This window comes from Malus domestica, chromosome 12, assembly GCF_042453785.1.
Source record: "Malus domestica chromosome 12, GDT2T_hap1".
Classification (NCBI taxonomy): Eukaryota; Viridiplantae; Streptophyta; class Magnoliopsida; order Rosales; family Rosaceae; genus Malus; species Malus domestica.
Window position 1 is genome coordinate 8,473,256 of NC_091672.1, and position 72,089 is coordinate 8,545,344.

The 72,089-nt window shown below is 38.5% G+C and overlaps 3 protein-coding genes and 1 pseudogene across 6 annotated transcripts; all 4 read left to right on the forward strand.

Annotated features, from left to right (window-relative positions):
* Nucleotides 1–762: 762 nt before the first annotated feature.
* Nucleotides 763–4,726, forward strand: LOC139190184 (uncharacterized). The gene is made up of 5 exons (XM_070810098.1): nt 763–1,007; nt 1,123–1,213; nt 2,379–2,461; nt 2,547–3,031; nt 3,193–4,726. The coding sequence occupies exons 3-5, from the start codon at nt 2,433–2,435 to the stop codon at nt 3,198–3,200; spliced, it is 522 nt and encodes a 173-aa protein (XP_070666199.1). The 5' UTR covers nt 763–1,007; nt 1,123–1,213; nt 2,379–2,432; the 3' UTR covers nt 3,201–4,726.
* A 6,499-nt stretch (nt 4,727–11,225) lies between these two features.
* LOC139187485 (uncharacterized) lies at nt 11,226–19,338 on the forward strand. 4 transcript variants are annotated; one of them, XR_011574240.1, is made up of 8 exons: nt 11,226–11,701; nt 11,788–12,419; nt 12,515–12,790; nt 12,867–12,972; nt 13,077–13,672; nt 18,678–18,799; nt 19,103–19,162; nt 19,243–19,338. XR_011574240.1 is itself a non-coding variant. In XM_070810097.1 (7 exons), exons 1-6 carry the CDS (start codon nt 11,240–11,242, stop codon nt 13,668–13,670), a joined length of 1,983 nt encoding a protein of 660 aa, XP_070666198.1. In that variant the 5' UTR covers nt 11,226–11,239; the 3' UTR covers nt 13,671–13,672; nt 18,678–18,795. The 4 variants fall into 4 exon arrangements, 2 of the variants coding, with proteins under 2 accessions (XP_070666198.1, XP_070666197.1); XR_011574241.1 differs by lacking the exons at nt 19,103–19,162; nt 19,243–19,338 and having other exon boundaries at nt 13,077–13,504; nt 13,618–13,672; nt 18,678–18,795; XM_070810097.1 differs by lacking the exons at nt 19,103–19,162; nt 19,243–19,338 and having other exon boundaries at nt 12,515–12,612; nt 12,700–12,790; nt 18,678–18,795.
* On the forward strand, nt 17,465–18,279 carry LOC139187606 (uncharacterized). Its single transcript, XM_070809031.1, has 3 exons — nt 17,465–17,752; nt 17,867–18,082; nt 18,181–18,279. Exons 1-3 carry the CDS (start codon nt 17,465–17,467, stop codon nt 18,277–18,279), a joined length of 603 nt encoding a protein of 200 aa, XP_070665132.1.
* A 28-nt stretch (nt 19,339–19,366) lies between the features above and the next one.
* LOC103449777 (protein TEEBE-like) lies at nt 19,367–30,450 on the forward strand (annotated as a pseudogene).
* The last annotated feature ends 41,639 nt before the right edge of the window (nt 30,451–72,089 follow it).

Below are 72,089 nucleotides of genomic sequence, written 5' to 3' on the forward strand. Positions count from 1 at the left end.
ATTCGCAACTTAATAATTATGCTACGTTAAGTCTGCACCAAGATGCACATGCATGATTGTTTTCTATTATTGTCATAAATCGCCATGTAGTTTTCAATATGTTTTAAGATTGAATAACTAAGATTCCGTGAGATAACCTAAATTCCACTAATATTTGTTTTTTTCAAGCTCTCAGACGTACTCTCATACTCTTCTCATCATTTTGCCAATAATTATTATACTGATTATTGGGGACCCTTGGGCAAAACATTAAGGACGCCCTCTCATTTTGGAAAAAGAAAATGAAAATATGCTTGTATGCTAATTATTAGCAAAATGAAAACAAAAATTCAATGGCGAGATAATAAAGTAGTTATTAGCTTTGGATTTGATTGGTGTGAAAATGTAGATAAGGTAGTTATTAGTTTTGTAAAATTAATGGTATTGGTGGCCATCTATAGTTTTATCTTGGTTCCATTTTTTGGCTGGGTTACATAACAGCATATTTACCGCATCAATTCCATCACGGGCATCAACAGCTCGTGGTAGAAACTATTCAATTACCACGGTTAAATGTAGCTCGTGGTAGATAACATTAATTCACCACGGTCAAATTCTGGCCCGTTGTTAAAAGTAAATAATCTACAACGGTTTTTAATCCCGTGATGAAATATCAAAACCACCACGTGATATACTCGTTGTGGTTACTTCAAACAACCACACAGCCTTTTGAAAATTCACCACGGCATCGGCCCGTGGTGGATGTTTTTTTTTTTTTTTTTTTAATATTTTGGAGGATATTAAAATCTAAAATCCCAATTATTTCCCGTCGCGTGAAACTGGACGAAAACCCTAAAAAGAAAACGTCAATCCTTTTGTTTCTCCATCTCTTCCATCTCCGCCGGCTGGTCTCGGATCAATATTCTGATTTTTCTGAAACGATGACATTTATCAGCTGAGGTTATGAAGGCTTTAAATATTCCTAGAGGAGTACGTCGTGTGCTTTTCCGAACATCAAATACTGACAGGTAATATATTCGTTGTATTTTTGTTTTTTTACTCTCGTGCTTGAATCCACATCGGGGGAATTATAATGTTTATATTCTATATCTTTTCCAATGTGCTGCTGACTCCAATTTACAGTGCACAGTTTGTATTCTGTATTTTTATTTTCTTTGGTCGTCTCTCCGGTCGTCTCTCCCTCAATCCGTGGCAACCTCTCTACATCACTCAGGTTTCTTTTATCCTATATCTTTTGATTTCGTTTTCTTGTTATGAATAAGCATTTAAATTATCATTGATCATCGAACTTGGAAATGTGTATGCATTCTTGTGGCTTACAGCTTGCAAATTTATCTTCCAGCGTTTCGTTCTCTCACACATCCATCCAAAGGCACACACTTTTCACATCATCATCGTAAATATATAATTTTGAGTTGAGAAGTATGTTTTTACTGTTTTGTTCTTCCAATTCAATAAAAAAATTGTATTTCACGCCCCAAAATCAACCCCATGTTACGAGGATTGTGTCATGGAGCAGCACTTGCTTGAAATTAGGTTCCCTAACTGCATGTTTTTACTGTTTTGTTCTTTCAATTCAATAAAAAGTTTGGATGTTGCAGCTACTGCCGTATATACATATATATAACAACAACATTCAAACTAGTAAAGAGAAGAATGAACTTCTATATATATTATCAATGTAGTAATGAATAAATAGAGAATAAATGTATACAATTAATCTGTTCAGACCAAAAACAATGTACAATCTTTAAAGGCCAAACTGTATCATCAAAGTTGATCAACCTCTTCTTCCTTAAGTTTTGGTGTAATATTGGAAATTTGGTGTGTATATAGTGCAGTAGTAATCAAAGTAAGAAGGGGTGCCCTTAATATACATATATACACGCGCATATATATATATATATATATGTATGTATGTATGTATACAGCACGAACCAGTTATATATAAGGAAAAAAGATATGCAATAGTAATACTTCGATCAATTGAAACTGCAAATTCAACTATACTAGTGTAAATGTTGTAAAGAAAATGCTTGTTCACTTTTTTTATATAATATTTTCCTGCTAATTCACAGCAAATGATCTTTTTGCTAATTCACAGAAAATGCTTGTTGACTTATTTTTTTATATAAGATTGATTGCTAAGAAGATGGTTTATATGTGTCTTGTTTGTATGAATCGTATGTACTAGCAAATGGTTTCGTGTATGTATTAATTTGATATTTGTAATTTAAGTGTTGATACAAGTTATACTTGAATAAATATATATAATATATGTGTGTATGTGTCTATATATATATATATATATATATATATATATATATATCATATTTTAGTATATTTTGCCATTAAGTTGTGAGTTGTGGTTATTTTAGGATTACTTTTGAGAAGCATTGTTGGAAACGATCATTGTCAACTATCTGATTGCAATGGACAAAGATTGGCTAACATTTTCGAGGTATATTATCTGCCTCAATGAATTTCATTTTTGACATTGATAACTAGGGTATGTTTAAAGTGATTAAGATTTATTTATAATACAGACCATCAACAGAATACAGAGAGGGTGCACAAAAGTTTGTACAAGTAGCTAAAGAATGTGGAGGAAATCGAGATAAGATCATTTGCCCGTGTATAATATGTCAAAACCAATGTTTTCAACTACCTGCGATTGTGTATGAACACTTGGTTATAAATGGAATAGATCCTTCATATACTACTTGGGTGTTCCATGGTGAACAAGAACCTATTCTTCAACAACATGACTATGACAACGTGACAGAAACATATCAGATGTATAGGGATGTCTTGGCTGAAGATGATGGAACTGGAAAAGCAAACTTGCTAATTGGAGATGAGAATTTCAAACAAAAGGTTGAAGAAGCTGAAGCTCCTTTATATGAAGGTTGTACGAAATACACAAAGTTGTCAGCAACTGTAGTTTTATACAAGATTAAAGCTTCAAATGGTGCAACAGATAAGCTTTTTGACGAGCTCCTCCAAGCCTTAAAGGACATGTTTCCGGAAGGTAATACACTTCCGAATTCAATGAATTCGACAAAGAAGTTACTTAAGGTGTTTGATTTAGGGTTCGAGAAAATAGATGCATGTGTAAATGATTGCTGCTTATTTTGGAAAGACTTTGAACAACTTGAGACATGTCCAAAGTGTGGTTTTTCACGTTGGCAGGTTGGTAAACGTAATAATCACATTTACAAAGGAGTTTCTGCAAAGGTGTTGCGCTACTTTCCTATTATACCAAGATTTAAGCGAATGTTTAAGGATGATGACATGGCCAAAGACTTAACATGGCATCATACCAACAAAAGTCAGGATGGTAAGATGCGACATCCAGTTGATTCGCCAGCATGAGAGTCTATTGACACTAGATATCCTGATTTTGCCTCAGATCCACGAAACTTGAGACTTGGTTTAGCTACCGATGGATTTAACCCATTCCGCCAGCTAAGCTCTAGATATAGTTGTTGGCCAGTTATATTAGTTACATACAATCTTCCTCCATGGTTAGCCATGTCGAAAGAGAATTTGATGTTGACGTTAATAATTCCTGGGAAGAAACAACCCGGAAATGATATTGATGTTTACTTGCAACCACTCATAGAAGATTTATGTGTGTTATGGAATGAAGGAGTGGGTGTATTTGATCAACAACAACAACAACAACAACAAAGCCTTTTCTCACTAAGTGGGGTCGGCTATATGAATCCTAGAACGCCATTGCGCTCGGTTTTGTGTCATGTCCTCCGTTAGATCCAAGTACTCTAAGTCTTTTCTTAGGGTCTCTTCCAAAGTTTTCCTAGGTCTTCCTCTACCCCTTCGGCCATGAACCTCTGTCCCGTGGTCACATCTTCGAACCGGAGCGTCAGTAGGCCTTCTTTGCACATGTCCAAACCATCGTAACCGATTTTCTCTCCTCTTTCCTTCAATTTCGGCTACTCCTACTTTATCTCGGATATCCTCATTCCTAATCTTATCCTTTCTCGTGTGCCCACACATCCAACGAAGCATCCTCATCTCCACTACACCTACGTGTTGATGCTTCACCGCCCAACATTCTATGCCATACAACATTGCCGGCCTTATTGCCGTCCTATAAAATTTTTCCTTGAGCTTCAGTGGCCTATGACGGTCACACAACACGCCGGATGCACTCTTCCACTTCATCCATCCAGCTTGTATTCTATGGGTGAGATCTCCATCAAATTCTCCGTTCTTTTGCAAGATAGATCCTAGGTAGCGAAAACGGTCGCTCTTTGGTATTTCCTGATCTCCGATCCTCACCCCAAACTCATTTTGGCCTCCGTTTGCACTGAACTTGCACTCCATATATTCTGTCTTTGATCGGCTTAGGCGAGGACCTTTAGATTCCAACACTTATCTCCAAAGGTTAAGCTTCGCGTTTACCCCTTCCTGCGTTTCATCTATCAACACTATATCGTTTGCGAAAAGCATACACCAAAGAATATCATCTTAAATTTTAAGTTTGTGATCTTCGCTAGATTGCTCCGGTCATTAGTGTGGATAAGTATGTAAATGGATAGAGACAGGAAGCAAACACAAGATGTACGTGGTTCACCCAGATTGGCTACGTCCACGGAGTAAAGGAGTTCTCATTAATTGTGAAGGGTTTACACAGTATATAGGTTCAAGCTCTCCTTTAGTGAGTACAAGTGAATGATTTAGTACAAATGACATTAGGAAATATTGTGGAAGAATGATCTCGTAATCACGAAACTTTTAAGTACCGAAGTGTGGTATCGTCTTCACTTGCCTTATCTGTCTCATAGGTAGATGTGGCATCTTCTTTGGAAGTACTCTTCCTCCCTCCAGGGGTGGTATCTTTAACTGGTGGAGATGCACAAGGTAATGTATCAATTTCACTTGACGCTTACTTGTAGTTTCAGGCTTGGTCAAACGCGATACAAACCATGTAGTAGGAGTCCCCCAAGTCGCCGAGCTAGGGGATCTGCTGAAAGAGGTGACAGACAAGGTAAGCAATCAGAGCTCCAAGCAATCAGTCCCAGATCAGAAGTTTTGATTTCGAGTTCCGGCTGATTGTTATCCTTCTCCTTATCTTGCAGGTAGCATGAAGGATAAGGAGAAGAAAAGGAGAAAAGGTGATATGAGATACTTTTGCTTTTAAAGAAGTAACTTTCCACAGGCTTATTCTTGAACTGGGCTGGAGGGTTTTCTTGTTTCCACCAGAGTATAAGGCCGACTGAAGAATTTGAGGGTCAAAACAAGTCCATCAAATCTAGAGTACGTTCGACCCTGCTGATATGGGATACTTTTGCTGTTGACAAAGTAGTGGATGTATCGGCACGTGTTCTGTTGCGCTTGTCTCCACATGCTTCCTTGTATCCTTCTCACTTGCCCTATTTGTTCCTCAGGCAGATGTGGTATCTTCTCGGGAAGCATAAGATGTTGAAGATGAGTACTCGAGAGCAATGGGGTTCCAGGCAGTCAGTTCCGGACTGGAAGTTTGATTCCAAGTGCTGACTGATTGCTCTCTTTCTCCTTGTCTTGCAGGTAAGAACAAGGCCAAAGGAAAAGACAGGAAAAAAGCATGATATGGGATACTCTTGCTTTTAACCCTGATGATATGAGATATTCTTGCTCTAGTGTAGCTTGCTTGTAGAGGTATTCTCGGGGGGAAAGAAAGCTGAGTATTTCGAGAGGCTTCGTTGGGAGTGCCCTCTCAGATATGAGGAAGGGTTGAGCATTTTTGCAGGTCTGCCTGTCCGTTGAGGATGGAGGTCGACATATATAGGAGTCTCCTTAACAAGGAGTAATACTATTCTTTTACCCTGCTTGGTCATAGCACGGTAGTGGGAGCTGCCAGCTTCACGTGTTTTAACTCTGTCAAAGCACTTTGAAAAAGTGGTATGTGGTATCTGGAAAGCTGATGTTACGTGTGAAGATTACAGACAAGCTTGATCCAAGGAGATCTGGCTCTTGAAGTTGAGAAAGCGGTGTGAGGATTACAGACAAGCTTTATCTAAGGGGCTCTCGAAGTTGAGAAAGCGGTGCCTCTTCGGTTTTCGAACAAGCAATCCTGTCGGGGATCTGTCTCTCGAGATTCGGAGAGCGGTGTCTCGTCGCTTTTTGAGAAAGTAATCGTGTTGGGAGTCTGGCTCTCGAGATTCGGAGGACGGTGCCTCTTCGATCTTGAAGCAAGCAATCTTGTTGGGAGTGTTTTCTTGAATGTGAGTAAAGGTTAGGCCTGTTTGTTAGTCTACCTTGCCACGGAGCACAGAGGTTGACCCACAGGGACTTTCCAATTATCCAGCAATGGTCCCATTCCTTTACCCTTGTGGGTAATAATATGGTAGCTAGACCTTCAAAATTTATGTGTCTAAACTTTGTTAGTGATGTTTCTTTGCTATTCTTGTACCCTTCTTGGTCATAGCGATGTAATGGGAGCTGCAAGCTTCACGTGTCTAGACTTTGTTAGAGATTTTTGGCAAACTTATCTGTGGTACCCGTGAGCTGATGTTGCGTGTGGAAAGTGAATGATTGAACAGTAACATTCACGTGCTTTCTACTTCACTAGAAATCTTCGACAGAATGCCCGTAATTTCCGCAAAGTTGAGTGTGCATGTGACAGGTGCTGACAAGGCTGAAAAAGCAGGTGCCTCTTCGATTTCTGAGATCGGCCCTCGTGGTCTCTGAGCAGCCCAGCTTTCGAGAAAGCAAGCGCCTTTTAGATTTCTGCGATCGACCTTCGTGGTCTTTGAGCAGCCCAGCTTTTGAGAAAGCAAACGCCTCTTCAATTTCTGAGATCGGCCCTCATGGTCTCTGAGCAGCCCAGCTTTTGAGAAAGCAAACACCTTTTCGATTTCTGAGCAGGCGCCTTTTCGATTTCTGAAGCTCCATCGAGTGCGGATTTTTATAGAGGCTGGTATTAAGTTCCAAAGCACACTTGAATCTCCACCAGTAGAAGCTCCCTTCTTGCATTTCTAAGATCTTGATTTGCCCGACTTCTTTTCTCTTCAACACCTTTGAAAATGTCTGGCCCCTCCGACCGTCGTTTTGACTTGAACCTTGTTGAAGAGGCAGCCACACCTTCTCCAGACAACATATGGCGCCCATCCTTCGTATCCCCTACTGGTCCTCTTACCGTTGGGGATTCCGTGATGAAGAATGATATGACCGCTGCGGTGGTGGCCAGGAACCTTCTCACTCCCAAAGATAACAGACTACTTTCCAAACGGTCTGATGAGTTGGCTGTTAAGGATTCTCTGGCTCTCAGTGTTCAGTGTGCAGGTTCTGTGTCTAATATGGCCCAACGCCTATTTGCTCGAACCCGCCAAGTTGAATCATTGGTGGCTGAAGTGATGAGTCTCAAACATGAGATTAGAGGGCTCAAGCATGAGAATAAACAGTTGCACCGGCTCGCTCATGACTATGCTACAAACATGAAGAGGAAGCTTGACCAGATGAAGGAATCTGATGGTCAGATTTTACATGATCATCAGAGGTTTGTGGGTTTGTTCCAAAGGCATTTATTGCCTTCGTCTTCTGGGGCTGTACCGCGTAATGAAGCTCCAAATGATCAACCTCCGATGCTTCCTCATTCTAGGGTGCTGTCCAGTACTGAGGTTCCGAATGATCCCCATCCGGTGCCTTTTCTTTCTGGGGCTCTGCCGACTGCTGAGACTTCTCCTAAGCAACCTTTGTGAAGGCTCCCTCTTGTTTGTTTATTTTGACTCGTGTATATGTACATATTTGTAACTTCTTAGAGATATCAATAAATAAGCTTTGTTTCATTTCAACGTATTGTGTTAAATACACCAAAGCCTTCTTCACTACGTTCTTTGAATTTTTCTTTTGTTGAAGCTTGTATGTTGAAGCTTTGTGAGTGGAGCATGTAGGTTGAGGTAGTGTTCCCTTAATTTCCCGGGTGGGGAAAACTTCTCGATTGGAGACTTGAAAAATCCAAGTCACTGAGTCAGGTCGGCTATATGAATCTTAGAACGCCATTGTGCTCGATCCTGTGTCATGTCCTCCGTTAGATCCAAGTACTTTAAGTCTTTTCTTAGAGTCTTTTCCAAAGTTTTCCTAGGTCTTCCTCTACCCCTTCGGCCCTGAACCTCTGTCCCGTAGTCGCATCTTCTAACCGGAGCGTCAGTAGGCCTTCTTTGCACATGTCCAAACCACCGTAACCGATTTTCTCTCAGTTTTCCTTCAATTTCAGCTACTCCTACTTTACCTCGGATATCCTCATTCATAATCTTATCCTTTCTCGTGTGCCCACACATCCAACGAAGCATCCTCATCTCCGCTACACCCATTTTGTGTACGTGTTGGTGCTTCACCGCCCAACATTCTGTGCCATACAGCATCGCCGGCCTTATTGCCGTCCTATAAAATTTTCCCTTAAGCTTCAGTGGCATACGACGATCACACAACACGCCGGATGCACTCTTCCACTTCATCCATCCAGCTTGTATTCTATGGTTGAGATCTCCATCTAATTCTCCGTTCTTTTGTAAGATAGATCCTAGGTAGCGAAAACGGTCGCTCTTTGGTATTTCCTGATCTCCGATCCTCACCCCTAACTCATTTTGGCCTCCATTTGCACTGAACTTGCACTCCATATATTCTGTCTTTGATCGGCTTAGGCGAAGACCTTTAGATTCCAACATTTCTCTCCAAAGGTTAAGCTTCGCATTTACACCTTCCTGAGTTTCATCTATCAACACTATATCGTCTGCGAAAAGCATACACCAAGGAATATCATCTTGAATATGTCCTGTTAACTCATCCATTACCAACGCAAAAAGGTAAGGACTTAAGGATGAGCCTTGATGTAATCCTACAGTTATGGGGAAGCTTTCGGTTTGTCCTTCATGAGTTCTTACGGCAGTCTTTGCTCCTTCATACATATCCTTTATAGCTTGGATATATGCTACTCGTACTCCTTTCTTCTCTAAAATCCTCCAAAGAATGTCTCTTGGGACTCTATCATACGCTTTTTCCAAATTTATAAAGACCATGTGTAAATCCTTTTTCCCATCTCTATATCTTTCCATCAATCTTCGTAAGAGATAGATTGCCTCCATGGTTGAGCGCCCTGGCATGAACCCGAATTGGTTGTCCGAAACCCGTGTCTCTTGCCTCAATCTATGCTCAATGACTCTCTCCCAGAGCTTCATTGTATGACTCATTAGCTTAATACCCCTATAGTTCATGCAATTTTGTACGTCGCCCTTATTCTTGTAAATAGGCACCAAGGTGCTCTTTCGCCACTCGTTTGGCATCTTCTTCGTTTTCAAAATCCTATTGAAAAGGTCAGTGAGCCATGCTATACCTGTCTCTCCCAAGGCTTTCCACACTTCAATCGGTATATCGTCTAGGCCCACTGCTTTTCTATGCTTCATCTTCTTCAAAGCTACAACCACTTATTCCTTCCTGATTCGACGATAAAAGGAGTAGTTTCTACACTCTTCTGAGTTACTCAACTCCCCTAAAGGAGTACTCCTTTCATGTCCTTCATTGAAAAGATTATGAAAATAACCTCTCCATCTGTCTTTGACCGTGTTCTCTGTAGCAAGAACCTTTCCATCCTCATCCTTGATGCACCTCACTTGGTTTAGGTCCCTTGTCTTCTTTTCCCTTGCTCTAGCTAGTTTATAGATATCCAACTCTCCTTCTTTGGTATCTAGTCGCTTATACATATCGTCATAAGCCGCTAACTTAGCTTCTCTCACAGCTTTCTTCGCCTCTTGCTTCGCTTTTCTATACCTTTCACCATTTTCATCGGTCCTATCCTTGTATAAGGCTTTACAACATTCCTTCTTAGCCTTCACCTTTGTTTGTACCTCCTCATTCCACCACTAAGATTCCTTTTGGTATGGAGCAAAGCCCTTGGACTCTCCTAATACCTCTTTTGCTACTTTCGGATACAGCTAGCCATGGAATCCCACATTTGGCTAGTTTCCCCCTCTCTATCCCACACACACTGGGTGATTACTTGCTCTTTGAAAATGACTTGTTTTTCTCCTTTTAGATTCCACCATCTAGTCTTTGGGCACTTCCAAGTCTTGTTCTTTTTTCTCACTCTTTTGATATGTACATCCATCACCAACAAGCGATGTTGATTAGCCAAGCTCTCCCCCGGTATAACTTTGCAATCCTTACAAGTTATACGATCCCCTTTCCTCATTAGAAGAAAATCTATTTGTGTTTTTGACGACCCACTCTTGTAGGTGATCACATGTTCTTCTCTCTTCTTAAAGAAGGTGTTGGCTAAGAAGAGATCATATGCCATTGCAAAATCCAAGATAGCTTCCCCATCCTCATTTCTCTCCCCAAAACCATGGCCACCATGAAAACCTCCATAGTTGCCTGTTTCCCTGCCCACGTGTCCATTTAAATCTCCTCCTATAAATAACTTCTCCATCTGGGCAATTCCTTGCACCAAGTCTCCAAGGTCTTCCCAAAATTTCTCCTTCGAACTCGTATCCAACCCTACTTGAGGTGCGTACGCACTAATCACATTGATGAGTTCTTGTCCTATTACAATCTTGATTGCCATGATTCTATCTCCTACCCTCTTGACATCTACAACATCTTGTGTCAAGGTCTTGTCTACAATGATGCCAACACCGTTTCTCGTTCTATTTGTGCCCGAATACCAAAGCTTAAACCCTGAGTTTTCTAGATCCTTTGCCTTAAGACCAACCCACTTAGTTTCTTGTAGGCACATAATATTTATCATTCTCCTCACCATAACTTCCACTACTTCCATAGACTTTCCCGTTAAGGTTCCTATATTCCACGTTCCTAAACGCATTCTACTCTCTTGAACTCTACCCTTCTGTCCTAGCTTCTTCACCATCCCCCGTCTAATAGGATCAAAGTACTTTTTTTGTGTGTCCTGTGTAAAGTTGATAGGAGCATATGCTCCCAAACAACTTTGAGTGGAGTCGTTTGAAAAGAAGTTTTTATGGCCCCCTTGCTCATTTAACACTGCATCCGGGTGCCGATGGAGATACAGCGACCCTTGCTCACTTATCACTGTGCTCGGGCCACACAGCGCGCCACTTACGGGTGACGTCCTAGCTTTAGCGCGATTTCGTTCTGGATTCATTGTCATAAGGATTCGACGTAACTGTGGAGTGCCGGCTGTCGATTACCTGACGCCCTCCCCCTCCTCCTTTATCCGGGCTTGGGACCGGCAATGTAAGATAAACTTACATAGGCTGAGTTAATGGGTGTATTTGATGCAACTACAAATTCTACTTTCAATTTGAGGGCTATTTTGATGTGGACAATCAGTGATTATCCCGCTTATGGTAACTTGGCTGGATGTTTTACAAAGGGCAGGTTTGCTTGTGTGGCATGTGGTGCTAACACGCGATCTTTGAGGTTGCCGTTTAGTAAGAAGCATGTATATACCGGCAATAGAAGATTTCTTCCACCTTCTCATGAGTTTCGCAAGAAGGGTAAATGGTTTGATGGGAATGATGATATTGGGCAAAAACCAAGGGTATTGACAGGTGAAGTTTTATATGCTTCCGAAGCAGCTGGAAGGGATTGGGGAAAAAAGTCAACTACACAAAAAGGCACAAAAAGGAAGATGAGTGTAAAGAAAGGTGTACAGACAACAGGAAGTGATCCTATTAACATATGGAAAAAGAAATCAATTTTCTTTGATTTGCCGTATTGGAAGGTTTGACAATTACACTTAACATTTAACTATAAAAAAAAGTATGATTTTTTTCACAACTATTTTGCTTATTTTTGCTTGTTTTGCAGAAATTATGTTTGAGGCATAATTTGGACATCATGCACATAGAGAAAAATGTTTGTGAAAGTATTGTTGGCACATTGCTACATATTAAAGGTAAATCAAAGGATGGACTTAATTGTCGTAAAGATTTAAAGGAATTGGGTATTCGGCATGATTTATGCATAACTGAAGAGAAAGGGAAAAAGACGAAACTACCTCCAGCACTTTACAACTTCTCTAAAGTAGAGAAACATATTTTCTGTAAGAAGTTGTTCGATATGAAGGTACCGGATGGTTATAGCTCAAATATTAGTAATTGTGTGGATCTAAGTGAATGCAATCTAATTGGACTCAAGTCCCATGATTGTCATGTCCTAATGCAACAATTGTTGCCAGTAGCAATAAGAGGTCTTTTGCCTAAAGGTCCAAAACATGCAATCTTTCGGTTGTGTGTATTTTTCCACGAACTCTGTCAAGGAGTTATTGACAAAAGTAAGCTGGAAGTATTGGAGAATGAGGTTGCAGAAACAATATGCATGCTTGAAAAGTATTTTCCACCTTCTTTCTTTGATATTATGATTCACCTTACAATCCATTTAGCGAGGGAAGCTAGGCTATGTGGACCTGTTCATTATCGTTGGATGTATCCTTTTGAAAGGTACTTTCGTATTTATATTTCTAGTATTAGCCTATTTTTTTGTTTTTCTATTTTAGATGACTTACTAGTTTATGACATGATTAAATTTCTTTCAGATTTATGAAGGTGTTAAAGGATTATGTTAGAAATCGAGCACGACCAGAGGGGTCTATGGTAGAGTGTGTCTTAGCTGACGAGTGTGTGAAATTTTGTAGTAAGTACATAAAACAAGCTGAAAATATCGGTTTACGACATAACCGATATGAGGATGAATCAATTGTTATTGGGAATCCTATTTCAGCTGGTGTGACAATGACCATGTCTTCAGAAATGTACCAAATTGCTCATCGTTACATATTGTTTAATAGCTCAGAAGCTGAGCCATATCGAGAGTGAGTTATGCACCCTTTTAGAAGCTTATGTGCATTGTATTTTATTAAAACTTCATAACATATTATTTTGTTCCAGAATGCATGTTGAGGAGCTTAAGTATTCAGATCCGAGCCTTGTAGGCAAATTGAACAAGCTACATAGGATGCATGCAACACAATTTTCATCTTGGCTCCGCAATAAGGTTGGATTTATATTCTTCTACTTTCTTTTTTTTTTTACTTTTAGGTAGGTAATTTGTAGTTCCAACAATATTATGTTTTTAGCATTCCATTAATTACTGAACAGGTTATTGCACTGGGAGACACAAGTGTATCGGACATGTTAAAGGGGCTTGCATTTGGACCGATAACACAAGTAATGTCATATTCAAGATATGTTGTAAATGGAAGGCGTTTTTGTACAAGAGCAAGTGAGAAGACTACACAAGACAGTGGTGTTTATCTTGAAGCTGAAACATCGGTCAATGGCACCGAAGAGATTAAAAAGGTTTTATACTATGGGGTGATTCAAGAGATTCTAGTGATGGACTATTACACGTTTCGGGTCCCCATATTTAAATGTGATTGGGCGAATACTAGTAATGGCATTAAGGTTGATGATGGATTTACTTTGGTCAACCTGCATCGTCTAAATCAATTTCAAAATGATCCATTTATTCTCGCTTCACAGGCCAAACAAGTATTTTATTCAAAAGAGAGTGAAACGTCTGATTGGTATGTTGTTCTAAAAGCACCTCCAAAAGGGTTCCATGACTTGGGAAAGTTTGACGAGGATGCTTACATGTCATATGCCCCATTAGATGTTTATAAACTTGATGATTGTGTAGGTGATGAAGATGAAGGTTATGTTCGGGCAGATTGTGAGGCCATTCCTGTGTAAAACTAGACTATTATTGAATGAAAACATTTTTCACAAATTTCTCTACCTTTTTCTGGATCTTTTCTTAGGAAAATTGATATTTATGTGTATGGTTGTTTTTTTTTTCTTCAAATTTCTCTACTCTTTACACTTGTCTTCTTGACGACAAGCAAATGTACAGGCAAGCAGCCAATATTGCATCCCGATTTCTTCCTCTAGTGTAAATATTTTAAATTAAAGATCGAATTCATTCATTGTATTCATATATGGTCAATGAGTGTAGCTGTAAAAAATCATCAAAATCGGAGTTAAAATAACCGTTAAATCGTGATTTTTCGTTGATAACCGTCGAAAAGTTTTGTCCCGTTACTCGATCTCTGAATGTTTGTTTTTTGCAATTTTTGGCGTATGCGATCTCGAAGTATATACAAACAAGTTTGACGGTTGGATCGTTGAAATTAGTTTCGTAGAATGCGTATCCCATCAAAACGATAGATTCGCTAACACTTAAAAGTTTATTCATACTTTCATTAAGTACAACATAAGATTTTGTGGTATCCATTAATGTAAATATTTTAAATTGAAGATCGAGTTCATTCATTGTATTCATATAGGGTCAATGAGTGTAGCTGTAAAAAATCATCAAAATCGGAGTTAAAATAACCGTTAAATCGTGATTTTTTGTTGATAACCGTCGAAAAGTTTTGTCCCGTTACTCGATCTCTGAATGTTTGTTTTTTGCAATTTTTGGCGTATGCGATCTCGAAGTATATACAAACAAGTTTGACGGTTGGATCGTTGAAATTAGTTTCGTAGAATGCGTATCCCATCAAAACGATAGATTCGCTAACACTTGAGAGTTTATTCGTACTTTCATTAAGTATAACATAAGATTTTGTGGTATCCATTAGTGTAAATGTTTTAAATTGAAGATCGAATTAATTCAGTGTATTCATATACGGTCAAGAAGTGTAGCTGTAAAAAATCATCAAAATCGGAGTTAAAATAGCCGTTAAATCATGATTTTTCGTTGATAACCGTCGAAAAGTTTTGTCCCGTTACTCAATCTCTGAATGTTTGTTTTTTGCAATTTTTGGCGTATGTGATCTCGAAGTATATACAAACAAGTTTGACGGTTGGATCGTTGAAATTAGTTTCGTAGAATGCGTATCCCATCAAAACGATAGATTCGCTAACACTTAAAAGTTTATTCATACTTTCATTAAGTATAACATAAGATTTTGTGGTATCCATTAATGTAAATATTTTAAATTGACGATCGAGTTCATTCATTGTATTCATATAGGGTCAATGAGTGTAGCTGTAAAAAATCATCAAAATCGGAGTTAAAATAACCGTTAAATCGTGATTTTTCGTTGATAACCGTCGAAAAGTTTTGTCCCGTTACTCGATCTCTGAATGTTTTTTTTTTGCAATTTTTGGCGTATGCGATCTCGAAGTATATACAAACAAGTTTGACGGTTGGATCGTTGAAATTAGTTTCGTAGAATGCGTATCCCATCAAAACGATAGATTCGCTAACACTTAAAAGTTTATTCATACTTTCATTAAGTATAACATAAGATTTTGTGGTATCCATTAATGTAAATATTTTAAATTGACGATCGAGTTCATTCATTATATTCATATAGGGTCAATGAGTGTAGCTGTAAAAAATCATCAAAATCGGAGTTAAAATAACCGTTAAATCGTGATTTTTCATTGATAACCGTCGAAAAGTTTTGTCCCGTTACTCGATCTCTGAATGTTTTTTTTTTGCAATTTTTGGCGTATGCGATCTCGAAGTATATACAAACAAGTTTGACGGTTGGATCGTTGAAATTAGTTTCGTAGAATGCGTATCCCATCAAAACGATAGATTCACTAACACTTGAGAGTTTATTCGTACTTTCATTAAGTATAACATAAGATTTTGTGATATCCATTAATGTAAATATTTTAAATTGAAGATCGAGTTCATTCATTGTATTCATATAGGGTCAAAGAGTGTAGCTGTAAAAAATCATCAAAATTGGAGTTAAAATAACCGTTAAATCATGATTTTTTGTTGATAACTGTCGAAAAAATTTGTCCCGTTATTTGATATTTGAATGTTTGTTTTGCGATTTGACCAAAACAAATAAAAAATGATAATTACAATTCGATGGAATCTGCTAACCTCGGTCCTCCCTCTGCTCCCTCTTGATCTCTGTCTCCCAGTGTCGAGAAATTATAGAGTAGTATACAGTAGTATTACGTCAGCCGTGATGCTTTCATTCAAATCTCACAATTTGTCCTTATGTTTTACAGAGTTGGAATTTTATTATCATTTTCACCTTTTAAAAATTAAAAAAAAGAAAAGAACAAAAGAACAGAGGAGATGGACGGTTTCCTTCCCCGTCCGACCCAACCCCTCCCTCCTACGTCTTCCCAGCCATTCCTTTCTCCCCCAAAACCCATCCCACCTTCTTCCCCAAACCCCAAGCCATTCCTTCTTCCCAAAACCCAACCTTCCTTCTTCCCCGAACCCAGCTTTCCTTCATCCTCAAACCCTATCTTCAACGATTTCTTTATCTAAAAAGGATGATCCTCAAATGCAGTCTTCCTTCTTCCCCAAAACGCAGCCTTCCTTCTTCCCTTGGCTGGAGGTCCTTTTTTTATGGTTATCAATTTTTTTACCCCAGATTGCGAAATCCACAAAACCTTCAATACGGTTCTCATCGATTGAGAGTAACCATTACTCTCCTCCCTCTCGATTCATGATACCTGAGCTCCCTCCCTCAGCTTTTCTAAAGTCGACTCCGAGTCTCCGACCACCACCATCTGCTCATCTCAACTTTGACCACCACCTCATGGTCATGAGTCTCCTGACTCCTGAGTTCTGACCAATCCATTTCGAAGCCACAAGGTAATTCAAATATCTATAAGTATCATACCCTAAACATTTTTTATTGTATGTTAAGTACCAATTACTGTACAAATTTGCACCTCGGTTAGGAACCATGGATAGATTACCGCAATGTTCTTTAAGTTTTCAAAGGGTCTATTCACTAATTTCTCTTTTGGGTTATTTTTGGATTTGGACCCTGCATTGGATGTCTTGGAGATGTTAATGTGGATTGGATTTGGATGTTATTTTGGATTTGGAATTTGGATGTTATTTTGGATTTGGAATTTGGATTTGGATAATAATATTAATATGTGCTGCTGGGCACAATCTGTGCTTCAATACTCCCCTAATATGTGCTGCTGCAGTGCACTGCAGTGTATCCTCAATTCTTGAAGACAGCTCCTGTGAGTGTAATATGTGCTGCTGCAGTGCTGTTGTGCATTGCAGTGCAGCGGCTGCAGCCTTATTTTATAAAAATGATGTATATAAGAGAGTTGCAAACCCGTGCCCACCCCTAGTATCAGAGTCCCAATAAACTTTTAATTTTATGGCTATAAGAGAGTCCCAATGATAATATAATTGTAAAACAATTAACATAATAATAGTTAATATATTTTTTATTGGAAAGAAAACTTAATTAAAAACTCACGAAGCCAAGAAACTGCCGTGCAAAGTTCCCACCACCAGTCGCTTGCAGTTATATTTGGCTATCCCCTCAATCCTTCTCTTCACATCGTTCTTTTTTACTAGGACGCAAAGATTATTCATTGATCTCTCTCTATAAATTTGGTATGAATTGAGTGGTCTTGTAGTTGCATTTGGTTACCCTGCGAAATCTTTCTCTCTAACTTGGTTTTTTCTTCTAGGACCGAAAACATTCCTTTGTTAATCTTTCTATGAATTTGGTTTAAAGTTTTAGGTGTCTATGGATTTTGATGGTTTGCCAGACGGTGACGAGATGCACTTAAGTGATGATGTGAATGAAGCAAAAAAGAGAAAGGGAAGAGGTCCAACAATGTTGGATTATAATGCTCTGTCAAAGGCCAAACAAATTGGTGTTCAATTCAATGACAAAGGACAACATTTTGGTGCTGGATCAGCGAGTTTGAGTTCGTCGGCAGGGATCCTTGCAAGACAACTAATACCAGTAACTTACACAAGTTGGGATGAGGTTCCTACAATTTTGAAAGATAAATTATGGGCTGCTGTGAAGGTAAAATTTATAACCGAAGCTGTGCTCTTATTTCCTAACTAGTTTGTTCTTCTATAATACATATAAAAAATCAATTATCTTTTTTATGTTAATAAAGATTCATGGTTAATGCAGCAAAAATACGATTTGGCACCCTGTCGTAAGAAGATATTATTAACACAAATGTCTGGGTGTTGGCGTACATACAAAGCCACGTTGACAAAACAAATAAGATCCCTTGATAATGGTCTTGATGCAATGGAACAAATGCAACTCTTGAAGCCTGCTAATGTTGAGAAACAAGCTGATTGGGACAAATTTGTTAAACATCGATGCTCTCCTGAGTTTGATGTAAGCTTGTTTGTATTAAATTTTAAATTAATGATTAGGTTTTCTATGCATGGATGTTGGTTAAATGAAGTTCCTTGTTATCTATTTTTCTTTGTTAGGCAATTAGTGAGAAGTTCAAAAAGTTGAAATCATTCCATACTTTCCCTCATGTGATGAGTCGTAAAGGATATGCACGCTTGGAGGACGAGCTGGTATGAACCTTTGTATATATTTTAATTTCATTTCAGTGACAACACACTTATACGAAGTTTAAATTATGGATTAATTAATAGAGAAACAAAGGTACACCTGAGGAGGATTTAAATAGAGTCAGTCTTTGGATAGCTGCTCGTACAAGAAAAAATGGTCAACCCGTAAATGAGATAGTGTCAAAGAAAATGGTACGAAGCTTCAGTTTGAAATTATCCTTGTGTTATTTTTTGTTCATTTTTCTTTTAATCTTGTAAATGATTTTTAAATGTATAGGATGACATTAAGTTGGCTAATGAAATGCCAACAACAGACAATGGTTCTATAAAAGATGATGCCTTATCACAAGCACTTGGACCTGAACATCGAGGTCGACTTCGTGGAGGTGGTTATGGGGTTACACCTTCTAGATATGATGCCCAAACATATGCCAGCATGAGTAATCGAGAGCTTAGAGACCGACTACAAAATGTCGAAGGAAAATTGCGGGAAGTGTTTGATCTTGTGTTGGCTAAACAACAAAATGAGGTAATTATATATGCAACTTTGTATATATTTATAAAATGATAAGAGATTTACGGCATGATCAATTTGTATATAGTTAGAGCTTACTTGAGGGAAGCCAATGGTTCCACCGTAAATACCCACCAACACTGGATGAATATTTGTCAGCAATACTTGATACATCTAACTTTACCCTAGCAACCACATCTTTTATCGGAAAGGGAGATATTTGTTACAAAAGACTCATTGGATTGGTTTTTTAGTGAGTACAAATAAAACAATAACGGTCTAAAAAATATATTCTAACTTCTAATCATATCGCTGCAGGGAAATGGTAAAGAAACTAATACCAATGATGCAATTCAAGTCTCCACAAATAGGCCTCAGGTAAAAATGTGTCATTAGTAAATATTGGTATTTTGTTGAATCTGAAATTGATCAACTTCTATTTCTTGCGTATTCACTAGTCGCAGGGAGGCTGTATAGATCTCCAAAGAACTAAGAATGGTGTAAAACAGGTTCCCAATTCCAGTTACCAGGTTTCCAGATCATCTCCCCAGGTATGAAACTGATTTTGTTTAACTTGTCTCGATGTCTTCATCATTAGATAGAAAGAAATTAGTGAACATGTTCACTTTCAGGCTTAGTTAGTCTATGCAGCTAATAGTTTCTTTGCATCTATCTTGTTATCAGTTGTTTCTTTTGATTTTGATTATTTGCATTTATCTTTTTATTAGTTACAATTTAATAAGAAAAGTGCACCAGAGGCTAACGATGGTTCTAGACACACTTCAAAAGCTAGTTCTCAAGTACATATATGATCCCAAGTATAGCACAGTGGAAATATAATAAGACATAGCAGATGTTGATAATTAGATTGTTTTTGTTTTGTTATTAGATACAATGTGATAGAAGAAGTGCACAAGTAGTTGACGATGGTTCTAGACAAGCTTCCAAAGCTAGTTCCCAGGTATACGAGAACAAGTACTAAATAGTTAGCTTATGAAACTTATGAGATTTTGATATAAACTGATCGAATTTTGTGTCTTCCATGTTTGGTTGTCACAGAGAAGTAGTCCAAACATAGAAAGAGACAACATTAAGAGAAAAGAAGATTCTAAAGCCACTTCTCAGGTAGTAAACACATGCTTGATAATAATTGTTAAATAGTTTGATAACTTAATCATTTAAAATTGATGTTCTTATTTGATTTCTTTATGCTAGTTACAATCTGTTGGTATTTTACGAGGGTCTTCATGCAAGTTACTAAATTGGCTCGGAAATGGACAAGTTGTTGCAACTGGAGAAATAGAATCAACAAATCCTGAGGCGAAAGTTCATCACATGGTGCTTGGTCCTAATTGCTGGAAAGTTTGGGTAACTGTTGTCAGAGTGGAGAATATATCTTTGTACCGCCCTACAAGTGAATTTCGTGTCCTGGAGGATGCTGTGTCTAGTACAATTGCCTGGCCATCAAAGTATGTCCGAGTTGGAGAGTAATTTTAGTTCATACTTAGACTAGAAAATGGTACTTTGACACTACATAGATAGTACTTTATGACTTCCGTTTATGTATTCATTAGGCACTACATGGATAATACTTTATGACTTCCCCTTATGTATTCATTTGGAAACTCAAGTATTTTTAAATTATGTTATAATATTATCAAGTATTTTTTATGTGCTTATTATATTGTAGTAAATCTGCAATTTTGTTGGTTATTCTATACTAAAATATATAAATACAGATATATATATATATATTTGTTAAATGATTTTTTTTTTTAAATTTTGGAAAATAATTTATAACGGGCATTAGCTGTGGTTAATTAGTAATCGACAACGGTCATAGCACGTGGTGCTAGATCTCAATCTACCACGGGTACAATCCGTGGTCATATTGCAGTTGACAACGGGCATAGCCTGTGGTAGAAAATGAGACTTTTTATCACATCCAAAATACTAACGGGCATAGTGTCCGTGGTGGATTGCCATTTATCACGGGCATTAGCTGTGGTTAATGAGTAATCGACAACGGTCATAGCACGTGGTGTTAGATCTCAATCTACCACGGGTACAATCCGTGGTCATATTGCAGTTGACAACAGGCATAGCCCGTGGTAGAAAATGAGACTTTTTATCATATCCAGAATACTAACGGGCACAGTGTCCGTGGTGGATTGCAATTTATCACGGGCATTCACCGTGATAGATGAGCTTTTTTCTTCTAGTGGTTTTGTTTCACTCAGCTGACAAGTCGGTATCCAAAGCTTCGTTTTTGATCTATTTTTAGCTGTAACGATTCATCTTTTCATTTAGCAATTGCCAAATTTTCAATTAGGGATTGCAGAGAATAATATGAAGCAACAGATTAAAGGTAGTGTTCCGAGAAAGAGAGAGATCGATGGAGAAAAATCATGTTTGAGGACGTTACTTCAGCAGCTGGATTCTTTTGGACAGCCGGGGATTGAAGCAAAACCAACGGGTATCATGATCCTCATCCCTTTTGGAGTTTGCTTTCTCTCGGATACGATCATGAACAAACAATCAAGCTAAAGGATGGTGCAGTTTGAAACGCGATGGTAGCGTTAATTATGTTGTGTGTCATATGTTACATACTTTCGGAACTTCAGTGTGTAATGCGAAAATGGACCTATACAAAGTGAATTTTCATTTTTAATTTTGGCCGTTGTAGAGTTTATATTAATCTAGAGCCTAGAGTCCACAAGAACTTCAAAAATCCGATTATATATATGATCAAACTCAACCCTGCTAAATTTACTTTCACAGATCTGCATGGGGATGTTCGAGTTAAAACATTGTACTTGACTCACGATATTATAACTTCCATACATATAAGAAAATAAATTAACCAACACAAATGATAATTAAAGATACTTAACAGTTAACAGTATCAAATAATTATTTATTTCTTACCAAAGAAAGTATCAAAAGAAAAAGAAAACTCCTGGCAAATCTATCTACCAGTACCACTACCACATGATCTTAAAAATATATACAAATTCGCAACAACAACAATTAATTGGAGAAAAGCAGAAGGTTAAGCAATCAAATGATTATAAGTTGGAGTAGCAATGGTGGTGACACTTACGCTTTGGGCGTTCAAGGCTATGTCCAAAGTTGTTAAGGCCATCTCCAATCGAAGGGTTCAGAGGGTCAGAGGGATTTGGAATCTGGGAGGGCCCCATGGAATTGGAGAGGGCTGGAGGGTAGCCAGCCAGCCAACCCGGGGCTAGCCATTTTTTTTAATGTTTTGTTATTTTTGTCGGTTATAGCCGACAGAAATAATATATACTATATTATTAGTGTCGGTTATAACCGACACTAATAGCAATGCTAATATAATAGCAGTTTGAACAATGTCGGTTAATATAATAGTAGTTTGAACAGTGTCGGTTAAAACCGACACTAATTTGAATTCTAATTTGAATTCCAACGGCCAGCCAATCACTAGCCGTTGTATTCAAATTTTTTTTTTGTTTTTATGAATTTAAACCTTTTTTTTTCTATAACTTCCTATAACTTTTTTTCTATAACTTATATTTTACAAATTTTGGTTCATATTTTTTTTCGTATAACTTTTATTTTACAAAATTTGTTTCATATTTTTTTTTAAAATTCTATTTTTTTCCTATAACTTCCTAAGCCATTGTACAACATTAAATTAAATTAAGTAACATGAAACAACATTAAACAATATGAAACAACATTAAATAACATTAACCAACATAAAAATTATACAACATGAAACTTAAACAACATTTTTAAAAACATTTAAAAACATAAAACGTAAATGCCTACTCCATGCTTCTTTGGGCCCAAAGATGTGCAACAAGATCTTGTTGTAGGTACTTGTTTGTGGTACGAGAACGTATCATTCTATAGCGCATCATGTACTCATCTATAGAGATACTACCAGTTTTTGGATTGAAAGGCAAATTAGGCTCATCATATATTTTTGCACGAGCCCTTCTTGACCTATTTGGATCTTCTTGGTCGTCATCGGACTCTCCATCAATATACCCATCTCGCTCATCATCCACTATCATATTGTGTAATATGATGCAAGACATCATGACGGAGTCCAAAATTTCTCGACTCCACCCTCTTGCTGGCTTGCTGATGATCTTCCACCGTGCTTGTAGAATACCAAAAGCTCTTTCAACATCTTTCCGATATGCCTCTTGGTGTAAGGTAAACAACTTTTCCGCGTCATTCCTAGGGTTTGGAATTGCTTGGACAAGTGTCGCCCACTTTGGGTAGATGTCATCTGCCAAGTAATACCTCATATTGTATTGACGGCCGTTGATGTAGTAGTCAAGTTGAGGTGCTTTACCTTCCGTCAAGTTATTGAAGAGGGGTGAACGCCCAAGAACTGTAATGTCATTTTGGGATCCAGGGACTCCAAAGAAAGCATTCCAGATCCATGTGTCATATGAGGCAACCGCCTTTAACACAACAGTTGGCTTTCTCGACCTTCCGCTAAAGTCTCCTTGCCATCCGGTGGGACAGTTCTTCCAATCCCAATGCAGGCAGTCTAATGACCTTATCATGCTCGAAAACCCACGGTCTTCAGTTTTGTGAATGAGTCGATTCAGATCTTCTTGATTTGGCTCGCGGAGGTACTCGTCTTTGTAAACCTGAACAATTGTGTCACAAAATTCTTCAAGAGTATCAAAGGCATGTAGACTCAGACATACCATGGGTTTCATCCATCGAATCAGCTGGGGAGCCATAGGCCATCATTCGGAGTGCAACAGTAACCTTCTGATAAGTTGAGAAACTAGGGCGGCTTGCTCTGTCTTGCTTCTGTCGAAAGTACGGATTGACCTGCTGGACATCACAAAGTAAATGCTCGAAGACATGATGCCTCATCCGGAAGCAACGTCTGAAATCCTCTTCTGTGTACACCGAGTTGGGGTCGAAGTAGTTGTTCATCAGATTGGCATGCGTCATCGTTCTGTTTCGTGGTTTGTAAGAGCGACCAACAATAGAGCCACCCCATTAAAATTGTTCCTCAGTTGGCTGACACACCATGGCCGCAGCCATGGCTGCTGCTCTGTTTTGTTTATTGCGCCTTACTTGAACTTCTTTATCAGACTCCGCATCTTCTCATCTCATTTGCGCCCATTTTGATTCTCTTTTGGTATTGGATGAGGACCCCCAGTTGGAATCTGAAGAGGATCTAAAGTTGGAATTCATTGCAAACTTGAATTGAAAGAGATTGAATTGAAATAGATTGAATTCAAAGTTGTGTGAATTATATCCCAATATCCACCCTATTTATAGCAAAAAAAAATTCAAATCCAACGGCTAGCTGACGTCATGCTGATGTCACTTAGCCGTTGGATTTGAATTTAAGTTGTAGTTTTTAAATAATAAATTATGTTTGGCCCTCGGTTGGAAACGGTTTTTTGTGACAGGGCTAAAACGAACCCTTTGGCCCTTTGGCCCTCGGTTGGAGAAAAAGGCAAATGTGGCCCTGTACTATTCATTAAAATATTAATATCTTGGAGGATCTTAGAGGGCCAGAGGGCTAAAACGAGCCATCTGGCCAGCCATCGGTTGGAGATGGCCTAAGTTCACATTTCACAACCCTGGGGTTCAGGAGGATCCCGCTTGTGGGCCACTACTGGATGCTATCGCAATCAAGCAGATGCTTCCTATCAAGTATGTAATGGGTATGATTTCTTATAACCCCCTTGGTTTTAGTTTTGTTTAGCATTCAGTAGCTTTTTAGATATTGGTTTCTCACATGCAAAATAGTTTGTGTTTTTTTTCTCTTGAAAATATGGAACAAGAGTATAATTGGAATTCACATTGTTACATCACATTAATTGATCATATAAGATTGCTGACTTCACTATCACCTGATAAGATGATTAGTACGGACAACTAGATTTTCATATAAGATTTAAATTTTAGAAACTACGTTTTGAGTGGACTACACATCACACTCATCCTTCCACGTATTGTAGGGAAATCACCTCTTAAGTATTTATATTATTTTTCTGTTCATCAACTATTATATCATGTGGTTCACTAATTTCGTAAGAATTAGTAGTACTATAGAATCACTATAAAAAAAAATCTCCAAGTTTAGTTACTGCTCAACATCGAATGCGGCATGACACATAATACCACTATAGATTACTGGTCATAAATCAATACTTTTACAAGTTCCTAAAGGAAAAAAAAAACATTTAATACCGTCACAGCAATAAAGATTTATTCGATTAGGAAATCTCATCCCCAACTGATGGTATATGTCAATCTCTCTGTATACAGGTAACCTAGTGAAAAATGGTGGGTTTGAAATAGGCCCTCATGTGTTTAAGAACTTCTCAACTGGGATCCTCATCCCTCCCAAGGTAAAGGACCTGTACTCACCACTACCTGGATGGATCATTGAGCCCTTGAAGCCTGTCAAATACATAGACAGTAAGCATTTCTCAGTTCCTGGGGGACTTGCAGCCATCGAATTGGTTGTAGGGAGAGAAAGTGCAATTGCTCAAATTATTAGAACCGTCCCAAACAAATTCTACAAGCTTAACTTCACCATCGGAGACGCAAAGAACGGTTGCCATGGATCGATAATGATGGAAGCCTTTGCTGGCAAGGAAACCCTAAAAGTTCCTTTTGTGTCTGAAGGAAAAGGTGGCTTCAAAACTGCAATTCTCAAGTTCCAAGCAACTTTATTCAGAACAGGATTAACATTTTATAGTGCCTACTATCACACAAAACTTGATGACTATGGTCATATGTGCGGCCCTGTCTTGGATAATGTCATTGTTTTTCCAGTCGCTTGACATTAATTAATAGCTAGCTCGTTTGTTATAGCTCTAGCTATTTTATTGTTAGAGAAGATCTTGAAAGGTAGGATAAGATTAGGAATGAGGATATCCGAGGTAAAGTAGGAGTAGCCGAAATTGAAGGAAAGCTGAGAGAAAATCGGTTACGGTGGTTTGGACATGTGCAAAGAAGGCCTACTGACGCTCCGGTTAGAAGATGCGACTACGAGACAGAGGTTCAGGGTCGAAGGGGTAGAGGAAGACCTAAGAAAACTTTGGAAGAGACTCTAACAAAAGACTTAGAGTACTTGGATCTAACGGAGGACATGACACAGGATCGAGCACAATGGCGTTATAAGATTCATATAGTCAACCCCATTCAGTGACTTGGATTTTTTCAAGTCTCCAATCGAGAAGTTTTCCCCACTTGGGAAATTAAGGGAACACTACCTCAACCTACATGCTCCACTCACAAAGCTTCAACATACAAGCTTCAACAAAAGAAAAATTCAAAGAACTTAGCGAAGAAGGCTTTGGTGTATTTAACACAATACGTTGAAATGAAACAAAGCTTATTTATTGATATCTCCAATAAGTTACAAATATGTACATATACATGAGTCAAAATAAACAAACAAGAGGGAGCCTTCACAAAGGTTGCTTAGGAGAAGCCTCAGCAGTCGGTAGAGCCCCAGAAAGAGAAGGCACCGGAGGGGGATCATTCGGAGCCTCAGTACTGGACAGCACCTTAGAAGGAGGAGACATCGGAGGTTGATCATTTGGAGCTTCATTACGCGGTACAGCCCCAGAAGACGAAGGCAATAAATGCCTTTGGAACAAACCCACAAACCTCTAATGATCATGTAAAATCTGACCATCAAATTCCTTCATCTGGTCAAGCTTCCTCTTCATGTTTGTAGCATAGTCATGTGCGAGCCGGTGCAACTGTTTATTCTCATGCTTGAGCCCTCTAATCTCCTGTTTGAGACTCATCACTTCAGCCGCCAATGATTCAACTTGGCGGGTTCGAGCAAATAGGCGTTGGGCCATATTAGACACAGAACCTGCGCACTGAACACTGAGAGCCAGAGAATCCTTAACAGCCAACTCATCAGACCGTTTGGAAAGTAGTCTGTTATCTTTGGGAGTGAGAAGGTTCCTGGCCACCACCGCAGCGGTCATATCATTCTTCATCACGGAATCCCCAACGGTAAGAGGACCAGTAGGGGATAAGAAGGATAGGCGCCATATGTTGTCTGGAGAAGGCGTGGCTACCTCTTCAACAAGGTTCAAGTCAAAACGACGGTCGGAGGGGCCATATATTTTCAAAGGTGTTGAAGAGAGAAGAGGTCGGATAAATCAAGATCTTAGAAATGCAAGAAGGGAGCTTCTACTGGTGGAGATTCAAGTGTGCTTTGGAACTTAATACCAGCCTCTATAAAAATCTGCACTCGATGAAGCTTCAAAAATCGAAGAGGCACCTGCTCAGAAATCGAAAAGGCGTTTGCTTTCTCAAAAGCTGGGCTGCTCAGAGACCACGAGGGCCGATCTCAGGAAACGAAGAGACGTTTGCTTTCTCAAAAGCTGGGCTGCTCAAAGACCACGAAGGTCGATCGCAGAAATCGAAGAGGCGCTTGCTTTCTCAAAAGCTGGGCTGCTCAGAGACCACGAGGGCCGATCTCAGAAATCGAAGAGGCACCTGCTTTTTCAACCTTGTCAGCACCTGTCACATGCACACTCAACTTTGCGAAAATTACGGGCATTCTGTCGAAGATTTCTGGTGAAGTAGAAAGCACGTGAATGTTATTGTTCAATCATCCACTTTCCACACACAACATCAGCTCATGGGTACCACAGATAACTTTGACAAAAATCTTTGACAAAGTTTAGACACGTGAAGCTTGCAGCTCCTATTACATCGCTATGACCAAGAAAGGTAAAAGAATAGCAAAGAAACAGCACTAACAAAGTTTAGATACATAAATTTTGAAGGTCTAGCTACCATATTATTACCCACAAGGGTAAAGGAACAGGACCACTGCTGGATAATTGGAAAGTCCCTGTGTGTCAACCTCTGTGCTCCGTGGCAAGGTAGACTAGCAAACAGGCCTAACCTTTACTCACATTCGAGAAAACACTCCCAACAAGATTACTTGCTTCAAGATCGAAGAGGCACCGCCCTCCGAATCTTTAGAGCCAGACTCCCAACATGATTACTTTCTCAAAAAGTGACGAGACACCGCTCTCCTAATCTCGAGAGCCAGACTCCTAGCAGGATTGCTTTCTCAAACATCGAAGAGTCACCGTTCTCCAAATCTCGAGAGACAGATCCCCGACAGGATTGCTTGTTCGAAAACCGAAGAGGCACCGCTTTCTCAACTTCGAGAGCCCCTTAGATAAAGCTTGTCTGTAATCCTCACACTGCTTTCTTAACTTCGAGAGCCAAATCTTCTTGGATAAAGCTTGTCTGTAATTTTCACACGTAACATCAGCATTCCAGATACCACAGACCATTTTTTCAAAGTGCTCTGACAGAGTTAAAACACGTGAAGCTGGCAGCTCCCACTACCGTGCTATGACCAAGCAGGGTAAAGGAATAACATTACTCCTTGTTAGGGAGACTCCTATATATGTCGACCTCCATCCTCAACGGACAGGCAGACCTGCAAAAATGCTCAACCCTTCCTCATATCTGACAGGGCACTTCCAACGAAGCATCTTGAAATACTCAGCTTTCTTTCCCCCCGAGAATACCTCTGCAAACAAGCTACACCAGAGCAAGAATATCTCATATCATCAGGGTTAAAAGCAAGAGTATCCCATATCATGCTTTTTCCCTGTCTTTTCCTTTGGCTTTGTTCTTACCTGCAAGACAAGGAGAAAGAGAGCAATCAGTCAGCACTTGGAATCAAGCTTCCAGTCCGGAACTGACTGCCTGGAACCCCTTACCTGATTACTTACCTGGCATTGCTCTCGAGTACTCATTTTCAACATCTTATGCTTCCCGAGAAGATACCACATCTGTCTGAGGAACAAATAGGGCAAGTGAGAAGGATACAAGGAAGCATGTGGAGACAAACGCAACAGAACACGTGCTGATACATCCACTACTTTGTCAACAGCAAAAGTATCCCATATCAGCAGGGTCGAACGTACTCTAGATTTGATGGACTTGTTTTGACCCTCAAATTCTTCAGTCGGCCTTATACTCTGGCAGAAACCAGAAAACCCTCCAACCCAGTTCAAGAATAAGCCTGTGGAAAGTTACTTCTTCAAAAGCAAAAGTATCTCATATCACCTTTTCTCCTTTTCTTCTCTTTATCCTTCATACTGCCTGCAAGATAAGGAGAAGGATAACAATCAGCCAGAACTCGAAATCAAACTTCTAATGTGGGACTGATTGCTTGGAGCTCTGATTGCTTACCTTGTCTATCACCTCTTTCAGCATATCCCCTAGCTCGGCGACTTGGGAGACTCCTACTACATGGTTTGTATCGCGTTTGACCAAGCCTGAAACTACAAGTAAGCGTCAAGTGAAATTGATACATTACCTTGTGCATCTCCACTAGTTAAAGATACCACCCCTGGAGGGAGGAAGAGTACTTCCAAAGAAGATGCCACATCTACCTATGAGACAGATAAGGCAAGTGAAGACGATACCACACTTTGGTACTTAAAAGTTTCGTGATTACGAGATCATTCTCCCATAATATTTCCTAATGTCATTTGTACTAAATCATTCACTTGTACTCACTAAAGAAGAGCTTGAACCTATGTACTGTGTAAACCCTTCACAATTAATGAGATCTCCTTTACTCCGTGGACGTAGCCAATCTGGATGAACCACGTACATCTTGTGTTTGCTTCCTGTCTCTATCCATTTACATACTTATCCACACTAATGACCGGAGCAATCTAGCGAAGATCACAAACTTAATATTTAAGATGATATTCTTTGGTGTATGTTTTTCGCAAACGATATAGTGTTGATAGATGAAACGCAGGAAGGGGTAAACGCGAAGCTAAACCTTTGGAGAGAAGTGTTGGAATCTAAAGGTCTTCGCCTAAGCCGATCAAAGACAGAATATACGGAGTGCAAGTTCAGTGCAAACGAAGGCCAAAATGAGTTAGGGGTGAGGATCGGAGATTAGGAAATACCAAATAGTGACCGTTTTCGCTACCTAGGATCTATCTTGCAAAAGAACGGAGAATTTGATGGAGATCTTACCCATAGAATACAAGCTGGATGGATGAAGTGGAAGAGTGCATCCGGAGTGTTGTGTGACCGTCGTAGGCCACTGAAGCTCAAGGGAAAATTTTATAGGACGGCAATAAGGCCGGCGATGCTGTATGGCACAGAATGTTGGGCGGTGAAGCATTAACACGTAGGTGTAGTGGAGATGAGGATGCTTCGTTGGATGTGTGTGCACACGAGAAAGGATAAGATTAGGAATGAGGATATCCGAGGTAAAGTAGGAGTAGCCGAAATTGAAGAAAGGAGGAGAGAAAATCGGTTACGGTGGTTTGGACATATGCAAAGAAGGTCTACTGACGCTCCGGTTCGAAGATGTGACTACGGGACAGAGGTTCAGGGCCGAAGGGGTAGAGGAAGACCTAGGAAAACTTTGGAAGAGACCCTAAGAAAAGACTTAGAGTACTTGGATCTAACGGAGGACATGACACAAAACTGAGCGCAATGGCGTTCTAGGATTCATATAGCCGACCCCACTTAGTGGGAAAAAGCTTTGTTGTTGTTGTTGTTGTTGTAGAAGATCTTGAAAGGTGAGAGTGTGTGTTGTTTATTACAGTATACATTTGGTTCTTCAGAATATGTTTTGAGCCATTGGTGGGTATGTACTAATCCATATAAATAATTATGCAAAAGCACATTTTGTTTTTCGAGAAGAAAAAAGAAAAAAAAAAGAAAAAAAAAGCTTAAATAACAGAGCCCTTCGGGCAACCAGTACACATTGCATCAAAGTGTAAGGCATTCCTTACACTCGCAGGCACAATATTAAACCAAATACAATTAGAAGACATAGAGTGTCCTATATGATCCACTGCAAGAACAAATAGAATATGTGATCAATATTATGTGATCCTCTAAATTCGTCACATAAGTTCAGATATGTAAAGAAATCATGTTGGCGTCACTGATAAAAGGATCCGTGGATTATGGGCAAAGATAAAAGGCGTCACATATAATTTGGTGCTGCCGAGTGAGATGGGCAGGCTATCATTATGACGCTTCGTTTTAGATTCTTTGCCCGCACCTTCCACCCCATGTTACTGTACAATCACTCTCTGTCTCACTAAGCCCTACGACAGGTTTGTAAATTTTATTTTGAGTTTTTTAGACAACGAACAATGCAAACCTTTTCACAAAATATTTTGGTGAGTTAACACAAAGATTTAATGCATGAAAAAGTGTTTGCATCTAGGATTTTTTAGGAACTCCGAGAGAAGGCTCGGAAGAGCTAATGCACCCTCTTAAAAAATGATAAGCCTTCTAACCCAAGAGCAAATAAGCTCAACTCAACCCTAATAAACCAAAAGATATTTTTGTTTTGAACAACCACTAAGACACTTGTCAAATGTTAATGAAATTTGAAAACATAAGCGTGCGAGACTTACACGAGTGAAGGAGTCAGACAACCCATTTGGATTTTCTTAAAATGTATGTCAGACTCACGTGCAAAGCACATGCATGAGGCAGAATGTTGATATAGAATATGCTATTTCAAAATACATTGTGTGTCCTAACCAGATGATGTGGGTCGACAATTTCACTAATCAGAATGCATAAGAAACTTGAATGTTAACTGCATATGCATAAACAAACTTGACTTGAGTTAAATCAAGACCATGCACTTTGCTCTTCAATATCAAGTATTCTAAGCCTAATATAATGTAAATTGGCCTAAAGAGCTTTTGTGATAAAATGTTACAAATTTGACAAGGAAAATCAAGTAAAAAAAACTTCACACTAGTTTTTAGAACATAATTCGGAAATCTTTAATGTACACATCCTCACCTTTGAAAAGTTACAAAGACATTGCTTACAAAAACTTTTAATTTCAAAGTAGCCTTATTAGTTCGACCGGTAGTTCTACTCCTCTCAAATTCCAGATTTTTACTTATTTTATTTTGAAAATTCTTTTCAACATCCATATCACTTGAGCTTTTAGTTTTCAACGTCCTTGATGAGCATTTTTGGTGTAGTGAAAACAGTTGTGGTGTATTCTTTAAACTTTCAATTCTGTACCATCAAACTGTCACCCTTGTATCCTGAGCAATCACATTCCAACTCTCTCTCTCTCTCTCTCTCTCTCTCTCTCTCTCTCTCTCTCTCTCTCTCTCTCTCTCATTAAGCATGGTTGATGAGTTGATTTTATATTATATATTTTATCATATTTTAAGTATATTTTGGTAATTATTTTCGTGAAATTTTAATACTTGGATTTATATTCTTAATATAGGACATGCGACTTCTTCTTGAGAAAAAAAGTAATCAAACGGATTAATTTTGAAGTGATTCAAATTGGAGAATGTTTGCAAATCTTTCACCTTGTTCGTATCAAAGTTTCAGATTTTCTACTAAGTGGTTAATTTATGGCGATGAAATAAAGAACCCAGCGCGCAAAGCTGTTAAAGTGACGTTTTTGATTTATTTGGGCTTTTTGTCTTTTGGCGATGGATCCTTCTGCAAATATGTCCAGGATGACTTAAGCTTTAAAAAGTGACATGTTGAACCCGATTTGAAGGTGTTTTGGTCCAGAAACGTGAGATTCTTTATGGCTGCCCATGCTTCTCAAAGTTAGAATATGAATGTATTTCCTTAAAAAAGGAATAGGAGTGTATTTCTTTGTTATCTTATTCTACATTTTTTTAAGAAAAAGAGACTAGCTGGCGGATTCGCCACAGAAGTCCATCCTTCCAGGGGCCAAGAAGACTCACATAGGCATTATAGCCTCCTCAGCCACTATCGTGTGATTCGCTAGTGCCAGGAATCGAACCCAAGATGTGCCATGTGAAATATGGGTCTGGAATTTGTCCCCAACCACTAGGCCAACCCATGGTGGTTTAGCTATCTATTTAGTTTCCTAGTTTTATTTTAAGACCTTATCCAGGAAGGATTTATAGGTAAAAATAAGGCAATCTAGCCATTAGGGTTCACTACGAATCAATTTGGAGAACTTGGTTAGGCTTAGACGATTTGTATTCTTCTTTCAAGGTGTTTTCTATCCTTTAGTGGTAAAAATAAGGCTATCTAGCCATTAGGGTTCCTTACCATCAATTTGGAGAACTTGGTTAGGCTTTGACAATTTGTATTCTTCTTTGCTTTGACGATTTGTATTCTTCTTTCAAGGTGTTTTCTATCCTATAGTGGTAAAAAATAAGGCTATCTAGCCATTTGGGTTCCCTACGCATCAATTTGGAGAACTTGGTTAGGCCTTGAAAATTTGTATTCTTCTTTTAAGGTGTTCTCTATCCTTTTTCTTCGTTATATTTCCTTTGATTTTGATTTTGATTATGTGTCACCAACTTTCATTTGCTAGGGTAAGACCGTGAGCCTTAGCATGAATATGTAGCTCTTATTTAGGGAATTGCTATTGGCACTTCCAAAATCACATTTTGCACTCCAAACTTTCTATAATTAGAAAGAAAAATACACTTGTGATGAGTGTAGAATGAGATTTTTGGATTGCTAAAAACAATTCCCTTGATTTAATTGCTTATGCTATGATGCATGCATACTTTGAATTGTTAATCATTGTATTTAAATTGTCCTTATATCTGTTGGAAATTAAATATGAATGAAAAATAAGAGTCAGTCAAGTGTTAAACGTTATATATCAAAGGGTGCTGCAAAGGGAGCCATCCTCTTTAGTGATGTGTCTGTTAAAAGGTATTACTTAACTACTTAAACCCTAAACGATACATCTCTTCGGCAAACAATATGTTTGAGTCCTATAAAAACTCAAAAACTATTGTCTTTTAAGATATAGAATGAAGAAGAGTTTTATTCAAGGTCTTTTATTCTTTGTTAGTCAAATTCCAACACTACTAAGCATAACTGCTTGGGCGACGAAGGGACAATTGTTGCGCAAAGGCAAATACGGTCATTCGAAACCTTGGGCTGCGAAAAGGACGTCGCGCAAAGCTCGTGAAGTCAGACATTGCGTGATGGAGGAAAATGGTTCGTCTTGCGAAATGAATGTTGCATGATGGAATTGGTGGTCGTTGCACGAAACAAAGAGCAATGAATGAGTGTTCGTTGCGCGTGATACTCCGAGAGGCGAAACGGGGCTTTGACCCCCAAACCCTTGCGCGACGGACATAAGGCCGTCGTAGTATGATTTTAAAATTATTGTTTTTAAATAATTTTTATTTATTTATGATTTATTATTTTCCTTTTAAATGTTGATAATATTGTTTTATGTATAAATTAATTTAATAAAATTAAAAACATAAAATGTAAAGAAGAATATTGAATAAAAAAATGGGGTGTGCTATCCACACACCATTTTTTACTTCTCACACACCCCTTGTTAATTTCTGTCCGTTGATCTTCTTCAATTCATCCAATCTGACTGCCGAAAACTAAAAAGGTGTGGGAGAAGTAAAAATGGGTGTGTGGATATCACACCCCTAAAAAAATTATTGAAAGTGTACATACAACATAAAAAAATATTTTAAAATTTGAAAATAATTGAAAAAAATAAAATATGTAGTCGTCCACGTCACAATAGCATGCTGGTGGTGTTGCTGCTACGTTGGGGTGCTGGGAGGTTGTAGCTGTTGTGGTGGAGGGCTGGAAGGTCGTTGCTGGAGATGGTTCAACGTCGGGTAACCGAATGCCAGAGATTTGAAGGGTAAGAAGAATTTGGTTCATCAAACTGCTTTGGGCTGCAAGCTGAGACTGCTGGGCTACAATCTGCTCCTTTAGGTCTGCCACTTCAGATGTCAACGATTGGACCTCTTATGTTCTCTACCTGGAGGATGAGGTAGACGGGTGCCGAAGTTAGGCTTTCCTAAGCCCCCGGTGAACATTCCCCTGCCTATGACCGAGGGTCTGATCGAGTGTGTCCGTCATGATCTGAAAACTCGCATCCTCAAAGGAAAACACCTCCTCGATTGGGGTCTCTGGGGGAAGCTAGGAAGCCACCTTCTCCAGAACGGTCTGGCCCTTCTCCACCATGGTGGACTAGAAAAATGAAAAAAAACAAATTAATTTTAATATACATGTAATTAATATTGAATATTAAAAAATTGAAATAACTTAAATGAAGCTGCTTCGTCAGCTCCTTCCCGGGACGAACGTACACCTCCTTGAACATGTCAATCTCAGGAAACTTTGACCTCCCCTGAATAATAATAAATATATTAACACATAGATTACCAATTGTGTAATAGAGAGTAAAAAGAATCATAACATAAAATAAATATACGGTTACTTACGTCGTTCCTCCAACCTATAAGAGAAACGTCATGAGTCGGAGCCGTGAAGAAGTTTCTTCTTCGACCGATTGATCGAGTTTTCCTTCACTTTTTTCTGTTGAATTTAAAAAACGTATTAGTTTAGATATTTATAACAAATTAATGAAAAAAATTAAAATATTATTTAACAATATCAAATTTTTGATTAAATATTATTAAAATATATATTATACTTACAAGGTATTTCTCGTCTTGAAAATGGCTGCAGAGCCACTCCCATTCATCCCAGCGGTCCACTAACTCTATAAGGCACCCAACTGCTAGAGCGACCTCCGAACCGTCATATTTCTCATAATGCTTATGGAGGTTGTTCTTCCATTGAGTCAACCTACAGACGCAAAGCTCGTTGATGTACTGGTTTTGATTGGCATCGAGGTTTGTGAGCTCATAGTGATGCTACAAAACTCAACAAATAAATAATAGTTAAAATTTATAATATTTGTATACTTTAATAAAAAAATTAGTATTTGAGGTTGAAAATACTTATCGATAATTCATGAAGAACAGGCTCCTTAACTTCAAGTGGGATAACTTTCCATGACTCCCACAGGAGGGGGCAATGATTCCTGATAACCGAGCCAATGTTACTGGCCAACGCACTGTGCTGCTCCTCTGTTGCAGCCGCACGATGTCGAGGATCCCACATAATGGTGATCTTCTCAGTCGTGGTGCGAGTGGTCTGTGACGTCTTCAAAAGTCTGCATGGGCCCTTGGTTTTTTTTTTTTGAACTACCAAATAAACAAAATAAACATTAGACGAATTCTATTTTCTACCGAAAATTCAGCAAAACCTCCCCTAAAACTATAACATTTCCTAAAATCTACAGACAATATAACAACAAAAACAACACATCCACCCAACAATTCAAACACTTTATACGAACTGGGGACTTTAAAACAAAATTTACGACTTGTATCATGTGTTTTCACTTCTAATTGCATCACTGGCCGTGAATCTATGAAGAAACTACACACATATTGGATTGCATATGTAATTAAGTAAGTTGAGAACAATATCGATGTGAGTAGTCTTGTCTCTTTGAAATTTTTAACACACCATATTCGTAACTTGAAAAATATACTAAAGATTTTCACTAATGAGAAAATAAAAGAATAAGAGAGATAACTTTTTAAGAGTGTAACCAAAGAATTTATCAACCAACTTTTTCTAAAGAAGATTGGGAATCTTCTTTTGTCATCCACCAACAAATTTCAGTATCCTCCTTGATAATATTTTGTAATAATGACTTTTTATGAACCTACCTGAAAAACCAAATAATTTAAAAGTTCAATTTTCACAACAACAAAAAAAACTTTCAAAAGTTCGATTATACTATGAGAAAGATGCATTACCTATCTGGGATAGAAGAAGCCTCACCAGACTGCTCAACCTCCTCAAAACTCTAGGTCCGTCGATGAGTCCACCGAGCATTTGGTAGAGGATGCGTCATCGAAGAAGTTGATGATGTAGGAGCCATAGACACCGTTGGACCGAAAGGCGTGACTGGAGACACACTCGTCGTGCCCATATCAGGTAGGGAGGTGGTAGCAGCACTACATGGTGGAGAAGATGCCTGACTGACCCTACTAGTTGCCCGACAGTTTGAAATTAGGTTTGACATCTACAAAAACAATAAATAAAAAAGTTACATTCCACTAATTTTAGTCAATTTATTAGAGTATATCACATGACATATAATATACATAATCCACCAACAGATCAGTAAGCAATGAATCCTAAGTAGTTAATTTGCCAATAGATCAGTAATAGTCAAATATATAACATTTTCCTTGATATATATGTGTGTGTGTGTGTGTGTGTGTACACAGAGAGATAAATTAAGTTTATCTATTTTTGGGAAAAAGATCCAAAACCAAACTAAAACACCAAATCTACCGAACTTATTTGAATATACAGTTAGGGCAAAGCATTTGAGACAATAGCATATATGGTTGGTGTAGGGAAACAAATAGCAAAATAGCAAAATAGCAAAAATATGGGCATTAGCTATAGGCAGCATGGTTTCATCACATAATCCACAGTGTTGGGGGCATGGTTTATAGCCATATATTAGTGGGGAATGTGAATGAGAAATAGCATATAATAGGAAAAACAAGATCTACACTGCAAGATTACATACAGAAGAAAACTATTCATACTATTGCAGATGTTGCAAACTGTGGTATAAAATCAAATGAAGCAAACTAAGTATAAAAGGAAATTTGAATCCAAATCCAAATCCAATTATTGACTACCAAACACAACATTACAACACTCAATTTACAAATTCACAATACGATAAACAGGTAAAAGTTTCCCTTCACCACGTCTTGATTATCAAGAAAACACATCCATGCATAGAGTCTTCATCATCATATTCCAAAGTTGCTAAATGGTAGTCCACTTTTCAGTATACTAAATATCCAATTCTATAAAGCCCTAAATCCAACATAATAAAACATATATTACTTGAATGACCAAGACAGAGAATAATAAAGTTAAGAATCTAAATACAAATAGTGAAAAAAGAAATATTCTCAGGAGTATGAGCAGCAACATGATTCCACACATTGCAATACGACAAAAGAATCAAATATTTTGGTGCCTTAGCATGCAAGATAAAGGTAAACCTTAAGGGGACCACTGCAGCATTGGGAAGTTATGAAACATGATGAGCATGTCGAATTAAAAAGAAACCAAATTAAACTTATGATAAAAAAAAAAATTGCATAAAAATAGGGAGTAAGGAATCATTTACTAACTATACTGTAGTAAAACATTTTTTTTTTTTTTGCATCACTACTCTAACCTAGACAAGAGGAAGGGGGAGGGCTTGCGCCCGAGACGTATAATGTTGTGTTTTCTTAATGAGTTTGATCTACGATAGTAGTATTCAAAGCAAAATTTCCAAATTTCTTTATGTATAGTACCCGGTTTTGTTAATGGAATTTGCTGGGACTTCCTCTCCTTCATATTAGGTAACCCCAATTCGAAACCCCTATTTGATTCCCAATTTGATACCAAGTTTTGTTTATAACAAAAAAAATGGAAAAATATATACAAACCCCGGATTCCCAATTCGAAAACCATCACCCAATATTCTCAATTTGAAAACCATAATCCAATATTCTTAATTCGAAAACCCTAACCCAAGATTCCTAATTCGAACCCTAAATCCCTAACCTAGGATTCCCAATTAGAACCCTAAATCCCTAAATGTTCTAATTAAAACAATTCAACAAAAAAAATGAAAAATTGCACTAATAAATAATTGAATTAAGGGATACTGGGTACTTACCTAGTAATGTTGCAGCGGCGGTGAGATGGTGTGGCGTCAGAGTGCGGCGGCGAATGTCAGGTGTGGAGGAGAGAGTGACAGAGAGACAGAGAAACAGAGAGAGCAAGAGAGGGAGAGACTGAGATAGTAAGTGAGAGATGGAGAGAATCGAGAGAGAGAGAGAGAGAGGAGAGTGAGATTTAGACAGAATCTAGAGAGAGAGAAGAGTGAGCTTCGCATGTAGAGAATGAGAGAGAGAGATAATGAGAAAAGTGAAGGCCCCAAAATAAAAACGGGCCCAATTTTCACCAAAAAAATCAAATTTTTACATGTTTGTGTGATGAGGGTGTTCTAATTTTTGTCGAGTGTCCAATTTAAATAAAAAAAACAAATTTTTAAATATTTGCTAGACAAACGTTTCCAAAATCTCATTGCTCATATTTGTAAATTTAATTTATTTTTTTGTTTAATTAATTTTTTACAAATTTTGAAAGAAAACTTTTGTTTGTATACAAAATAAATACCATTCAATAAATATCATTACATTTACATCACAAGTTTTCATTAATCCTCGTCTGAACTAGAATAAATATCATCACTTTCATCAGATTCAGATTCCCATTCCTCCTCGTCTGTAGGCACATCAACATCGTTCGCGAGCTCGGGTGCATTGTATCGTGGTAAATCCCTAAGGTCAATCATAATGGAGTCGATCGGTATTTCAATTTTGTATGACCTTCGGTTACCTGATACGGTTCTTATACAATAGTCATATCCCGCAGTATCTGCACCAAGTTTCTTTGAAATCTCCAGTTGTTGGTCAACAATGTCACCATAATCATCATCGTTAGCAGAATCTCGGTCTGGAATATCATACAACCCTTTGTGCTTAATCTTCTTAACTACTTTCCATCCCCTCCCGCCCTTAGGGCCATCTATATAGAAAATTTGTTTGGCCATCGTTACCAAAATGTAGAGGTCGTCGTTATACCAATATTTGTTAGTGTTGACTGATAGCAAACCATCATCTCGCTTAACACCTCTAACCCTATGTAGGTTTGTATCAAACCAGCAACACTTAAACAGGATAACTTGACAACGGTCTTTGTAAAGCAATTGCACAACACTTGTCAGTTTTCCATACAAATCAATGTCTACAATGTTGCCCGCACCTGGGACATGTACCCCACTATTATGCATACACAGCTTGTCATCGTGATCAGTTGCTAAAGACTTGATGCCGTTTACATGAAAACCTGAGGTCCGGAGTACGATTCTACGCTTAGGGGCCCAATAGCCAAGTTGTACAATTCTTCAGTGTAAGCGGGCGAATTCAAGTCCTTCAATTTCCTCACCTAAATTAATGATAAAAAGTTGACGTGTTAGTTTACCATTTACAATTATGCAAATAACCCAAAACATGAACTGTGATACCCCGTCCTAAATTTGTCATATTCTTATATTATCGAGCGTATGAAATTGCCAAATGGCCCTTGTAGCATGAACGTTGACTTTCGTTGACTGTCTCGACGTAACATTTATGACTAATCTTTTTTATTTATTCTTATCATACTCATTTCCATGAACACGTAGGCGCAAACGGATTCGAATTTTGAGTTATAACGAAGATTTTACGTTTCGAAATGTCGAACGTTTTTTTGGATATTTTTGTGTTTCGTCTTTAGTGACCTTGTTTTGTGAGCCACTAGGGCCCACATATTTTCTCCCTTTTTTCCCACGTGACCCCCTCTTCTCTCTTCCCTCTATTATTTTCTGAAAACCTCTCTTTTTCTCACAAACTCTCTCCCTCACTCTCGGCCCTTTCCTTCCTCTATCAAAAACCAACCATCCTAGAGGGTTGTCACTCAAACAACAACACACAACAACAACCTAGACTACACCATAACCTTCCCTCATAGTCCCTACAAGTTCTTGAACCAAGAAAATAGAAGAAAGACCATTCAAAAACTCACCCCTGAGCTGCACTGTTCAAGGAACTTCTCCAGCGATTTCTCACCATTTCCGAGAAGGTAAGCCTCGAAATTGGTCCCTATCATTGTAGGTCGTGTCTAGGTTCACAATTAGTAAGTTTTTGGGTGGTTTTGGTGGTGTAGGAACTCGGAAAAAAGCTCAAGGAAAGTCACTGTGCAAATTTAGAAATTTCTAGGCCATGGTCATTTGGCCATCTTTTAGGTCATTTTCTAGCCAACTCCAGCCACCACTCGATCCTCACTTGGTACGAGTCTATTTTCCACATTCCGAACTACATTTTGGCTTTTGTACCACTCGGTCCCCACTTGGTATGAGTCTCTTCTCCAATTGGTATAATCTTGTTCTACACTTTCCTATCTTTATTTTGATATATTTTGGGTTGAATTTGGTTAAGAAAAGAGTGATTATGAAGCTTTGAAAATTGCCCAAACTTCCTGCCAAAAACCCAGTTTTCAATGAGCTCCGATGGCTTGGCTTGGCTCGGCTTAACTCGGCTGAGTCAGCAGTTGACTTCTGGTCAGCAATGGCCATTGACCTAACTCGTTGACTTTTGATAGTTGGTAGTTGACCAATCAACATTGACTTTTGGGTTGACTTTTTTGGGTTTCGGCCGGGGCCCCTTCTAGACTAATTTCGATGTCCTAAATCCGATTCTGACGTCCATTTTCCCAAATTCAATCGTTTGAGTAGAGTTTTATTAATTGGTCCCTTTATGTGCTTATGTGCGTTTGTTAGTGGCGTTTTTGTCCTTTTTAGTTCGAACGACTTTTCAGCAACGGAGTATCTGTGAGTGGACCCCTTCCAAAATGCATGATTTTACTATTAGAAATGCATACATGAAAAACATGATTTTATGGTTACGTTTTATGAAACATTTATGAGAAAATTGGATTCATGCTTTATGAAATATCATGCTTCACTAGATTTATGCTTACTGAGATATTTACAAATATGATTCATGATATGATGTTTAAGCTATTGAGCTCCGATGAGATATATTTAGGAAATATTACATTCATGTTTTTCCTGTGCTTACTAAGTGGTTATTTATACTATGTGCCTGCGAGCGAATGATACTTATATATTGGCTTCGGCCAGGAGATGTAGTGCTTACAGGCGATTGTGATACCACTATTAAGCACATTATATATGATATATGTTTTATGAAGGTTTTATGGCATGCTAAGGTTTTCGGAAAACCTATTACATATTATGCAATTGAGTTTTCATAAACTTTGGGGGTTAGTATGTTGGCAAATAACTGTTTTAGTATTATCTATATATCAACTTGGTCCACTCATGTTTTGTTTTACCCCCCCTCAGGACTTAGAATCGAGGTGTACAATCATGGCATTAAGGCACTCCCGCATCGGTATCTTTGAGTCCTCTCGGTGTAGGACCCCTTTCTTTGTAATCTTAATTAGTAGTATGCTCTGAACATGTCACGCATCATCACCATTATTTTGTCACCACCATTATTTTGTTGGTAGTTGAATATTATTATATTATTTTGTAAAGGTTGTATTTGAATATTACATTGCATAGTTATGCACGATATTTTTATGTATGTTTTACATGTTCTCGGCATATGCATTCATAAATGGCTTGCATCACCCTCGGGTGTCAGCCATCACGTGGTCATCTCTTTGTCCTTCAGACATCGGAATCGGGGCATGTCAGATTGGTATCAGAGCCTAGTTGTTCAGAGCATACTTAGGATCTTCTATTATTGTAGTAGTGTGTCAGCCTTGACATCATTTGGATGTCACGGTTTCCAGATTTGATGCCTTTTGGCATAGTTGTGTAAACCTTTTTCTGACTGAATTGTCACATCCTATTTGAAGTACAAAATTCATGTCGGGATTGTGCTTTAGTAGTGACGAATTGTAGTGATGAACAGCTCATCAACGGACCGATACTCTGCGACATGTGTTCCCTAGGAATGGCGGGCAGAGTCGGATTTACATTGAAGTAACGCGAAATAGAAAACCTCAGTGAGAGAAATTTTGGTTAAGACCAACTAAAGATCCAAATTGGTAATGGTACTCTACGACATGCGTTCCCTAGGAATGGCAGGCAGAGTCGTATCTACATAAGAGTGTTATGAAATGGTAAAATATTAGCGGTATGAGTTTGGAGATCTAAAACGGTGATGTTACTCTACGACACACATTCCCTAGGAATGGCGGCCAGAGTCATATTTGCATGGAAATTGCTTGAAACATCTGAAGTTCGTGTTGGAGAAAGGGAGTAAGTGCTAGTTGTAAGCATAGTTTAACAAGTGTTAGTTGGTGGGATCGAATCAATGTTCTTGGACTTGTTTTCACTGAGGAAACTCATGTGGATCCTCAGACCAATTCTCAACGATTGTTTTATAGATAACCTTCTTGCTTACTCCAACATTTAGGTCAAGTTTACTAAACATCGATAATTAGCTTTATATCAAAATTTTCAAACATTGTTCTTGTTTAGACTAGATACTTTTATTGGGAGATTCTATTATAGCAGACGCTATTCTTATTAATTTCCACCGCTGGAAATTGAAAATCCTCACGAGATATTGTAAAATACGAAATATCCTTGGTCTTGTCACTTTTTATCGGCAGTTCTTAATGATTCTTTGAGCATAGCCCTATTTCCTTTTTAGCTAAAAAACCAATGAATTTTGTTTGAGTTGTTGAAGATGAATGAAGTTTCTAGCAACGGAAGTATTGTCTCGCTTAATCATTGTTCTTACACTCTTTGATGACATCGATAAATTTTGAATCCTACGGTGGTGTGTTATCGAATGTTTAGTTGCACGCTAATGTTGCATGATCGAGTAACGCGTGTTCATCTTGATGATTGGAACCACATGAAGTGAACCATCCTATCTACGACCTTTAGCTAACGGTTACCGTTTTACTTGAAAACCTAATGACACATTTTCTTTGTAGAAATCTTTGTGGGATGAAAGTTGGGAATGAAACTTTTTGGTGTTTGGAACATTGTCTTACCCATGCTCTCATCCTTGTTTTCCTGACGTCGGTTATGAGTTTTTAAAGTATCTTGTTTTGCAATCCTTGTTACGTTTGGGTGTTTTTTTTTTGTTTTTGATGTAGCATGGGAAGGTTATTGCCTATGCTCCCGGACATCTCGAACCTCACGAAAAGAATTATCCTATTAATGATCTAGAGTTGGTAATAATCTACTTTTGATCGGTAATGTATGAGTTTGAATGAGCAAGTGTCGGTTGACATGAGATGGGATTTGAAAGTCTGAAGAGTTGGAACTATGTTGATAAGAAACGAATTGTTCCTGCCTAAGGGTAAAGAAGCTGTGAAAAAGGAAAATTCTTGATGAGGCTCACATTTTAGCGTATGCCATGCATGCTGGCAGTATTAAATTGTACCATTGTTTCGTTCGCTTTATTACTGGTATTGTATGAAAGAGATATCACTGAATATGTGAGTAGGTGTCTGATTCATTAGTAAGTGGAAGCGGTGAAATGGAAGTCATCGGGTTTATCTCAATTTCTTTTGATGCCTGTTTGGAGGTGGGAAGAAATTTCCATGGTTGTCCTTTTTAGGTTCTCGAGGATCCATTGGGGATGCGAATGGAAATGGGTGAATGCCATCATAGATTCCCTATGCAAACCCTCTTGTGCACGTGGAGACTATGTTGACGTTTCGGTATTTGTTGATCAACTCACTCATCATATAATCTACCAGCCCGTGAGGACTATACTTTTGACACTTGGCAGAATTCATTCTAGACTTCGTTAGATTGACGTTTCGATTAACATCAATTTCAACCGTAATCCTAGATTCAGCTCCTGGTTCTTGAAGGTATTCTAGTCAACTTTAGGTTCGTGTTTACCCTACAACACTTCGTGCCATTTCTAAAGCAAATAGATTGTTCAGGAAGACCACTCGGGTTTGAAAGTTTTAACTGGAACCATCAGTCTTTCAATCACCCATTATCATCATTTCGAGTGAATCATTACCACTGGTGATTGAATATCCTTGAAGTTATCGTAGTAACAAGTTGTTATGAATATATGAGTGGGAAAAAGTCTTGTTTTCTTGTCTATCAGATTACCTTGGACCACCAATCGAGTTGAGTCTCTTGACTTGCCACCACAGAATCAAGTTAGGTACCTGTGCGTGTTCTTGCATCATTATGCATTCACTCCAATTATCTTGTCCTTCAGATTTGTTAGACTTGTTTGACCCTTAAATTCTTGAGTGTTCTTTTAGCCTTCTCGGCATAGCTGTTCGCTAAATCCAAGAGAAATTTTCAATAAATCGGCTCGCTTAGGCTTTGTGAATCACATTGTTCGGTTATTGGGCATGCCATCACTATTGTACCTTATCATAATGTGCGTTTCACTTATAAGTTTTGTGAAGTTTTCTTGAAGGCCTGGGTACTAAGTTGGTTGTCCAGTACCGCATTTTATTCTTAAATTGTTGGCCAGTCTAAACAAACTATCTAGACCTTGGAGAACGTGTTGTGTTCACTTAGCATGATTAGAATTTGTACCGATCTCTTTTAGAGTTGTTACGACGACAATTTTTATTTTTGGTTTGGGTATAGCACTATTTGAGACATGGTATGAGAGATTTTACAAGTAACACTGGTTAGGCAGAAGAGTATTGCGAACTGGTATTCAGAGGATCAAATTTATGATATGGGAAACTGTGTGCTTTAGATGCGTCGCCTTGAAGTTGGATAAAATGGTAATTTTGCACCATTGGGAAGTTACTACTTGTTTATCGAGACAACAATGTGTTGTGTGTTTTTGATATTGCGGGCTGCAGACTATAATATTGATGACTTATTGTTAAGTTTGCTAAGCAAGTGGACAAGTAGGCCGTATACGTGAAGTGAGACAAGACATAAGCTATGTGATGAGCCAGTGGCGATTATCAACCAACAGGATAAAGCACTGAGAAACAAGGTCATTTTGTTGGAAAGGTGTTGTGGAGTAGCTACGCAGTTGAGGAAGCAACGTAGGAAACAGAAGAACTGATGAGAAATCAATATCCGTACCTATTTACTTAAGGTAGTAAATTTCGGGGATGAAATTCTCTTAAAGGGGGTAGATTGTGATACCATGTCCTAAATTTGTTATATTCTTATATTATCGAGCATATGAAATTACCAAATTATCCTTGAAACATGAACTTTCATTGACTGTCTTCACGTAAAGCTTGTGGCTAATCTTTTTTATTTATTCTTATCGTACTCATCACCACGAACACGTAGGTGTAAACGGATTCGAATTTGGAGTTATAACGAATACTTTACGTGTCAAAACATTGAACGTTTTTCGGATATTTTCGTGTTTCTTCTTAAGTGACCTTGTTTTGTGAGCCACTAGGGCCCACATGTTTTCTCCCCCCTAGTGACCCCCTCTTCTCTCTTCCCTCTATTATTTTCTGAAAACCTTTCTCCCTTTCACAAACTCTCTCCCTCACTGTCGGCCCTCTCTTTCCTCTCTCAAAAACCAACCCCCTAGAGGGTTTTCACTCAAACAACAACACACAACAACAACCTAGGCTACACCACAACCTTCCATCATAGTCCCTACGAGTTCTTGAAACAAGAAAATAGAAGAAAAACCATTCGAAAACTCACCCCCGAGTTGTACTGTTCAAGGAACTTCTCTGGGGATTTCTCACCATTTTCGACAAAGGTAAGCCTCAAAATTGTTCCCTATTGTTGTAGGTCGTGTCTAAGTTCATGACTAGTAAATGTTTGGGTGGTTTTGGTGGTGTAGGAACTCGGAAAAATTTCAAGGAAAGTCACTGTGCAAATTTGGAAATTTCTAGGCCATGGTTGTTTGGCCATCTTTCAGGCCAACTTCGGCCACCACTCAGTCCCCACTTCATATTAATCTATTTTCCACATTCCTAGCTACATTTTGGCTTTTGAATCACTCGATTTGGTTGAGTATTGAAGAAGTTATGAACGTTTAAAGTTTACCTAGTTTTCGGAGAGTTCCCTAGTTTTCCCACGGACCAGTCACCTTTCTGGCCATTTTCTAGCCATCTTCAGCAACCATTGAGCTTCCAAATGTCTTGTTCTACACTTTCCTATCTTCATTTTGATATATTATAGGTCGAATTTGGTTAATAACGAGTGAGTTACAAAGCTTTGAAAATTGCCCAAACTTCCTACCAAAAACCCAATTTCCGGCGGCTTGGCCCGATTCGGCTCGGCTAAGTTAGCCGTTGACTTTTGGTCAGCGTTGATCGTTGACCTGACCCATTGACTTTTTCGGGTTTCGGCCAGGACCCCTCCTAGACTAATTTCAAGGTCCGTTTTCCCAAATTCAATCGTTTGAGTAGATTTTTATTAAATGGTACCTTTATGTGCTTAGGTGCATTTGTTAATGGCGTTTCCATCCTCCCTGGTTCGAATGGCTATTCGGCGACGGAATATCTGTGAGTGGACCCCTTTCAAAATGCATGATTTTACTATTAGAATTGCATACATGAAAATCATGATTTTATGGTTACATTTTATGAAACGTTTATGAGAAAATTGGATTCATACTTTAAATATCATGCTTCACTGGATTTATGCTTACTAAGATATTTACGAATATGATTCATGATATGATGTTTAAGATATTGAGCTCCGATGAGATATATTTTGGAAATATTATGTTCATGTTTTTCTGTGCTTACTAAGTGGTTATTTATACTATGTGCTTGTAGGCGAATGATACTTATATATTGGCTTCGGCCAAGAGATATAGTGCCTACGGGTGATTGTGATACCACTATTAAGCACACTATATATGATATATGTTTTACGAAGGTGCTTCCACTTTTGGCGCCATCCAACTATTCTTTGCCATGTTTTTATAACATTTTGCACGACGGATTTAAAAAAATAAAAAATTCATTTTTTGAAAAAAAAAATGAATTTTTCCATTCAGTCTTCAATTTGAAAATTCGTTACGCATTACCTTTTTTTTTTTTAATTTCATTTTTTGAAAAAAAAAATTGAATTTTTCCACTCAGTCTTCAATTTTTTTCAAACCACATAAATACTTAATAAATCAAGAACTTATTTCATTAAACCATTTGTGCATAAATAATTAATATAAAAATTTATTAAAATGAATTACTTTTATTCAAAATAAACATTAAGTACATATTTAATTAAACCGTTCATAATAAAAAAAAACTTCTAATTTAGATCTCATTATTAAATAAGCAATAAAATTAAAATAAAATAAAAACTATTCTACTTCTCCTCTGGTAGTTCTGGTTCTCATTATAGTTCTGTCCCACGTTGATTATCAAACTTCCACTCCTGGAAACGAAACTTGAAAATGTTGTCGATAGCCTTCATTAGATTTGGGTTGCTTTTGTAATGTCCCAATTAGGTTGTCATGCGAAAATTAATAAATTAAAACCTCACTATTATATTAAATTTAACAAACATAATTATTATTTAACTAATAACTTAACACATACAGCTAACTCATCAATCAAGTGCATCTTCAGCTCTTTGGGGATGGCTCTCCAAGGCTCCCAATCCGCAGCACATTTGTCACACACCAATACTTCAATGTTGGACCAAAAGCTGGCGCGCATATCTGACTTCACAACCTCTATTAATTCGTCTGCAGTGATTGGGTAACAGCTCTCACCATAAGTGTGTCGGACCGTATCACATCTTTTTTTTTCTTGTCTATCAACAAAATATATATTCATAATACTAAAGCTAAATAAAAACTTTACACAAAATGCAAAATTTACAACGCAAACCTTTTTCGGAACCTTCGCCATCCATTGTCTTTGGCGAACGCGCACCACAGTCAGCCATCGTACCAACAATCAAAGAACAAATTGATTATAATCTACAAAATTGTAAAGCGTTTTCGAAACGAAAAATGAAGAATAAGGAAAGCATAAGCGCATATTTATAGGAAGGTTAGGGACTTTGCGTGACGAAACCTTTGTTGCACAAACATCTGCACGAAATACGATATTGATTACTTTGGTTCACATGCACTGAATGCTTTGACTCAAAAACTGATTGGACTTTGCGCGACGAAGACTTTGTCCCGCAATTGTTCCGCTGATTTGCATACACTGAATGCTCTAACTCAAAAATTGAACGAACTTTTCTCGACGAAGCCTTTGTCGCCCAAGGTTTCCGCAGGAAAAACTTTGTTGCACATTTTTTTTCATGCCAAAAAAAGGGAACTTTAATGAAAAACTCTCGGTACTATTCACTTTAACTAAAAACCACATTTGAACACTAAAAAGTCAATACTGTACTATTCACTTTACCCTTTATTTTGTCCTTATCGTTAAAACTCAAAGTTTTCAAGTCCTTTTCATTAGTTTTCCTAAAAAAAAAATTACCCGTGATTTTCTTACTAAGTTTGCGCGACGAGTATTTTTTTTTCATCGTGCAAAACACACTTGCGCGACGAATGTTGCTTTGTCGCTCAAACATCTATCGCACAAATGGTTTTTCCTACTATTGCGAGTCGTGTCTTGAGAGTACGAAATATATGAAGTTTGCCAGAGTCCGAAGATTGAAGTGCTTTGACTTTGGATTATAGATTGTTGAATCATGGGAGACGGACACCTACTAAACTAGAAGCACAAGAGTAGGGGCAAAATTCTGTCTTTAGGACATTGCATTTATGCAAACCCCAATCTCCAAGTTTGTCAATATGTCTAACTTTCTCTCTAGTTGTATATGTTAATCTCATATATAATTGATGTTGTGAATTTGGTTATTATCATTAGAATTATATTGTTATTTTTTCATATTTTCTAATATTGCTCTAACAATCTAAAGATAGATCTTTATTTCATTATGGAACAATCTGAAAATATGAGCAATTCCCATAAAGCTACGACTTTAAACATTGGCAACAGAAGATGTTGCATTTTATATTAAGCCTAGCCCTATTCTTGAAGAAAAAAGCATCAGTGCATATCATTGATGCAATCAAGACATGAATTTTTTAAATATCTATGGAAAGATTAATTAGGGGATAAAATGATGTTTTGTAGGTTGTATATAGTATGCAAAACAACACAAGAGTTTTGGGAAATGATGATCAAGATAGAATATTATTTGTCTTATATATATAGATATATAGATATATATTAGAAATTAGTCTTAATTGCTTTCAAATTAATGTCAGTTTGAATTTAACTTCTTTTAGAATTTTGGGCATATAGCCTAACTGGCAATGTTTAAATGTTTAAGGCTTGGTAAAGTTATTTTGCATGTAGCCTAATTGGCAGTGTTGTTGTCAATTATGTAAATTCTATGCCTGGTTTTTACATTATATTCATGTTTTTATTAAACTACTTCCTATATAGAAAGGATGAAGATTCTAGTTTCCAGAAAGACACAATGATAACAATTTTTATCATATGGTTGCTGCAATTATTAGATGGTCCGTTTAAAGATCATATTTAGTGTGGTTGCTGCAATTTTTATAATATGTTTGCTGCAATTTTTATCATGTGTCTACTTTTATTGAAGAAAAGTGTCGGTTCAGGCCAAGTGAACACCAAAGTAGTGTACTGGATCCATACCAGTTCATGAAAGAGTTTGTTTGATTCTAAATAGCCTAGACACACACATGAAGGTTTTCTTCATGGAAAAATAGATTAAGTATGTTGATTTGAACTTGTATATCTCACAAGCAGTGCGTCATTTGCATTTGGTTCTTTTCAAATGAACTGATATGTTGAAGGCAAGATGGAAGGAGTTTGTCCTCCTTCATGGGCAGTTACATATAAATTATATTTCATTATTTTCATGAGATAACATATCATTGGCAATATGCTTTCTGCCCATGTAATGTGGTGAAAGGAACAAGAAAAAAAAGACGAGAAGTTTGAACATTATACGTGCAAGGCATGGGTAAGTGTATAACTGTTTCCAATGCAAAAATCTGAAAGGTCATAACCTTTCATCAGTGCTAGTCGTTAATCGATTAGGTTTGACATAAGTTAATTTGGTAAGTATCTCTCCATTTGGATGGATGTATCTATTCAAACAAAGGGATGAATGCTTGAAATATGAATTATGCCAAGCAGTGTTGTGCTTGTGGTGGCAAGTTCAAAACCGAATTTGTTTGTATTTCAAGTTTCAAATATGGGTTGATGTATCCAAACTTCTGCCCAGTTCGGTTGAAGTTTGCGTGATGATGTGCATTGATGACGGTCTATTTATATGGGAACAATGGTTTGCATATATAGCATGTGAATAAGTGGTTGATAATTTAATTATGAGATTAATTTTCATATATTAAGTGCGTGATATATGAATGAGTCAATGAATAGCAGACATTGGCGTGAAAGTCAACCTAAGTTAGCAAATTATGTGGTTGAAGTCTACTCCTAGTGTTAGCAAATGAGTCAATGAATAGCAGACATTGGCGTGATATATGAATGAGTCAATTAATTTGCATATAATAAATGTGGGTGAAGTCTACTTCCTAGTGTTAGCAAATTATTGTGTAAGTCCTAACATATGTTTCGAGGAATTAACATTTGAAAACAACTACCTCATATGAATTAAAATTTCATAAGATGGATTGTGCACACCATTAAAGATAGTCAACCTAGTATGAGAATTAAAAGTGGGTGCTTCTATGAGAATGAGATGGCTAAATTCTCTAAAGCTCTCATGAATCCGGGATTTGTTCAGGACCAAAATGAACACAATCGTATGAATTGTAATATATTAGGATTAGTGATGTGTGTTGCTTATTGTCTCGGTTTACTGCTGCGGTGATTAGTTCAAGATTCCATATCCACTGCATCACCTAGTAAATCAGATAAGTATTCACTAGGGTAGGTTCAAGTCCAAAAGACACACCTCCCAATGCATCTTTTATTTGCATGTACTCTCAAATTCTTCTAATTTCATTCATGTGGGGGATTGTTGGAAATTAAATATTATAATTATTATATTATAATATTTAATTATAAAATATGAATGAAAAATAAGAGTCAGTTAAAGGTTATATATCAAAGGGTGCCGCAAGGGGAGCAATTAGTGGTGTGTCTGTTAAAGGGTATTGCTTAACTACCTAACCCTAAAAGATACATCTATTCGGCAAACAGTATATTTGAGTTCTATAAAAACTTAAGAAATATTGTCTTTTAAGATATATAATGAAGAAAAGAGTTTTTTTTTCAAGGTCTTTAATTCTTTGTTAGTCACATTCCGAGTCGTGTCTTGAGAGTACGGAATATATGAAGTTCGCCAGAGTTTGAAGATTGAAATGCTTTGACTTCGGATTATAGATTGTTGAATCCTGGGAGACATGCGCCTACCGAACTACAAGCACAAGAGTAGGTGTGAAATTATGTCTTGAGGACAATGCATTTATGCAAGCCTCAATCTCCAAGTTTGTCAGTATTTCTAACTTTCTCTCTAGTTGTTTATGTTAATCTCATATATAATTGATATTGTGAATTTGATTATTATCATTGGAATTATATTGTTATTTTTTTTCATATTTTTTAATATTGCTCCAACAATATCTTCATGCTTAGCTACCATTAGGATGTTTAGATAAATAATGATACAATTTCTGTTGGAATGTCACATTGAAATTGAGGAATGCTTCTTCTAGTTAATAATTGTATCTTCACTTAGGGCGAATGCCACGTCTTAAGGGTTTCATGATTTTTCAAAGGCTTTTCACAAAGAGTAATAAGTCATGCATGTTTACATTTGATCTAAATCACAGACAGATTGCATGTTTGATATATGTTTTATCTTTCTTTTTTTTGAAGGAAACGATAGTAATTTTTCATTAATAAACCGAGTTATACAATGAATCAAGGAAAATTACAAGGGTGAAGAACAATCATCAACTAGAATATCCAAGATAATAATAGGATAAGACCTAAACCATTCACAACACTGATCCAATGTAAGACTGAGACATGCTAATCTATGAGTTGCCCCATTGGCTTGATGATGAATGTAGGAAATAAAAACTTCAGTGACTGCCGAAGATAGCATTTTGATATCTTTTATAATTTGCCCAACGAAGGACAAGTTAACCAAAGTATCTTGCGATGCATCGACAATTTGAAGCGAATCAGACTCGCATAAGATGTTAGTAAAGCCCATTTGATGCACCAAAATCAAGCCAATTCTAATAGGCATAGCTTCCAACTGGAGAGGTGAGAAAACATTATAGAAATTCCCACACTTCGCAACCACAAAATCCCCTGAGTCATTGCGTACAATTATCCCAAAGCCCCCCAAGTTCTTGTTGATATTCCAAGAACCATCGATATTGAGTTTGAGGCGTCCAAATGGGGGAAGACAACATTTTTCATGGGAATGGCATGATGGAAGAAGAGTTTTCACCTCATTGATAGACACAAAGCTTTTCCACCACTGAATTGCCCAATCTACAATAACATCGAGGGGATCACATTTGCTATTCCAAAGCATTTCATTCCTTGCTCCCCAAATAGCCCAACATATCATCATAAAGGACTCAAACATAGCCGGTTTGATCAGTTCAGCAATCTCCGTAACCTAGAAAAAGAAAGACGGAGGAGAAGAGCCCCGGAGTAAGCTCCCAAAATGGGAGGATAGCCAAGCGCATTTTGCAAAGGGGCACTCCATTAATAAATGGAGTATAGACTCCTCATGATGATTACACATCACGCACGGTAGATCAGTGGCAATGTGGTGCTTGACGAGGTTCGATTTAGTGGGAATAATGTTATTACAAAGACCTCGCATGCATACTTTGACTTTTGGGGGAACGTTGGCCCTCTATATCTTAGTCTAGAAACCAACATAATGAAAGTTAAAAAAAAAGAAGAGGCACTAGAGGAAATTGGTTGCACCTACTCCTAAGCTAAGTGGTAGGCACTTTTAACCGTAAACTTTCCTCTTGTTTTGTAGTGCCAAATTAGTTGATTAGCAAATTGCCTTATGCTCATAGGGATAGACCGAATAGAACAAGTTTCCATCTCAAAAAAGAAAGAAGTCAGTAGGTCAGATTTCCATTTTTAAGTGGTGGGGTTGATTAACTTATTAACCGTCTCAAGGAGGCAGTTTACAAGTTTGGGAGAGAATATTCAAAATCGGGTTGGTAATGGGATCCACATATCACCCTAGATGTTGAGCAAAGTACCCTCACCAACTTGCCATCTCGAGCAGCACATACATTTCTAAGAGTATGATGCATCCGGATTTACAAGGGCAATGAAAAGATTTGAGGTTGGATAATATTTGGCTTTTAGCACTTTCGCCACCAAAAAGTGGGGTTCATTTAAGATCCGCCAAGCCCGTTTTGCCAATAAGCTCAGATTGAACGAATACAGGTTCCTCAATCCCAAACCACCATCAGATTTTGGGATGCACAATTTATTCCAAGAAAGTCAATGAACCTTTTCCCACCATCCTACTCATTCCACAAAAAGGATGTGATTAAACGGTTTAAATCATCACAAAAGTATTTGGTAATAAGAAACAGTTCATCGTATAGATGGGGATAGTGAGTGCCACAATTTTAATAAGCAGTTATTTCCCCGCAACACTAAGAACTTTTCCCTTCCAACTTTGAAGTCTCTTCCAAAGCCACTCCTTGATGTACGCAAAACATTGGCTCTTACTTCTGCCCACGAAGGTCATCGTACCCAATTACATAGCGTGTCGGTCAACTCTTTGAACACCCAACAGGTCTGCCAACTTAGATTGCATAGAGCGCGTGATATTTTGACTAAAACAAATTTCGCTCTTAATAAGATTAACTTTCTGACCCGAAACACATTTATATGAATTAAGGATCTAAGAAATCTGAATACATTCAGTCTCATTAACCCGACAAAAAAGCAGATTATTGTTGGCAAATAAGAGGTGGTTCACAGTTAGGGCACCAGGACAGATGGTGACACCTTGAAATTTACCATCCACTTCCCGTTTAGCAATGAGGGCTGACAGACCCTCAACACATAAAAGGAATAAGTAGGGTGAAATGGGAACTCCTTGCCAGAGTCCACGAGAGGGAAACACATAACCTCTAGGATGCTCATTGACAATGAAAGAGTATGAAACTGATGAAACAAATTCCATCACCAAATCAATCCATTTACTCACAAACCCCAACCTAGTTAGGATGCACTGAAGGTAATGTCATTTGATTCTACCGTAAGCCTTACTAATATCCAACTTCAAGGATATGAACCCTTTCTTTCCACGATGGCGCTTAGAAAGAAAATTAGGAATCTCCGAGGCAAGCAACGAATTGACCGAAATAAGTTTTCCCAGGACAAACACACTTTGGGTCGGAGAGATGATATGGGTGAGGATGAACTTGAGTCGATTAGCCATAACTTTTGAAGCAATCTTAAAAAGGACATTGCATAGACTAATTAGACGAAACTGAGAAACATCATTAGGAGCCTTCACTTTAGGAATAAAGGCAACATGGGTATAGTTAATCTGCTTAAGGACCCTGCCAGAATGGAAGAGGCTTTGGATTGCAACGGTCATATACATACCAACAATGGACTAGAATTTCTAGAAGAAGAAATGGGGCATTCCGTATGGACTCAGGGCCTTGGAAGGGTGCATCTGGAATAAAGCAACCTTAATTTCCTCCGCAGACACTAGCAAGTTCAACAACATATTCATCTTAAGGGTAACCCAACGTTTGATAGACTGAAGCATATCCTCCCCGCCACCCGATGGGCTAGCACGAAAAATGTCCTCGAAGTAATTAAGGAGTGTTTTCTCAATACTCATCTCTGTTGTATACCAAGACCCTGCATCATCAGACAAACCCTTAATGTGATTTTTCAACTTCCGGTTCTTTGCTCTCTAATGAAAAAATTGAGTGTTTATGTCCCCTTAACGCATCCACAAGGCATGAGACCTTTTACGCCAATAGGTTTCTTCCAAGCTTAGTAGAACATCCAGTTATTCAACACGAGAGCTTGATCAACAATGGCAGCCTCCGGTAATGGTTGAGCCAAGATGAATCCAAGCATCGAGCAGACTTCATTGATTTCATCTTGACGTCCTCTAAAAACCACATGTTACCATTTGAGGAGAGCAACCCTAGTAACCTTAATTGTTTGGGCTACTTGAAACATTGGAACTCTAGCAACCAATCCATCCTAGGCATCCTTAATATTAGCTTCGCAATCCTTGTGGCTGGCCCAAATTTCCTCAAATCTGAATCCATAACGATAATTCCTCATATATGCCAATGACCTGCCAATAAAGAGAATGATCGAAATGTGATCAGATTTAGAAGGATCGAGGTGGAAAACTGTAGCGTTAGCAAATAGAGTTTTCCAATCAGGGATGGCCAAAACCCGATCCAGGCATTCTCTAATTCCTCCTGAATGAGTTGTCAGCCAAGTAAATTGGTTTCCAGAGAACCCAAGATCCCTGAGATTGCAGCCACCAACCATCTCCCTAAACTTAAAGGTTTGGTTGATCAACCGAATAGGGTCACCTTCTTTCTCGCCAACACTCAATAGCTTGTTGAAGTCACCACCCACCAGCCATGGCAGGGAGCTTAAAGATGCCAAATAACAGAGAAAATTCTAGGAATAAATGTGCTCAACTGTAACCGGGTTGCCGTAGAAGCTTGTGAACCGCTAGTGATAAGTATCACCAATACCCCCAATCTTCAAATCAATGTGATTTTCCGAAGAAGACAACACCCTTATATTAGTATTATCATTCCACAAGAGACAAAAACCCCTCGAACTACCCTTTGATCCAACACTGTAAAATTTATCAAATCCTAACTTGAATTTGAGACATAACAAAAAAAAAACTTGATGATTTGGTTTCACAAAGGAATGCCAAATTAGGATCTTGCTACTTGATAATTCCTTGCAGCACCTAAACTTTATGGGGGTTCCTAAGCCCCCGACAGTTCCAGAATAATATTTTCATGGTTGGCGACACGGTTAAGCCCTAGCAACCGCCGCGGATTTAGTGTTGGCTGATCTTTTGTTCCTACCCAGCAAACCTAATTCCTCATCCTCTTCCAACTTCTTTGAGGGACTGATGATGACATCACAGAGGTTGGGGTGGCTCGAGCACTCAATGCCATGATTCACCCTTGATCGTGAAGAGCCCAGTCCTTGATGTGAAAATTTAACTCATCACACAAATTAAACCCTATGAAACATGTAATTGTAGTATTAAGCAAGTAGGGATCATTCTAGACCAGGGATTAACTAGGGCTGCTAATCAACACAAATAAGACTCAAAAACACTAAACTAGACTCTATAGATTCAAAACTGACTCAAAACAACAACAAACAATAAAAAAGACTCAATTCTAGACCTAACAAGTGATTTTGACGAAAATAAGACTTAACTTGACTCAAAAGACTAAAAGAAAATAGATTATGACTCAACTAACAAGACTTAATGAATGGGGGATTGTTTTTTACGACTTTAAAACTTAAAACAGAAACTTTGCATAAAACACTTTATAAAAAGGAATTTGGTGAATTGAAAATGGTGAAAGGCTAGTTAGAGGATCCTTCTCCACACATGACATATGCAAACAAACCAATTTCCAGTTATTATTCCTTTAAACCATGAATGACAACACCCCAAGTTAACCGTGATAGCACAAATTAATCATCAGATTTTCCTTAATTCATTGAATTGGATGGAATACGCATCGCAACCAAATTATCATCCTCAAGTCCCCTAACTATGAAAAGCATGATAGAAAGACATATCAAAGGTCATTAAGTTCTTTGAAAACCATAAGTATTGACGAGACATTCGTAACTATGAAAAACATGATACTCTTGTCTAAGACTTACTTAACACAATCACGACTAGTGACTTTTACGACTTGTGAACATAAGTTCATAACGATTAGGTGAAACTCCCTTATACTCTAGCATTAAGTTCATGCATGCAAACTAAGTATGCATTCTCAATCGATATACATAAACAAGTTTTAATAACTCAGATAAGCAAATCACATTCAAGACTCAAGAAACAATAACTAGATGTAATCAATTCCTATAAAGCATATAATCATGGCTTCGAATTCACCTCCAACTAAAAAGAAATTAGTTCCTCATGTCTTTGAAAACATAAAACCAAATTAAAACAAACATTGAAGCAAATCTAGGGATAGAAAGAACCAGAAACGTCCCAGCAACTCCAATGGCAGATTTTGAACCCCCCTTGGATTGCAAGCCACGGCACAAAGCTCCTTCCTTCCTTCCTTGCAAGCACACCTTTGAAACTCTCTTAATTGTATCTGAATATATGGGTGCGTGGTGTAGAAATATATGGTAGGGGGTGGTGATCTGATTTGTGTGACAGAATGATGTATTTATAAGCTAGGCATGGCATAAGGCTGAGTAAGAATAGGATTGTGTAACCAAAACCCAAGTGGAATGGGTTAAAACAATCAGAAACCAAGGGGAGTTAGGCTAGAAAGGTGCGGCAGGTTTTAAAGCTTCTAGAAAGGATGTTTCGGCACAAATTTATGAACCTAAAGGGACAAGGATACACGGCATGGGTTCAGAGAAGGATTACAATTCCTAAATCACCAAGGAAAGGGCATATATGCAGCACATAAGGGATAAGGGTTCTAGAATCTGAAATATGTATTTTAAATGCATAATTATCCCTTATAAATGGCTAGAATTAAGGCACAAACTGATTTGAATAAGATAACATAAGATAAGGCTAGATTAGGAAATGATAAGATAAAATAAGGTTAGTTTGGATAAGATAAGGTTGGATAAGGTTTTGGATAATGCTCCTTCTTTTGAGCTGATTCCTTATCTTCTTTGTCTTGGATTTATTTCGTTAACTCTTTAGCATAATCCTTGACATCTTTGGTCTTAAAATTCATCCATCCATCTTGCTCCACTCATAAGTTATCCATTTGATGCCCAAAACTGCTCTAAAAAGCTCCAAAATGCATTTTTTTGCCAACTTTGTCATTTGGACCTACAAACACACAAAAATAGTTTAAAACACTATAATAAGTAAGAACTAACAACATAAATGCAAGAAAACAAGCTAACTAAGTCACATAAATATGCTCCTATCAGTCCTCTATGCCCCCATCCCCGAGGTTTGGAGCCACGATAGTTCAGGTTGAGAGGTGGAGAGGATGCCCCCTTTTGGGATTTATGGAAACTCTCGTCTTTTTAGAATGAGAAATAGCCATAACTGAGTCATCATTCACACCGTTGGAATCAACAACTAATTGGACGCTTGGATGAGTTCTGAATCACTAATGTTCAAAAGGTTTGTGCCTGGAGAAAAGCCCTAGACAGTAAACTTTGTTGGGCTAGCCCGAACTTCACCTGAGGCCCTTAAAAAACCTTGCACATTATCAAAGGCTTAAGGTGGAAGCCTATTAGGGTCACACCAGTTTTTCTCCAGAGATAGGCTATTAACAACAATAATCAAGTGTCGTTTGAGAATTGAGTGCCAAAACTATTTGGGTGCCACGTGTGATTGTAATCGGCAATAATTTGAAACGTGTGGCTAGGGGAATAGCCATACCTGATCCCGATAAGACAAATGAATCATGAGGGGAAAAATGTCAGGAGATCCATGGTTGGCAAGCGTGGCAAGAATGCCAAAGACCCTAGACATCTCTTGTCGCATCCTCTTAGCCAAGAAATTGTTTGCCTGTATATCCATGTTGTCGTCTGGCAAACCATACAAGTCGCCGTCACCAACCTCCCATTATCGCCTCCAATGGTGTTCATTGGTCCCAGATTTCGGAGTAGGTTTAGCAGTGGGAAACAAGAAAGAAGATCTTGAAGCTTTTTTAGCCTGCATCGTCTGGTTATACCGACTTTCACCCTAAGGCAGGGTGAGGACAACCACTTAAGTGACCCAACCTTCCACACTTATAACAAAATATCCGGAGTCTCTCATAATACAGTCGGACGTTGTATGAACCAAGTCTAGGGCAAGGCACCGAGAAACTGGTGAGCAGAGATTTGGTTGCATCGAAATCAACCCTCATCCGGAGAAAACCCTTGAAGCTGGTAAGGTCTTTCAGTTCTAAAACTGCACCCATTCTAGCTCCCAGACACCTAGCGTTTTTCACAGTGCAATAGTTCATCGGTAGACCGTGTGCTTGAATCCAATAAATAGCCCTGTTTGCCTCAATGTCATCCAAAGAGTGATAGGTTGGCCATAGCTTCATCAAGAATGTGTAATCTCTGATGAACCAGAGGTTACCCTCCATAAGCCTCCTAGCAATAGCCTATTCTCTAACAGTTATTGCAAAAACGTTGGCTTTCGCACGAAGGACTTGAGCCACACCCATTTTGTTCCAAGCAGATCTAAGAACTTCTTTGACTATGATTTGATATGGCTTATGAGCACCAAATGAATGGTATCATCGAACCTTTCTTCGAAGTCGAGGCTGTTCTCCAAGGTGATATTCAAATAGTCTAATTCCTCTTCACTAATGTTCATGGTGTAACAAAGCAGGAAGGTTTACGACACATCACATACTTCTAAAGATAGTATACTCTATCTCACAACATAGAAATCAGATAACAGATCCAAGATAGATACAAAAATAAGCACAAAAGGCTGCATAAATGGAGTCCAAAGATACCAGTAGTACCACCAAAATAACAGTGATTAGTATTGAAGGAGGAGGGCTTGCACTCCTAGGTGGAAAGGAAGGGGGAGTATGGCGGAAGAGGGGGAGGAGGAGCATTGTGACTTTTTTGTTTGATAATCACCTAAAATTAAAAATAGGAGGATATTATGCTTTATCTTGAATCCCAACATACTTTAGAAAACTTAACCTTCAAAGTTATATGTGTAATTGACAAGTAATTGGTAAAAATAATAGGATTGTCAAGATGACGGCGAAACTCTAGTGCTTTTACAACTTGATTTTTTTTTAAATGTTTTCTTTTAGTTTACTTTCCTTTTTCGATTCCTTTAAATTGTTTTTATTAAAATTCGAATTTCTTATTTTAATTCATAAAATCAATATTTTCTAAAATTTGTTTCAAATAATTAATTATGAATTGGTTTAAATATAAATTGTTTTAAACAATCCCTGTGGAGAACGACAATGTTTGAGCCATTTATACTACAACTACATTGTTCTCTTGCAAGTGTTTTTAAGTGTTCTTATTCCTACTTTTGCAGATGATAAAAAATCCTATCAATGGCTAGTCAAGAGTTCATGAAAATTACACATGTGTTCTCAAAGTGACTTTAAATAATCACTTTGAATTTTCTTAAATGGGGTTTTATGAAGTAGGTGATGAAGAAAATTGATAAAGTCTATGAATGAAGTCTAGATATGGTGTGTGAGAAGTTGATCGTGGTGTACCTTGGATACAAATCAACTCATCTGGAAGCTTAAAAATCTTTAACTATTAGGGGAGGAAGACCTTTAGAGAGGTCAAAACGGCTCAAAGTACAGTCAAGCTCTCATAAGTCCAAAATATAGCTATTGGGGCGAGAAGCAAAGGTCCTTGCAAAAGTTATTAAAAAATAAACAATCATTAAGCAAAGGTCCTTCGCGTTCATCTTTCCTTTAATTTCACCACTCAATCGTACGTAATTTTCTTCAATTCTTTGTGCCCTTTCCTTCTTTTTTTTTGTCAAACTAAATTACTTTCATTAATTAAAAAGACAAGTACAAGGAAAATGTAATCCAAAAGACAGCCCACTACCTAAATACAGGTCTAACAACAAATAAGAAACTAAAGTAGATAGGCTCAAAAGTGGCCAACTGAACAACAACAAAAAGAACCCTAAGATTGGAAAGGAAACCAGCAGCCACCAGACGCACCTCCATCACAAAGCCACCACCACCACCAAGAGAACGAACCAACAGAACAACTGGATCAATGGAAAATGAGAGTGAGCAAGCCACCCGCACAGTGAGCGCTCCCATAATCCTACCAAATAGTGCTAAAAGCACTGTGATAGCCACCCAACACCTAAGGAGAAGCACACAGGTTGAGTAGCAGAGGCCATTGGTTGAGGACACGCAACATAAAGTAGCATCAGAGCAAGAAAGGGCCATGAAGGTCCAGATCTGAGACCAGCTTATGAGAATTGAGACAAAGTTCAAAGAAAAAAGCTCAAGGGAAGCCAAAACAAAGACCAAAAGAGAAAAAGTTCAAAAATTTAAAAACTAATTGAGTGGTAGGATAAAGGAAAGAATGGTGAAAAGGGAAAATCATAGAGTGAAGATGGATGGGAAAGAGGGAATGAGGGCTAGAAAAAGGTGGGAAGGATAGAGGAAGGATGGGAGAAAGATGAAGAAAAAAAAAGCATAGGGTGGAGAAGGAAGAGAAAGAGGTGGGAGTCGATTATTGCTGACCCCAAGCCAGTGCAAGGAGTGGCGGCTAGGAGGGTTTCGTTTTTCCTAAAGACAGAAGGAGGAAAGGTTTTAGAGAGAGAGAAGTAGAGAGATTAATTTCATGTGCCCTCTCCTTAAATCACACTGATCATTAAATAAATTAGTTCAAATCGTTTGGAAATATGTTTAGTCAATTTTATTTTAATTTTTATTAAAACAAACAAACTAAGGACATGTTTAATGGATATGCAAGGTATGAGCATTATTTTTATTCTTGACATAGCATGCACTTACTAGCTGCTAAAGTTTCAGATCGGACTTGGAAAATCTTTCAAAATAGAGAGAGCTCAGAATGGTTATGGAGGCATCGATGTAGTGCCTGCGAAAGATTCTTCAACACTCAATTCAGAAACAATAGAGAAAGATGGGTTTGAAGTTCTATGTTAAGCACATTTCGTTTTTCAACATACCTATAGGGTTTAAAGAAGTTGTCCTTATATAGTGTTCGGGTGTAGACCATTGAACGAGATGTGAACTTGTAGATTGTAGGTGAATGGAAAATATATTTATTTTAGGAATATTTGAGTAACACATGTAATTAAAGTTAGATTAGAGGTGGAAGCATGACAATATGAACTCAACAACAATTTTACCCATGGAATTTAAAAGAGGAAGGAAATGAAAGTACATTATACCTTTGAAGAACATTGTTTACTTTCACAAAATATTCCTCTCAGTGAGGGCTTTCAATCCTTTCTTCTCTGCTCCTTCTTGTAGAGTTGAATAGAATTTTCAAGTTCCAACACGATGGAACCTCTTAATGTTCACGCCAAGGAGAGATTGAATAGGAGATGGATGATTTAGGAGCAGATTTGCTGCTAACAAAATCACTTCTCTATGGCTGGCCTATTAGAGAGAAATGGAGATTGATGTTTCTCCAATTTCCTCAACAAAGCCCTAAATAAGTCTAGGCTTATTTAGGATGAATAAGACTAAGCTTATAACTCTCTTATATAGTGTCACACCCTAACTTGAATAAAAAATAAAACTCACCTTTCAAGTTAGGGAATGAATCACATCTCAATTCTAGTCCATAACTTACGATCAAAACTGAAATGTGACAAAAAATAATACCTGAGTATCTATTGAACATGTTGATGCACAAAATCAGTGGGGACTTTGCTACAAAAGAAAGTGTTAAGTTTGTGACCTTCACTAGATTGCTCCGGTCACTAGTGTGGATAAGTATGTAAATGGATAGGGACATGGAAGCAAACACAAGATGTACGTGGTTCATCCAGATTGGCTACGTCCACGGAGTAGAGGAGTTCTCATTAATTGTGAAGGGTTTACACAAGTACATAGGTTCAAGCTCTCCTTTAGTGAGTACTAGTGAATGATTTAGTACAAATGACATTTGGAAATATTATGAGAGGATGATCTCTATTTATAGAAGAGAGTTTCTAGTTTCATTCTGACATTGACACGTGTCGTGTTGTGATTGGCTTCTAATGTTGACACGTGTCGCGCTATGATTGGCTTCTAATGTCGACAAGTGTCGCGCTGTGATTGGCCTCCTAGTTGGAGGGAAACTCTTCTAGGTCCTTGACGGTATAACGTTGACCGGTGCTCAGTAGTTTCGAGATTATTCAAGTATGGTACAAACAGTGCTCCCCTAAGTTCCCGAGTGAGGGAAGTTCATCGGTTGGGGACTTGCAAGATCCAAGCCATTAAGTAATCACGAAACTTCTAAGTACCGAAGTGTGGTATCATTTTCACTTGCCTTATCTGTCTCATATGTAGATGTGGCATCTTCTCTGGAAGTAATTTTCCTCCATCCAAGGGTGGTATCTTTAACCGATGAAGATGCACAAGGTAATGTATCAATTTCACTTGAAGCTTGTAGTTTCGGGCTTGGTCAAGTGCGATACAAACCCTATAGTAGGAGTCCCCCAAGTCGCCGAGCTAGGAGATTTGTCGAAGGAGGTGACAGACAAGGTAAGCAATCAGACTTCCAAGCAAGCAACCTGGATCGGAGGTTAGACTTCGGCTTCCGGTTGATTGTTCTCTTTCTCGTTGTGTCGTAAACTGCAACAAGGATATGGAGAAGCAAATGGAGAAAAGATTATATAAGATACTTTTTCTTTTGAAGAAGTAACTTTCCACAGGCTTATTCTTGAACTGGGCTAGAGGGTTTTCTGGTTTCCTCCAGATTATAAGGCCGACTCAAGAATTTGAGGGTCAAAACAAGTCCATCAAATCTAGAGTACGTTCGACCCTAATGATATGGGATACTTTTGTTGTTGACAAAGTAGTGGATGTATTGACACGTGTTCTGTTACGCTTGTCTCCACATGCTTCCTTGTATCCTTCTCACTTGCCCTATCTGTTCCTCAAGCATATGTGGTATCTTCTCTGGAAGCATAAGATGTTGAAGATGAGTACTCGAGAGCAATGCCAGGTAAGTAATCAGGCAAGGGGTTCCAGGCAGTTAGTTCCTAACTAGAAGCTTGATTCCAAGTGCTGACTAATTGCTCTATTTCTCCTTGTCTTGCAGGTAAGAACAAGGCCAAAGGAAAAGACAGGGAAAAAGCATGATATGGGATACTCTTACTTTTAACCCTAATAATATGAGATATTCTTACTCTGGTGTAGCTTGTTTGCAGAGGTATTATCGGGGGGAAAGAAAGCTGAGTATTTCGAGAGGCTTCGTTAGGAGTGCCCTCTCAGATATGAGGAAGGGTTAAGCATTTTTGTAGGTTTGCCTGTCCGTTGAGGATGGAGGTCGACATATATAGGAGCCTCCCTAACAACAAGTAGTAATGATATTCATTTACCCTTCTTGGTCATAGTAATGTAGTGGAAGCTGCAAGCTTCACGTGTTTTAACTTTGTCAGAGCACTTTGAAAAAGCGGTCTGTGGTATCTGGAAAGCTGATGTTGCGTGTGAAGATTGTAGACAAGCTTTATCCAAGGAAATCTGGCTCTCAAAGTTCGGAGAGCGGTGCCTCTTCAGTTTTCGAACAAGCAATCCTGTCGGGAATCTAGCTCTCGAGATTCGGAGAACGGTGCCTCTTCGATTTTTGAGAAAGTAATCCTGTTAGGAATCTGACTCTCGAGATTCGGAAGGCGGTGCCTTTTCGATTTTTGAGCAAGTAATCATGTTGGGAGTCTGGCTCTCGAGATTCGGAGAGCGGTGCCTCTTCAATTTTTGAGCAAGCAATCTTGTTAGGAGTGTTTTCTCAAATGTGAGTAAAGGTTGGACATTTTTGCCAGTTTGCCTTGCCACAGAGCACAGAGGTTGACACACATAGGGACTTTCCAGTTATCAAGCAGTGGTGTTGTTCCTTTACCCTTGTGGGTAATAGTAGGGTAGCTGGACCTTCAAAATTTATGTCTAAACTTTGTCAGAGATCTTTGGCAAAGTTATATGTGGTACTTGAGAAGCTGATGTTGCGTGTGGAAAGTGGTGCCTCTTCGAAATCCGGAGAGTGGTGCCTCTTCGATTTTTGAACCAACGACCATGTTGCCCTTTCTTTGCTATTCCTTTACCCTTCTTGGTCATAGCAATGTAATGGGAGTTGCAAGCTTTACGTGTCTAAACTTTTTTAGAGATCTTTGGCAAAGTTATCTATGGTACCCGAGGAGCTGATGTTGCGAGTGGAAAGTGGTGCCTCTTCGAAATCCGGAGAGTAATGCCTCTTCGATTTTTGAACCAACAGCCATGTTGCCCTTTCTTTTATAAGGGCATCAATTATGTGCAAGAAGTACATTCAGAGAGTTATTGCTTATAGGAATTTTCCCCTTACTTCAGAGATTTATTGCACCTTATTTCTCCTTCATCATTTTTTAGAATGTCTGGCCCATCCGACCGTCATTTTGACTTAAACTTTGGTGAAGAGGCAGCCATGCCTTCTCAAGACAACATATGGCGCTCATTCTTCTTATCCCCTACTGGTCATCTTACCGTTGGGGACTCTGTGATGAAGAATGATATGACCGCTGCGGTGGTGGCCAAGAACCTTCTCACTCCCAAAGATAATAGATTACTTTCCAAACGGTCTGATGCGTTGGCTATTAAGGATTCTCTGGCTCTCAGTGTTCAGTGTGCAGGTTCTGTGTCTAATATGGCCCAACGCCTATTTGCTCAAACCCGCCAAGTTGAATCATTGGCGGCTGAAGTGATAAGTCTCAAATAGGATATCAGAGGGCTCAAGCATGAGAATAAACAGTTGCACAGGCTCGCACATGACTATGCTACAAATATGAAGAGGAAGCTCGACCAGCTGCAGGAATCTGATGGTCAAATTTTACTTAATCATAAGAGGTTTGTGGGTTTGTTCCAAAGGCATTTATTGCCTTCGTCTTCTGGGGATGTATCGCGTAATGAAGCTCCAAATGATCAATCTTCGGTGCCTCTTCCTTCTAAGGTTCTGCCTAGTACTGAGGCTCTGAATAATCACCCTCTAGTGCCTCCTCTTTTTGGGGCTCTGCCGACTGCTGAGACTTCTCCTGAGCAACCTTTGTGAAGGCTCCCTCTTGTTTGTTTATTTTGATTCATGTATATGTACATATTTGTAACTTATTGGAGATATCAATAAACAAGCTTTGCTTCATTTCAACGTATTGTGTTAAATACATCAAGGCCTTCTTTACTAAGTTCTTTGAATTTTTCCTTTTGTTGAAGCTTGTATGTTGAAGCTTTGTGAGTGAAGCATGTAGGTTGAGGTAGTGCTCCCTTAATTTTCCGGGTGAGGAAAACTTCTCGGTTGGAGACTTGAAAAAATCCAAGTCACTGAGTGGTCGTGAGACTTCCAAGTATCAAGGTGCAGTAGCATATGGTAGGAGTCCCCCAAGTCTCCGGTCGAGGGAGTTGATGAATGAGGTGTCTTGTTAGTAGCCAAGTTTCCAAAATAACAAAACTTCACCATTTTCCTTTCTAAGTGGTAGCCCAAAACTCCTCCTTCATATATATTTGTTATGAAAGTTGTTAGGCCCAAAGAAGAGGAGGCCTAGGCATTTTTTTTTTTTTTTTTGAATTTTGAATTTTTGATTTTTTTTTTCCAATTTTCGAATTTCTGAATTTTTTAATTTTCAAATTTTCAAAAAAAAAATATATATATATATATATATATATATATATTTTAAGCTTTATAGGTGAATCTTTGATGGGTACCATGAATTGATTTTGCTTCACACTATCTTGATCAAGATAGTGTGAAGCTTTTGTAGGTGAAGCTTTTATGTTGAAGCTTTGTAGGTGAAGCTTTTGTAGGTGAAGCTTTTGTAGGTGAAGCTTTTGTGGGTGAAGCTTTTGTGGTGGGTGAAGCTTTTGTTGGTGAAGCTTTTGTGGTGGGCGAAGCTTTTGTTGGTGAAGCTTTTGTGGTGGGCGAAGCTTTTGTGGTGGGGGAAGAAGCTTTTGTGGGTGAAGCTTTTGTGGTGGGGGAAGCTTTTGTGGGGGAAGCTTTTGTTGGTGAAGCTTTTATGGGTGAACCTTTTGTAGGTGAACCTTTTGTGGTGGGTGAAGCTTTTGTGGGTGAAGCTTTTATGGGTGAAACTTTTGTAGGTGAAGCTTTTGTGGTGGGTGAAGCTTTTGTGGGTGAAGCTTTTGTAGGTGAAGCTTTTGTTGGTGAAGCGTTTATGGGTGAAACTTTTGTAGGTGAAGCTTTTGTGGTGGGTGAAGCTTTTGTGGGTGAAGCTTTTGTAGGTAAAGCTTTGGAGTTGAAGCTTTGTAGGTGAAGCTTTAGAGTTGAAGCTTTTGTTGGGTACCATGAATTGATTTTGCTTCACACTATCTTGATCAAGATAGTGTGAAGTTTTTGAGAATTTGTAGTTGTCCTCCATTGATGAAGCTTTTTTGGTGAAGCTTTGTTGGGTACCACGAATTGATTTTGCTTCACATTATCTTGATCAAGATAGTGTGAAGCTTTTGAGAATTTGTAGTTGTCCTCCATTGATGAAGCTTTGTTGAATTTCCCTTTTTTTTTTTTTTGGGAAACTAGAAATTTGAAAATGTGGGAGAGACAACATATACAAATTTTGCTTCCACACTGTTGAACAAGAGATTGTGATGCAAGTCACACCTTGTAGTAGTCGAAGGTTTGGATAAACCATATAAATTGAATTTGCTTCGAACAGTCTTGAATTTGCTTCGAAAGTTTGAGAATTGTAGTTGCCCTCCATTGATGAAGTTTTTGTTGGCACCATAAATTGGTTTTGCTTCACACTGTCTTGATCAAGAGTGTGTGAAGTTTTTGAGAATTGTGGTTGATCTCCTTTGATGAGGTTTTTGTTGGCACCATAAATTGGTTTTGCTTCACACTGTCTTGATCAAGAGTGTGTGAAGCTTTTAAGAATTGTGGTTGCCCTCCATTGATGAAGCTCTTGTTGGCACCATAAATTGGTTTTGTTTCACACTGTCTTGATCAAGAGTGTATGAAGCTTTTGAGAATTGTGGTTGAACTCCTTTGATGAAGCTCTTGTTGGCACCATAAATTGGTTTTGCTTCACACTGTCTTGATCAAGAGTATGTAAAGCTTTTGAGAATTGTGGTTGCCCTCCATTGATGAAGCTCTTATTGGCACCATAAATTGGTTTTGCTTCACACTGTCTTGATCAAGAGTGTGTGAAACTTTTGAGAATTGTGGTTGAACTCCTTTGATGAAGCTCTTGTTGGCACCATAAATTGGTTTTGCTTCACACTGTCTTGATCAAGAGTATGTGAAGCTTTTGAGAATTGTGGTTGCCTTCCATTGATGAAGCTCTTGTTGGCACCATAAATTGGTTTTGCTTCACACTGTCTTGATCAAGAGTGTGTGAAGCTTTTGAGAATTATGGTTGAACTCCTTTAATGAAGCTCTTATTGGCACCATAAATTAGTTTTGCTTCACACTGTCTTGATCAAGAGTGTGTGAAGATTTCTACGAGTTGTAGTGTTTGCATTGTTATAGAGAGGAAATGTCTGAAGTAGATGCAAGAGGGCTGAATAGCTTGATCTTCGTATGCCATGCACTGAAGTTATTGTTGGCTTGCAATAAGACTTTGTTGGTGACTATAACTCTTGTTGGGCATAAGTACTCCCCTAGTTGAGTTGTCAAGCTTAATGGTTTTTTATTATTTGTGAATGCTAGGAGTTCACATGTACAAGTTGTACCACTCGTCTTCTGGTAAGTGGAATGAATAGTGAGTTGCTTTCATCACTTGATTGGTGGTACAAAGATGTGTTCCTTCTTCACCTGGTTGGTGGCATGAGTGGCAAGTTACCAAATGATATTAGAGTACAAGTTATACATTTCATCACCTGGTTGGTGGCATGAAGGAGAGTACGGGTTGTACATTTCATCACCTGGTTGGTGGCATGAAGATGAGTTCCTTCTTCACATGGTTGGTGGCATGAGTGGCAAGTTGCCAAATGATATTAAAGTACGGGTTGTACATTTCATCACCTGGTTGGTGGCATAAAAATGAGTTCCTTCTTCACCTGGTTGGAGGCATGAATAGCAAGTTGCCAAATGATATTAGAGTACGGGTTGTACATTTCATCACCTGGTTGGTGGCATGAAGGAGAGTACGGGTTGTACATTTCATCACCTAGTTGGTGGCATGAAGATGAGTTCCTTCTTCACATTTCATCACCTAGTTGGTGAGAATAAGGGCAAGGTGTCGAGGCACATTGTAGCAAGTGTCGAATGACACAAAGTACGTTGAACCCTTTCGAAGCACAGTTGGCTTATGTATGGATGTGTTGGAATGTATGATGTTTATGTATGAATGTGTTGGAATGTATAATGTTTATGTTGATTGATATGAGTGATGCTTATGAATGTTTTGCTATGCATGAAGGGATCCATGCTTTTGATATGTGAACCATGTTGGCTGTAACACTTAGTATCACATACTTTGTGTCAAAGTATGCATGTTGAAGCTCTGAGTTGGAATATAAGGGTAAGTCAGCGTAGACCAAGTGTTCCAGTGCTAGGAACGCAAAAGAATCAGAAGAAGTTGTCTGAATTCCCTTTTCTTTAAATATTTGTCGAATGGCTTGTGTGACAAAAAATCTCAAGCAGTTAAGAGTCATAACATTTGTAATGTGTATGCCTTCTTATAATAGCATTTCCTTTAGTACCTAGTCCTCCACTTTGAAAGAGTGAGGCTTAGCCCCATAGTCATAATAGTCGACGATACGTTCACCCCTGGTTGTCTTGATACGAACTTTTATCCCTCTTGTTGTAATGGGCTTGCTGAGAGTAAAAATCTTTCATCTTACCAAGAGACAGATACGTTTGGTGACTTAGCGAGTAGCTAAATGAGGCAAGAAATGATGCAATGGGTGTCTGAACGGCCAAGATCTCCTCACTTGGTAGAACTTGACTTCCACTTCCCACTTGTTGATAGGGGTGAACCATATGAGGGTTCCCTTGGTATGTCCTTGCTTCGGCGGAGGCGTGGTTGTAAGCCTATGCCATCACCTCAGAGTAAGTCTTCCAAGTGTTGGCATTGATCATGTACTTGAAGAAACAATCACGTAGGCCTGCCGTGAAGGCCTTGAGGGCGGTCTTATCATCTGCCTCAATGCAGCAAGAATACTCATGGCTGAAGCGACTGACATACTCTCGTAGTGACTCGTCCAGCTTCTAGGGAATAGTGTACAAGTCATCTGTAGAATGCAAACAATCGGTCTGGAAGATGTGTTGAGAAACAAACAGTTTCCTCAGTTCCTCAAATGAGTCTACTGTCTGAGGTGGAAGATGGCATGGTGGAGAGGAAGAGAAGACATCGTTCTTCGTCGGTGTGTATCCAATATGCCATGGTGGACTCAAAGAGGTTAAGGTGTTCAATTGGGTCCTCCCTTCCAGTATATAGTTGTAAACCAAGCTTTTGTTTTGTCTTGGCTTGAAGGGGGTGTCGAGGATCCTTCTTGTGAGAAGGCCAGGCCTGGGTTGGTTCCAGTCAGGCATCTTGGCATGGCGTTCGGCCTTCAACTTGTTTACTTCTTCAATGAGCTATAGGACAAGGGGGTCCTATGTGGAGTCATGTACCACTGGAATTTTCTTTCGTAAGTCTCCATCGCCTCTTGGAAGTAGGAAACTTTGAGCAAGGGCGTGTGGCTTGTTCTTGGACTCGCTGTACTGACTTCTAGGGCGAGTCTATCGGAATACCTTAGAGTTCCTTGTACCTTCATGTTCCTCTAGGACCTGTCGTTCCTTCTCTAGATTGGCAGTTGGCCTGGGTTGTGGGAGGGGACCGAGTCTTTTAGAAACCCTTGGGTCATTGATCTTCGAGCATATGTGGAGGGGATTCTCTCGACGTTGCTTTAAGAAGTCTCGGCAGTCATGATAAACGACTTTCGATCCTTCCAACCTTTCTGCAAGGAAGTGTCTTTCTCCACTTCTTCTGCTTCGGGTCAAAACATTTGGGTTGAGAGAAGTCTCATGTTGATCAATGTTTTAATGATTAGCTCACTCTTCATCAGGGATACCCATGTCGAAGGGAGACGACCCTCCATGTTGGGGGGCACCCAAATGATGGTTGATGTCCACAGAGGCAACGAGCTCGTGTGTTTGAGTACGCCTAGTTTCGTTGAGCGTCTCAAAGAGCTTCTCATACTGCTCCAGGAAGAACTCATTTTTCATTGCTATCTTGTTGTTCTGAGCTTCTAGCTCATCGACTTTAGCTTGAAGAGCAACCCTTTTTCCTTCCTTCTTTCGTTGCTTCGCACTAGGTGCAAGAGGGGTGTCATTCTATGTGTTGTGGCTTCCTTCACTCCCCATGTTGGAGAGGGATGCCTGGTCAAAAGAGAGTGTACGAATGGTGGAAACCAGGTTGGCAAAGCTAAAGAGAGTGGGAATAAGTGTCGTTCCCACAGACGGCGCCAAATGTTGATGCACAAAATCAGTGGGGACTTTGGTACAACAGAAAATGTAAAGTTTGTAACCTTCACTAGATTGCTTCAGTCACTAGTATGGATAAGTATGTAAATGGATAGGGACAGGGAAGCAAACACAAGATGTACGTGGTTCACCCAGATTTGTTACGTCCACGGAGTAGAGAAGTTCTCATTAATTGTGGAGGGTTTACACAAGTACATAGGTTCAAGCTCTCCTTTAATGAGTACTAGTGAATGATTTAGTACAAATGATATTTGGAAATATTGTGAGATAATGATCTCTATTTATAGAAGAGAGTTTCTAGTTTCATTCTGACATTGACACGTGTCGTGTTGTGATTGGCTTCTCATGTTGACACGTGTCGCACTATGATTGGCTTCTGATGTCGACACGTGTCACACTGTGATTGGCCTCTTGGTTGGAGGGAAACTCTTCTGGGTCCTTGATGGTATAACGTTGACCAATGCTCAGTAGTTTCGGGATTGTTCAAGTATGGTACAAACAGAACATTAAGTCCAAA

Bases quoted from the DNA above. Each gene is read 5' to 3' on its own strand.
- LOC139187485 (XM_070810096.1), top strand. From the start codon at position 11,240: ATGGGTGTATTTGATGCAACTACAAATTCTACTTTCAATTTGAGGGCT. The intron at 11,702-11,787 runs GTTTGACAATTA...CTTGTTTTGCAG, and splicing joins TTGATTTGCCGTATTGGAAG to AAATTATGTTTGAGGCATAA. The intron at 12,420-12,514 runs GTACTTTCGTAT...AATTTCTTTCAG, and splicing joins TGGATGTATCCTTTTGAAAG to ATTTATGAAGGTGTTAAAGG.
- LOC139187606 (XM_070809031.1), top strand. From the start codon at position 17,465: ATGGATTTTGATGGTTTGCCAGACGGTGACGAGATGCACTTAAGTGAT. The intron at 17,753-17,866 runs GTAAAATTTATA...TGGTTAATGCAG, and splicing joins AATTATGGGCTGCTGTGAAG to CAAAAATACGATTTGGCACC. The intron at 18,083-18,180 runs GTAAGCTTGTTT...TTTCTTTGTTAG, and splicing joins GATGCTCTCCTGAGTTTGAT to GCAATTAGTGAGAAGTTCAA.
- LOC139190184 (XM_070810098.1), top strand. From the start codon at position 2,433: ATGGACAAAGATTGGCTAACATTTTCGAG. The intron at 2,462-2,546 runs GTATATTATCTG...TTTATAATACAG, and splicing joins GATTGGCTAACATTTTCGAG to ACCATCAACAGAATACAGAG.